At 34.8% G+C, this 72,089-nt stretch overlaps 1 protein-coding gene across 3 annotated transcripts; it reads left to right on the plus strand.

Annotated features, from left to right (window-relative positions):
- Nucleotides 1-12,556: 12,556 nt before the first annotated feature.
- Nucleotides 12,557-59,741, plus strand: TSC22D2 (TSC22 domain family member 2). Of its 3 annotated transcripts, XM_054585202.1 has the most exons (4): nt 12,557-15,539; nt 26,811-26,882; nt 56,936-56,987; nt 57,972-59,741. In XM_054585202.1, exons 1-4 carry the CDS (start codon nt 13,636-13,638, stop codon nt 58,230-58,232), a joined length of 2,289 nt encoding a protein of 762 aa, XP_054441177.1. In that variant the 5' UTR covers nt 12,557-13,635; the 3' UTR covers nt 58,233-59,741. The 3 variants fall into 3 exon arrangements, with proteins under 3 accessions (XP_054441177.1, XP_054441178.1, XP_054441180.1); XM_054585203.1 differs by lacking the exon at nt 26,811-26,882; XM_054585205.1 differs by lacking the exons at nt 56,936-56,987; nt 57,972-59,741 and adding an exon at nt 28,431-28,449.
- Nucleotides 59,742-72,089: the final 12,348 nt, after the last annotated feature.

The raw sequence follows: 72,089 nt of genomic DNA on the forward strand, positions 1-72,089 counted from the left end.
GCCTTTTTTCCCCATAGTTCATTACTACAGTGACATATCTATAGACATACCTTTTAAAAAACCAAATGATAAGAAATTTTTACCCCTAGAGTAGTTCTACTTATTAAATTTTTCTATGTAAAAATGTTATTTAAACTAGAACATTATACCAAAAAATATTTCAGTGGACCTTGAATTAAATATGATTTAAAACTGGCTTGTATCAAAGGAATGTATATCTTGATCAAAATTTCAATATTATGTGTTCTACAGAATACTGAAGTGCTATATTGTCAGAATATTAAAGATACTTTCTATAGACTACTTCTGCATATGATGCAATATATAGCTTTCATATTTTCTGAAATCTCTGCAAAGAATAAAATTGCTTCAATAAAAAGGTTTTTAAAAACCTTTGTCTAAGAATCAAAATGATTTTTTTCTCTTAAAAATACATATTTAATAAAAATATTTACTTTTGCAGGGAATTTCCCACAATACCAATGTTTCATATTTGGAACATGTTTATTGCTTTATTTTCTTAATATTGAATGAAAATGTAAGGTAGTGTAAAAATGGATAATTTATTTATACAACATTTATTGATAATCTAATATGTGCCAGGGTCTATTATAGACCTTGGAAATACAAGAATAAACAAAACAGAAAGCATTTGTCCTCCTTGGAGTAATCTATTTTAGTGTGGGAAGATAGACAACAAACAAAATAAGTAAACAATATATTGAAAGGTAGTAAGTGCTATAGGAAAAAATAAAGCAGGAGAACAGGGCAAGAATGGGAGAAGCTTGTAGTTTTAAACAGTAGTCAGGGTAGGTCTCACTGAAAAGGTGACATTTGAGCAAAGAGTTGAAGGAGGTGATGGAATTAGGCATGAAATATTTCAGGGAATAAGGAAGAAGTACTGTGAGTGCAAAGGCCCAGAGGCAGAAGGATACTTTGGGGAATCAGATAATGACTGGTAAATTTGAAGGTCACCAAAGCTGAAACAAAAAAAAATGTGTGGAACCATATATATGCCAGCTGTTGCATGCAAAACCAAGACTGTAAATTTTTCCTTTTAGAATCTAGACTCATAAAATTGCAGAATTAAAAATAGTTGTCTCTTCAGTCAACCTCTTTATTTTGCAGATAAAGATATGAGTCTACAAACAGATTGAATGTTTCCTGACACCTCATTTTCTTTCAACTTTCCTTCTTATATTTTAATTGTTTTTCTGTCCTTTAGTTCTTTTAATTCCTTTTTTTATTTCATAAATTAACTCTTTAAAGTGTCTTTGTATTAATTCAACTGAAAAAACGCTAATTATTCCGAATATTATTGGTTGATGGCATTCAAATATATACTATTCATGAGGGACAACTTATCATTGGATAGCAATTATGAAGTGACATCTATCATATAATTAAAATAGTAGTCTTGTCTATTGTTATACCTTTACTTTTAGTTTAGGTGATATGTGTGGGTACATTTTGTATATAAAAATCATATGCAATTATTGTAGACAATATGGAAAATATTAAAAAATCAGTCAAAAAAGCCTATAATCTCATCATCCAGAGATAGTCACTATTTAAATATTTATGTAATTTTCCCCAAAATTATTTTCCTATGCATGCATGTAATTTTCTTTCAAAGATGAGATACAATTTTGTTTAATGATTTTTAATTTGATATTCTACCATACTTACCATTTTAAGAATATCATCAAATAAAAACAAACATTCATCTTCAAAATAGTTTTGATTTTTGAAAATAGATGTCAACTAGAAATAAAGTTCATTAATAAGATGGTCTATATGAAGTTTGGGTAATATTTGTCAATTCATAACAAGGCACTATGGTAAAGTAATATGATTGATATTCATAAACTTCATTATTTAGTTGTAAAATGATTTAAGAGTTTTGCAATATTAGAACATGTGTACCCCTCTAAAAGAAAGTCAACCCCCAATAACAAAACATATAGCCTTGCCTCTTACCTCTTCTATAAAGTTACCTCCTCTATGGCTCTTTTATGACTAGCTGCATGCTTCAAAGTGTCCTTAGATTTATCTACGTATATTTTTATCTCGTTGGCAAAATGAGGCTCACCTCTGAGCCTCCCTGAAATGAGCTCTACTTGTTAGAAGTTATCCTTGTCTTTTATCTAATAAGCACATTTAAATAAAAGTTTCTTTTTTCACTGTTCAGAAGATTTTTGGTTTTGTCATTGTTTTTCACTGGTGCATTTCAAGCTCTTCTGGGGGTAATCAAAATCACTGCCATTAAGTTACTTAGGGTTTTACTGAAGAAAAGATTTCTCTGTTACAGGCATATAATCAGTTGTTTTGCTACAAAGTTATTAAATCTCTGTATAAGAAATGTCATGTAAATTCTTAAATATTTCTACTATTTTGATATGATGCAATAGTATGGCCCTATGAAGATAAACTGCCTTTGACTTTGTAAGAGTTTTTTTAAACCTATCTAACCACAATACTGAACATATTCTAAACTATGAGAGTTAAAGAAAATAAAATGGTTTCTTTTAAAATGTAAACTGAATGATGTAAATCCTCTGCTTTATAATCATCTCTTGGCTTCCCATTACATTTAAAATGAAATGCAAGTTCCTTGATTTGGCCCACAAGGTTTATAAGGTTTGACTCTTGATCCCTGCAGATGCCCTGCTTCCTCTCAGATGTCCTGACTTCCTTCCCAGCACATACCACTTTCTTCCATAGGGCCACTGTCCGTATCTGTCTCACTTCCTTAAACACTGGCTATCCACAGGCTTGCCCATGGCTCAAAGAGTTTTCCTTAGGCCCACTTGCCAGACACCTAAGGTGTACCTAGTCCTCACCTTCCATGGTTATTTTGTTTCTTCTTAACACTTAAGGAGTATTTGAAATGATCACATTCAGTTATTTCTTTGGTGTCTGTTCCTCTATTAAAATATAAGAACTATTAGAATAAAGGTTTTCCTTTCCTTGTCTAGTTCGTAACTGTTTTCCCCAAGTCTAGCAAAGAGGCCTGCACATAGGACGCTTCTAAGTATATGTTGAATGAATAAACAAACATATTTGGAGCTGTTTGTTCAAAATATAAGGTGGTTGTTCTTACTAGGAAATTTTTTTTCTTACACCAAAATAAAATATTTTAAATAAAATATTAATAAGCAAAATCATTTTATACACAGTAGTTAAAGAAGTTCAGTGGAGAGTACTTGACTAATATGAATCATTACCACATAATTTATCTACCTTGAAAGAATGCATTTTTGTGGGATAGTTTGATTTTTTTTTCCTTAGAAAGTAAAACCATGGTATTAATGGAATACCTATAAAATATGTAGGAATGTAATAAATTAAAATCTAGAATTAAATCAGTTGTTGAATAACCATATACAATATGCAGAAAAAAAAGATTAGTATCAAAATCCAGATCCAGAAAAAATTGGGGTGAAGATAGAAAAATATTCCAAATATGTGAAGATGAAAATATCTTTGTGTCCAGTCAGTTTAGTTTAAAAATAGGTAAGTGCCACAAAATGGGTATCATAGAATGCTGTTCTGATTATTCATCAGGGATTTGATGGCCACAACTGGAATGACCCTATGGTTAATATTTCATCTTGATTTTGAATTTTCATCTTATTTTTTTACTTCTTACTAGCTTTCTTCTTCTCCAAAAATCCCACATTAAAGATGGCAGAGGGGATTATGTATTAATTTTCAGAGAAGCAGCTTATTAAATAGCCATTTTAAGTAACATCCAAATCCTTGTGCAAACAAGGATCATGGGTTGAGCTTTTAATGAGTACGAATGCTGTCAAAATAGGATTTCAAGTATTCTAAAGTTGAATTCTAAAAGATTTTTGTGTCCAGTAACTAAAGATCCATTTATTTTGAAGTTAAAACATAATTGTGAATACAAAGTAGGTAAGATTCTATCTGTACCTTTCAACCCTTGCTTCCTATGAATTAAAAGTAGTCTATTCAGCTAGATGAGAATGACCTTCAGATAGATTACCAATCAAGAAAAACAGAGAGAGGACCCAAATAAATAAAATCAGAATGAAAGAGGATAAATAACAACTAACACAAGAGAAATACAAAGGTAAGGAAATGTTAAGAACAACTGTATGCCAAGAAATTGGACAATATGAACAAAATGGATAAATTCTTAGAAACGTACAGTCTTCCAAACTGAACCAGGAAGAATCAGAAAACCTGAATAGACAGATTGCAACTAATGAAACAAGCAGTAATCAAAAAACTCTCAACAAATAAAAGTCCTATAACAGATGGCTTCAACAGGTGATTTTTACCAAACATTCAAAAAAGAACTAACACCTATCCTTCTCAAACTACTCCAGAAAATTCAAGAGGAAGGAAGACTCCCAAGCTCATTTTATGAGGTCAGCATTATTCTAATTCCAAAACCAGATAAAGACACTACAAAAAAAGAAAATTATAGGATAATATCCCAAATGAACATAGATACTAAAATTCTCAAGAAAATGTTAGCAAGCCAAATCAAGCAATACATTTAAAAGATCATATTCTATGATCAAGTGCAATTTATCCCAGAGATGCAAGGTTGGTACAATATCTGCAAATCAATAAATATGATATACTACATACAAAATGAAGGATAAAAATCACATGATCATATCAATAGATGCAGAAAAAGCATTTGATAAAATCTAGCACCCATTTATGATAAAAATTTTCAGCAAAGTGGGAATAGAGGGACTACACCTCAACATAATAAAAGCCATATTTGATAAAACCACAGCCAACATTACAGTCAATGGGCAAAAATTATAAGCGTTTCTCTTAAGATTGGGAACAAGACAAGGATGTTCCCTTTCACCACTCTTACTCAACTGGAAGTTCTAGCCACTGCAATCAGACAAAAAGAAGAAGAAATAAAAGGTATCCAAAATGCAAAGGAAGAAGTAAAACTGCCATTATTTTAAATGACATGATCCTGTATATAGAAAACCCTAAAGATTCCACCAAAAAATACTACTAGAACTGATAAATGAATTCAGTAAAGTATCAGGATATAAAGTAAATATCCAGAAATCAGTTGCATTTTTATACACTGATAATGAACTATCAGAAAGGGAAACTAAGAAAATCCCGTTTACAATTGCATCAAAAGAAAATAAAATACCTAGAAATAAATTTATTTAAAGATAGAATAGATCTGTACTCAGAAAATTATAGGACATTGAAGAAAGAAAGTGAAGAAGATAGAAATAAGTGGAAGCATATATCATGTTCATGGAGAGGAAAAATTAACATTATTAAAATATCCATACTACATATATAGATTTAATGCAATTCTTATCAACATAACAATGGTGTATTTCACAGAACTAGAACAAATATTCCAAAAATTTATATAGAACCACAAAAGACCCTAAATAGCCACAGCAATCTTGGGAAAAAAGAACAAAGTTGGAGATATCAGGCTATCTGATATCAAGCTATACTGCAAGGCTACAGTAATCAACACAGTATGGTGCTGGCATAAAAACAGACATAGATCAACAAAACAGAATTGAAAGCCTAGAAATAAATCCATGCTTTTATAATCAATTAATATTCAACAATGGAAGCAAGAACATATAGTGGAGTAAAGATAGTGTATTCAATAAATGGTGTTGGGAAAATTGGATAGATATGTGTAAAATAATGAAACTAGACCACCTTAGTATATTATACACAAGAATAAACCCAAAATGGATTAAAGACTTTCATGTTGACTATAAACCATAAAAATCATAGAAGAAAACATAGGCAGAAAATCTCGGATGTTTCTTGTAGCAATATTTTTTCTGATACATCTCCTCAGGAAGGGAAACAAAGAAAAAAAAGTGGGACTACTAAAAAGTTTTGCACAGCAAAGGAAACTATCAACAAATGAAAACACAACCCACTGAGTGGGAGAACGTATTTTCCAATGATACATCTGATAAAGGGTGAATATCCAAACTTTATAATGAACTTTCAAATTCCAAGAAAAAAATTCAATTTAAAAATGGACAAAGGACCTGAATAAACACTTTCCCAAAGAGGACAGATGGCCAGTAGACATATGAAAATATGCTCAACATCACTAATCATCTGAGAAATATAAATTAAAACCACAATGAGATATCACCTCACACCAGTCAGAATGGCTATCATCAATAAATCAACAAAAAACGAGTGCTGGAGAGGATGCAGAGAAAGGGGAACCCCTGTTCACTGTTGGTGGGAATGCAGATTGTTGCAGCCACTGTGGAAGACACTATGCAGTTACCTCAAAAAATTAAAAATGGTACTGCCTTATGACCCAGCGATTCCACTTCTGGAAATATATCTGAAGAAACCTGAAACACTAATTTGAAAGACTACATGCACCCCTATGTCCATTGCAGTGTTCTTTACAATAGCCAAGATCCGGAAGCAGCCCAAAGGTCCATCAGAGATGAGTGTACAAAAGAGCTGGGGTACGTTTATACAATGGAATACTGGTTGGTCATAAAAAAGAAGAAAATCTAACCTATTGTGACAGCATGGATGGACCTGGAGAATATTATGTTAAGTGAAATAAGCCAGTCAGAGAAGGACAAATAACAAATCATTTCACTTATGTGTGGAACCTTATCAACAAGATAAACAAACAAAGTAGAAACAGACTCATAGATACAGAAAACAGACTGACAGTGGTGAGAGGGGGATGGTGTTGAAATGCTGTGTGATAAAGGTGAAGAAATTAAGGAAAAAAAGACCTCAGAAACATAGACAACAGTATGGTGATTACCAGAGGAAAAGAGAGATAAGAGGAAGTAGAAAGGGTAAAGGGGGTATAAATGATGACTGAAGGAGACTTGACTTGGGGTGGTAAACACACAATACTATATATAGATGATATATTATAGAATTGTACACCTGAAATTTATATAATTTTATTAACCAATGTCACCCCAATAAATTCAATAAAAATTAATATACATGTACATATATAAATAAAAAAGAACACTTAGACCATCCTTCCTATCTAAATAAGTTCATACAAGTTTCTACACTCAAATACATTTTTGTCTCTTTTAAATTTTATTTTTGGATTACAGTTTGTGTTCAACATTTTTTTATTAGTTTCAAGTGTACAATACAGCAGATACACATTCATATAAGTTACAAAGTGTTTCCTCCAATAATTCAAGTGCCCACTTGACACCATAGATAGCTATTACAGTATTAACTACATTCCCTGTATTTTACCTTACATTCTCATGCCTATTTTGTAACTACAACTTGTACTTCTTAATCCCATCACCTTTTTTTGACTCTGTCCCGCAACATCCCTCCCATCTACCCTCCATCAGTTTGTTCTCTGTATCCTATAAGTCTGTTTCTATTTTGTTTGATTGTTTTTGTTCTTTAGATTCCACATATAAATGATATTACACAGTATTTGTCTTTCTCTGCCTGGCTTATTTCACTTGACATGATGCCCTCTAGGTCAGCGATTTTCAACTGGTATGCTACAAGAGGCATACTGGTGTGCCTCAAGAATTTTTAAAACATGCAATACCTGACTATATAGTCAGGGACACTGACGTCTTTTTCCTTAGCTCATCAAATAAAAAAAAAAAAAGAGACACATTTATGCTTAATGATTATCTAAAAAATGACAACAGCCAACACAATAGTCATCTGGTATGAATGCCCTGTCTTGAATAAATATATTAGGTCATATAAAAGAGTTGCATTTTATTGGTCACCTCGCATAAAAATGTTGCATCCAATTGGTTCTGATTAGTTAATTCTTGGTACCAGAAATCTTTACATATAAGTAGAGGCACCTGATTTTTAAAATATCTCTTTGGAGCAAAAAATTTAGGTAATGACTACTCCTACTACTACTATTATTATTATTATAAATCAATTAAAATTATACTTTTTTTACAGATTGGCAAAAAAATCTAATATATTTGGTATGCCACATAATTTTAGTAATTACCATAATTTGACATATATAATGCGCACCCCACACTTTTGGCCCAAACATTCAGGGAAAAAATCTTTCATTTTAATTTTTTTAATTCAATTTTTTAAATTTATACTTAGAAACAAAACTGATTATCATATTCCAGGGTATTATTTTGCACATGGATACCATTATTGCTTTCTAGAGTTACATTTTTAATGCATAAGCATAAATAAAAGAATGAAAAACATTTATATAGATATGAAATTAGTATTACCCATGTATAATATGCATCCTTATTTTTCCCTCAAAATTTTGGCAAAAATGTGTGCATTATACATGGCACAATATGGTAGTTTACATGTGCCATGAAATGAAAAATGTTGAAAATCACTGTTCTGGATCCATCCATGCTTTGCAAATGGTAAGATTTCACTCTTTTTTATAGCTAAGTAATATTCCATTGTATATATACACCATAAAAACTTTTTAAGCTAATAATAGCAACATTCAGAAGGAACTATAACTCAGAAGATGTCTACAAATTGTCAATGCTTTCAATGCTCTTTTGTGTTCAAGTTACAACTTAAAATTACAGGTATACTACCCACTTCTTAAAGAGATATAAAAATCACTTACTCAGTTCATATATACAAGAAAGACAAAAATAAATGGTGATGATTACAAAGGATATACCATCTGTACATAACTACTTCATGTGTTATAGAATATGGCTTTTTCATAAAATCATGTATACCTAGGAACTGTTTTCATTTTTAACTAACAAGTGGCATTGAAAATATTACTTCCAATAGTATCACATTGAGTTGTAGTCTTTTCTCCCAAAGATATCAAAACACTGCCCCATGTGTTACCTTTCCCATCCATTCTTTCTATGGAATTGGTAGTTTAAGACCTCATCAGCACCATGTTGCCTGTTTTTAGTAATGGGAAACTGACTGATTAATAGACTCGTGAGTAGTCACAAAACAAGTTTATAGCAAAACTGAAGCATACTCTTAATCTCAAGTTTTATCTAATTAGGCAATGCAGATTTCTTTAATCTTATCCTGAGTGGTCACATGTAATATAAAAAAATATATAGTCATTAATAGATTTTCTTTTGAAGTTGTCATATATGCAGCATTTTAGCTAGATATCAGAACTACAAAACTTATATTTTGAATTCTAAATTAAATTCCATAATAAAATAAATCAGGCTTTAATAAAATATTGTATTTATTATTCATTCAAAATGCACTCTTTTCTCTCCGCCAAATTGTTGTGTTTTGCCTGACCTTCAAAGTTCTTTGTAACTCAAGGAAATCTTCACTATTTAAAAAAAAGACATCATTGTTTTATAGTATAGCAGACTCTAGAAGAGCATCTTATAGAACTTTTCTTAAATGTGAAAATTTTACATACCCCATTCTCAAGTAAAATTTGTGCATCTCAATCAGAGTGTGTTTTCCTTATAAAAGTATTCATGGAATTTCATTAGCCTCAGTTCTTTTTTCATTGCATTTTCTCCTCTTTAAATATTACACAATGTCCCAACTGAAAGGAGTTACTAATAAGATTGTTCCAGAAATGGAATCCCAGGAAGATCATAGAAATAAATCAAGTGCTACTCGTTTAGACAACTGGTGTTTACTTCAAGCAAATGCTTTTGGCAACCTGAAAACTGTCTTTCATTTTTTATTCTTCTAACAATTTGGTGATAAAAACATAGAAAATAAATATAAACTATTTCTAAATCCTAGAAAAACTTATTGGCTGGGATACAAGCTGTCCAATTCCTAATGCACACAGGGAATGCTCAATACATGTTGCTGTCTGACTGATAGTATCTATTCTAAAGGGCTTCTTCTCTTAACCTAAGCAGCTGCTTAATTTTTACTGAAAGTATTACTTTCTTTTCTCTATCCCAGCATGTTTAGATTAATATATCATTACTATTTTAAACATAATATGCATTCATTTAAAAAAAAGTTTTTCTTGAGTATCTGCAGATCATATTCCAGGATCTTGTGACTATGAAACAACTTACCATCTGGTACTCATGTGGTTAAACAATAATCTAGTAGAATTTTGGGATATAGTACTCTCAAATAATGAAAAGATCTTGCTGCAGTAGCTTTTTTTTTTCTTTCCGTAAGTGGAAAGTCCTTAAGTTTCAAAGCTGTTCCCTCACCCCACCCCCCTGCATTGTTCTTCCTAAATGTACATCCCATATATTGGTTCAAATTAAGTGTTTGAGGGAAGTTCCAGGTGTAGGGCAGTCAAACTGGGGACACTGGAGCGATAATCAAAGATTCCCACAGTATCCACCTATGGTTCCTAGATGCAGGCAGGGAGCTAGGATTGCATTAAGACTCCTGGTCTTGAGGTTTGGGACTTCGGGGGTCTCCCCATGATTACTTACGATCAACTCTCCACACAGAGAACATATATACCTGCACCTAGGTCCTGTTTTTTATCATTTTAATTAGTTACGTGAAGGCTTTTAATACTTCGTGGAACAACCATGAATCACATGGCTTTCTGCTGTTTGATAGTTGTACAATTCTTTGTCCTCTGTAAAATGATTTCAAATCTATTTGCAACCGCCAAAATTCTTATCATTCTTCATAGGAGCTTGATGCAATAAATTCTCTACATTTTTAAAGAGCAAATGTATTAAAGAAACTAGTGAATCTTTAAAACACTTGGAAAACTAAGAGAACTATTTTATTAGTTTAAACACACACAAATCCTTAAACATATAAATAAAACATTTAACTTTATAAATCTTATTTTTTAAGATGTCTTTTGACATTTTAAAGCCATCCTTACCAGAAATATAACCCACTTACTGATGATTTCTTCTAAATTATGTTTATCATTTTAATTTCATAATAAATCTTTTACATGTTCATTAAGAATACCATAACAAGTAATCAAGAACTTTATGTAATAAGAATGTAATGGGACAGGCAGGCATATGAAACTTATTTTTCCAAAAGCTGAGTGCTCAACATCATGCGTTTATCACCACTTTTAACAATTTGTTAACTCAATTCAAAATTACATTAAGCTTTGATAAGTTCATATTGGATTTAACCAGTTGATCTAACTTATTGATGAAAAACTGCTTCTGAAACATTCCATTAGCTATCTCTGCCACAATAGTAGCATAATGATACACTTTCTGCTACTATTGTTCCTTTGTTCTCCTACCCCATTAAGAAATAGGAATATTATGTGGTCTTATTTCACATCCTGGCCTCAGGCACTTGCATTTGGAAGAAATGGTTCCTACTAAGGTTAAAAGACGTATCTCTGTATATTAATTACAATTAAGGACCTGAAAAACTCTTTGTAAATTTTATTTATCAAAACATCCTTTGACAACAATAAAAATAAAGTTAAAAAAAATAAATGAAACATTCTCATACCAAAAAAAATCCTTTGGGATAAAAACTATTTCTATTCTTCAAAGATTAAAGAACTGAGTATAATGACTAACTAATTTATGTAAGTGATCATATGACCCCTGAAGTTGTAATATAAACGACATTTTGATTCCCAGCAAGACATCTTAAACTTGACCTAAAAGATGTATTAGAATGTCTATGTTCAAGGATCTCCTTCCTTATTTTATTTAAACTGTTTAAATGAATGGCCTTACCATTTTCTTTTGCCAGAAAGTAGCTAAAAGATAATGAATTCGCCAGTACTTTCATAGCTGCTCTCTGTACTGAGACTGGAAAGGGTGCTTGCTGAATTGTTCTGGTTTTCAAGGCCCAGTCCAAACCATATAACACTCTGGCTCCAACTAAGAGTTTTAAAATAAACAAAAGAAAGAACTGTAACTATTTAACGCAGTAGGTTCTACATTTATGGAGCCCATAAGTTGATTTCCTGGGGAAAATGAAAACAGTCTCAAGATTCTAAATGAACTCTTGGATGCTGGAATCACAGCAAATACAGAAAAATTAGGAATATGTTGGTAACCTCTAATTTTTTAAAATCTGACCTCACCCTGGGCAAGTAACCATCTCCTCATACCATTGTTGGAGACAATTTCTGGCTTAAAGATCTTTTTTCTGACTCAATTTGGCATACTATTCTTGGTTAATCATCCCCATTTCTCTCAACATTTCACTCTTCTGATTATAGTGGTCAACATTGACTTTCAGGAAAGAATTTTTAAGTGATTTAGTTCCTCCAGCCGTTTCCCTCTTTATCCTAGCTAAATCCCCCCAGGCCCCATTTCTATCGCCCCTGTTTCACTAAGATTTTGCTAAACATTAGACACAGCACATGACCTCCAGTGTTCCACTCGGAACACATAAGATATAAAAACATTTGGTGTGTTTACAAGCTTCTCTAAGCTTGGGATTTAAGAATCATTAGCTCTTCTACTCTTTAAATACCTATAACGCAAAATTTAAATTAAAAAAATTTAAATAAAAAAACCGCTCCCTTTTTTTTAACCTTTAGCCACGCCCACCGCCTCCCCCCCCAGCCTCCACGCGAAACTGCAGGAAACCGGAGGGGCGGGGCAGTGACGTCACGACGCCGGTGCGTCGCGGAACGGCGGCGGCAGCGGCGCTGGCGGTGGCTGCGGCAGCGGCGGCATTTGAGTCGACAGCAGCGGCGGCCGCGGGACTGCTGCTCCTCCCAGCATCCTTGGCGCGGCCATTTCAGCCCCATCTTGGCCGAGGGGAGGGAGCTGCAGCCGCCGCTTCAGCAGTTTGAATTTCAGTTTCTCCAGGGTCTGCGGACCGGGCGTACCGAGGAGGAGCCAAAGAAGCTACCGCCGCTACCATACACAACCGGAGCGCCTCCGCTTGCCGGCTAGCCAGCCGCCGCCTCTTACTCTTTCAGGAGCTGAGAGGGGAGGCCGGGAGTGCCGCCGCAGCCGCCGCCGCCGCCCGCGGGGGTGGCTCCCCCTGTAAGGGGAGGACTGAGCCGGCTTTCCCCTCCCTCCCCTGGAGCGGGTTTCCGCCAGAGACGGTCGACATGTCCCTGGGGCAGAGCTTCGGCTAGTGCCGGGGAGGGAGGGCCGCCCGCCCGCGGACCTTCAGCTAGCCCCAGCCTGCGCCTCTTGGCTGAATCAGACACCCCCGGCTCCGGACCTGCCGCTCCTCCTCTCAGCGTCTGAGAGCCCGGAGCTGACGCCGGCACCAGCCTGAGGAGCCCGAGCGGAGCAGTACCGCCCCTCACGCCGCCGCCGCCTCCTCCCCCTTCGCCCTCCCACTCCCACCCCCAGCCAAGGCCTGCTGACCGCGCGGAGCGCCGAGCTGGACTGACCACGGCGGCCCGGGGACAGGAGAAGGAAGCAGCTGGCCCGCCCCTGGGATTGCGCTCTCGCTACCACTGAGGGGATTGAATTGAGGCGCCGCGGCTGCGGGAGGCGAAAGAGGGGGAGGAGGAGCAGCCGCCGCGCTAGTGAGACGGGGGCAGAGCAGAAGAGACCGACACAGAAGGAAACGGAGAGGAGGATGTCTCACAGAGCGGCGGGCTCCCGGATCAGCCCTTGACTCTCCCAGCGGCGGGCCTCAGACCCCGGCGCAGACTCGGACTTTGTCTTTGGGGGCCCGTGCTGTGCCCTTCCTGGTTTCCAGCAAGTTCGCAGAGGAGCCGGAGTGCCTCTCTGCCCTCCAGCCTTCCTCACCATGTCCAAGATGCCGGCCAAGAAGAAGAGCTGCTTCCAGATCACCAGTGTCACCACAGCCCAGGTGGCCACTAGCATCACCGAGGACACCGAGAGCCTGGACGACCCGGACGAGTCACGCACCGAGGATGTCTCCTCTGAGATATTCGACGTGTCTCGGGCCACGGATTATGGCCCTGAGGAGGTGTGCGAGCGCAGCTCCTCCGAAGAGACTCTCAACAATGTTGGGGATGCGGAGACGCCTGGGACAGTCTCCCCAAACCTCCTCCTGGACGGGCAGCTGGCGGCCGCTGTGGCAGCCCCCGCCAACGGAGGAGGAGCCGTTTCGGCCCGGAGCGTAGCTGGGGCACTGGCCAGTACTCTGGCGGCGGCTGCCACCTCAGTCCCCTCCTCGGGGGCACCTGGAGCCCCCCCGGCCTCGGGCTCATCTTCGGGGCCAGGAACTGCAGCCCCATCGCAGCCCCCAACCACTTGTAGTTCCCGTTTTCGCGTGATCAAGCTGGACCACGGGAGCGGGGAGCCCTATAGACGCGGTCGATGGACGTGTATGGAATACTATGAGCGGGATTCCGACAGCAGCGTCCTGACCAGGTCCGGGGATTGCATTAGGCACAGCAATACTTTTGACCAGACTGCGGAGCGGGACAGCGGCCTGGGAGCCACCGGAGGGTCGGTGGTGGTGGTGGTGGCCTCCATGCAGGGGGCGCACGGGCCCGACTCGGGAACTGACAGTTCCTTGACTGCTGTGTCACAGCTACCCCCGTCGGAGAAAATGAGCTTGCCCGCTCCGGCCCAGCTGCCGCCGCCCGTAGGTGGGGCTGTGGCTCCAGGCTCGGCTCCGATGCCGCGGTTCCCGGGAGCCGCGGCCGGGCCACAGCAAGTGATGGTAGCACCGCAGTCCTGCCAGCCCCAGGGAACCAATGGACAGAATGTAATCCATGCGCAGACCGCCATGTCCCTGCCTCCGCAGCCTGGCCCGGGCGCCAGCGCTTCTGCGACGCAGCAGCCCCAGCAGTTCGCGTATTCCCAGCCTCAGAATCCGCCGGGGCATTTGCTGCCCGCCCAGCCCTCCGGCCCGAGTGAGTACCTGCAGCAGCACGTGGCCGGCCTGCAACCGCCGAGCCCCGCACAGCCCTCGGCCACCGGCGCCGCCGGAGCGAGCCCCGCCGCGGCGGCCAACCTTCCGGTGGGCACCGGCCAGAATGCCGTCTCGGGGGCTGCGCAGATCATGGGCTCCTCTTCTCTGCCCAGTGAAGCCGCGGCTCCGGGGCCGGGTCCCACGCCAGGTGGACAGGCCGCACCTTGTCAGTCGGCTGGAGTTCCCCCGACTGCTGTAGGAGGCGTGGTGCAACCGGGCCTGGTTCCTGCCGGGGTCGGGCAGCCCCAGTCCGCGCCTCCGACTCAGATGGGAGGCAGCGGTGCGCCGTCTGCCGGGCCTTGTGGCTCTCACGCCATGGTGCCCGGAGTTTCAAACGTGCCTGCCTCGGTGCCCGCTCCAAGCGTGCCTAGCGTGTCTACCACTTCTGTTACTATGCCAAATGTACCCGCGCCCCTGGTCCAGTCGCAGCAGCTGAGCAGCCTAACGCCAGTCAGCAGGAGCGGCAGCATAATCCAGCAAGGGCTGTCCTTAGCGCAAGGCACACCCAGTGCACCAACAAGTCTACCACAGTCTGACTTAAGCCAGTTTCAGACTCAGACCCAGTCTTTAGTCGGGCAAGCTGACGATACTAGAAGAAAATCAGAACCCCTACCTCAACCACCACTTTCTCTCATTGCTGAAAATAAGCCTGTTGTGAAGCCTCCTGTTGCAGATGCCCTGGCAAACCCCCTTCAGTTAACACCTATGAACAGTCTGGCCACCTCTGTATTCAGCATAGCTATTCCTGTTGATGGTGATGAAGACAGGTATGGAAATCTTATTTTAAATATTTTATAGGAATATTTGGTCAAACATTGTAGTCTGGGTTGCAGCTTTGGGAAAGTGCTTTTTTCAGTTTGAGGCCCTTTGTTTTAAATATAACAATTAGTTTTTTAATAAAGTTGATTTATCAGTTCTTGAAAAAAACGTTATAGATTGCTGATGTAAAAGTGTGTAATGAGAGAATTAGTCTTGTCACAGTTGCTCAAAAGTACTAAAGTGGATCGGGATGCAACGTTGTTCATTCGAAAAGGTGATTTTTATCTTAACCCTCGGAATTTAGAGGTGGTAGCTAGTAGGTTATGTCTCATAGGATTGTCCCTTTCTTAGATGTCAATCACACTTGAACACTTAACGGCAGACTTTCATCAGTGTGAGTTTTGAGACTGAGACAATTAGAAGTTTGCCGTTCTGGAAAATCAGAAGGCCCTCTGATACAGAAATATGCGTGTAAGGTATCTATCTCCTCCAGTGTATCAGGAAAAGCTGGAGAGATAATGTTGAAATGTCAAATCCGGCTTTGAAGATCGTATCTTCATTCAGCCTTTTAATGAAAGAGAATAGAAAGTAAGGAGGATTCCCAGTGACTTAAGATTTTTTTTTTTTAAAGCAAAAGTGTATCTAAAGATGCTCTTATCTTCCATCAGTCTTTTTACTATGGGAAAGGAAGGTATAAGATAGACTGACAGTTGTAAAAGCTGTAATTCTTGAAATTAGAGTAATGTTATAGTAAAAGGGTAAATGTCAGCAATTGACTCCCTCTATTAAAGGGAAGCTTTTTTAATGGTTTAAGTGAAAATTGGTGTATTTGCCATATCATTTCTACAGTTGATGTATGTTTATGGTTTAATGAGGATTCTAAATGGTTTTAAGGAAATGTCACATGAAAACTTGGCATGATATATCAGATTTGAAAAACTGATTTGTTACAAAGCTTTAAAATTATATTTAAAAATGACAGAAAATTTCAGGTACTTCACAGGTAGACATTTATTTGCTGGGGTTTTTGTTTTCAGGGAGGTTAATTTTAGATGTGTTAAAAGATCAAAGCTGTTTATATGGATTTCTAGAACATTGGTGTGTAGAATACAATGAGATCTCTTAAAGCTTTTTCTTATGCTTCTGGGTCCCTTCACATTCTTTTCTTAACTTTTCGTTTCTATTAGCCTTGTATTTTATATACTTCTGCTGGTTTGAAAAATGCTCACTGAAATTCATCTTCTCTGCTTTTTGTAATTCAAAGTTCATCTTTTTTTGTAGGTGACTTGCTTGTGGGGAGTCTTTCTTCCATTTGAGAATTCTTAGAGACTACCACATGTCCATAAGTGAGCTCAGCGAGCTAGTCAATTGAGAAATTTTATATGGATGGGACTACCAAGTAAAGAAACTGATTCCACAAGCCACTCAGAAAAAATCCTCATTTCCTCTCATGTTTCACTTCTAACACATAGGTGCACACCTAAAATGCAGTCTGAGTTTAATTGTTCACCTTTCGTAATAGTCAACAGGTGATGTTCCCTTTTCTAGCTGCCAGAAGCCTTTTTTTTCTGATGGGTTGGTAAATAAGCATTTGCTTACCTCTCTATCCTCTTGTACACTGCCCCCATATTTCTCAAAGAAATGATAACTAGTTTTCCAACCCACTGTCCACTCCCAATACATATGCACACCTAAATGAAGAATGTATTTTCTCTCCTCTTCACACTTCTCAGTTTACAGCATATATAATTACATTCCCCATAACTTTCATATGATATTAACATGAAGCAGACAGACCTGTTGACAAATGGAAACTCTGGGATGTATTCTTTAGGGTTTACCTCAAAAATGCACTTATGTCTCCTTTATTAAAAGAGTTGATAATGTCAGTCTCATTTCTAAACATGTGAATGTTTGAACTACTATATCAGTGTTTTTATCAATTGCAACAGTTAATCCAGTGTAGGAATTTTGATGTGTGTGTGCAGTCCTATTTTAAATGTGGCACTTCTCTCCTGCACCTAGTCTTTTAAACTCTGTTGCTTATCAGAAGTGCATTTCTAATTTTTTGTTGTCGTCTTTCATTGGTTTTAATTTAACATGCTAGTTTCCAAGATGTAATCTTACACATTTGACTATTTTGTCACTGGACCAACATACCTGGTGAAGGACTAAATCCACTAAGTAGAAATTGGTTTTTTTTTTTAAACAAATGGAAAACCTTTGTAGAAGGGCATTTTAAAGTTGAATGCTTGAAATTAACACAGTTTTTCCAGGTGTATGTTTAAATTACTGAGTTGAATACGTTTGAGGAGATAATATTAACAATAATAATTTTAATATAACTTTATTAAAATAAAATTTGCATACAGTTTTAAAATATTTTTTATTGAATTTATTGGGATAACGTTGGTTAATAAAGTTACACAGGTTGCATACAATTTTATTTACAGTCATTCAAATGTAAAATAAAACCTCTGGAGTGAGAGGTTTTGAGTAATTATGACTTAAACTTGATGAATAGGTTGAAACAAATTTCAGATCCTAAGAGAATATTTGTAAATAAGGTGTTTGCTTTTAAAAAAATGTTGAGAAAAGGAAGGAAAATGGAAGAATGACAAAAATGAGGAAATTTAGGTTGATATATTGAAAACTCTTGTGAATTTGGCTCCATTACATAATACAAGGTTCTGTATTGGCTCATTGTGAGACCATTTATTTTGAAGAATCAGAAAAGACCTTATATTAATACATCATTATATTTTCGTAGCTTTGATAGGGCTAATGGTTGTATAAACAAAGTAAGAAAATGTCTTAAAGTTTTTGTTTAATGTTGTCCATTGGCCTTATATTATTAATTATCATAAAGTTAATCTGTTATTTTAGCTTTTCTCATTAGGCATATGGTCAGTTGTTGAGATTCATCAAATTGATTTTGTCTAAACTGGAGGGTATACTGATGGTTGAAAATATAGCTCATAGAAAAATGTGTAGCCAGTTTTACAGTGAACATTACAAAATTTGTTTACCTCCACACTTAACAGACTCCTTTTTGGTAAATGGGGGAGACACAAAATATTACTGGCCCTTTTTAAAAATGAATATAGTACAGATAATTTTCTCTAGAGAGCTGACCAGTGTGAACTCTGTAGGCCACATTCCTGGAACTCATGAATAGCTGCAGTTGTGAACTGTCAACTGCAACCAAAAGAGTGTTGAAAACCTGATTGTAAGGATCCCTTAGTGGCAGATATCTCTATAACTTATTCATGGTTGTATGTGTGTAGTTTGCTAATTACTACTGATAAAGTATTATAAATTATGAATGGTTTAGTAGTGTGTCCTGGTTTGTGCTATAAATACAGATTTTGTACAATTATATATATTCGAGATATGTGTTGTGTCTCATATGAATATCAGGAGGCAGAACTGTCACTATAGAAACTTAGAGCTCTGAAAGTCTTCCTGCATTTAGTCTTTAAAAATAAAAGCTCCTGCCCTGGCTGGTGTGGCTCAGTGGATTGAGTGCTGGCATGCTAACAAAAGGGTTGCCGATTTGATTCCCAGTCAGGGAACAGGCCCAGATTGTGGGCCAGGTCCCCAACAGGGGGCATATGAGAGGCAACTATACATTGATGTTTCTCTCCCTCTCTTTCTCATTCCATTCCCCTCTCTAAAAATAAATAAAATCTTTAAAAAAAAAAAAAAGAAATTTATTAAAAAATAAGTAAATAAAAGCTCCTTGCCCTGGCTGGGTGCTCAGTTGGTTGGAGCATCCTCCCTATGTGCCAAGATATGTCAATCTTGGGTCAGAGCATGTAGAAGAATCAACCAATGAATGCATAAATAAAGTAGAACAACAAATTGATGTTTTTCTCTCTCCCCTCCTCTTTCTCTAAAATCAGTTTAAAAAGAAAAGAGAAAGCTCCTTACTTAAATCTGTATTTCTTGGGAGCTTGTTTTTCTTTATATTAAATTGTGGAGGTAACTTTGCCCTTCCAGCTTTATAGTTGATATTTAAATTACACACTAAATACGACCTTATGCCTAAGTATCTAAGTACTCTTACCAAGGATTTTGTAATCAAAGTGTAAAATCTCATGTGTGAGTGACATATTATTTACTATAGAAACTAATGTTGATGCATTCGTCAGAGTGCCATGTTGATGACTAAAGTATGTATTAGTAATCTAAGTTAATGAAATTATAGATTTTCAGAAAGGTAGCTTATCAAAAAGTGCATGCAATTCCCCAAACGAAGAGTTGTATGGGTAAGAATATGGCCTTTTTTATTCACACTGACGAACTGTTTAAAATTTTGTTAAAACAAAACGATAGGCTGAACATTGATTAACTTTTTAGAAAACAAATGGGCTTGTATGTGTGAGGTTAAGATATGTTCCCAAGTAACTATTTTAGTTACCCCTGTTTTTTCGTTGTAGGGAAAAGCGAGTATCTTGAACTTAATCACCTTTATGAGAAGTCGTTCTTTATAGTACTGTTAGTGGGATATATGTTTTTTTGATTCCTAAAAATAAATGTAATACCAATCTATTTGATAGCACTAATTTGTAAATAGTAAAACATGATACTGGATTTATGTGGTACTTGCTAATGTAGAGTGATATTTAGTCTTTCTGTGCACCAAAAGATATTGGAAACAGTCATGCTCTCTAGTGTCCTCCAGTAACAAAGAGCAGCCCCACCAATCAGATGGTTAAGAAACCAAAATGAAAACTCTTTCCTGAGGAATGGTTCATAGGGGAGTATAAAATGATCTAGACTTTTCTTTCCTAAAAAGGCAAAATTTTGGGAGAAATGTGAGGGTACAGAGTGCTGGCAAATAACGAAGACACAAAATATAGTGAAAGGACATGAACTATGGTCTCAGAAGGAATAGGAACACCTATTACTAGTGAGGGATCATGGTCTAATTCCTTCTTCTAATGATTGTTTAACTAGTATGTATTCCTTTTCTGAACAGATACTGTTTATTTCTGAATAGCAGTACTCTTTAAATACTTGAGAATGAGAAAGAAAGGCTTTACATAAACAGATCTGGTTATTATTGTACCCTGAATGATGATATTCCCTAAGTAATTTCTTAATGGGAAGAGGAGATTTTGAATAAGAAATCTTTATAATTGATGGTATTAAAGGAGTGTATTTTAACAAAATTTGGAATAAATCGTTTACGTTTGTTTTTTAAAAAATTCTAACCAGTGGACTTGTGATTTGAGGCTGCCCTTGAGATTGTATAATATGAATGACTGCATCTGCAAAGAATATGCACACCTGAATCATTGTTATAATTCAGGTCTTTCAATTCTTGAAAATACGAAATCACTCAATATTTGTTATATTCCTGAGCTTAATTCTTAAGACAAAAATTGGGACTCTTCCATAAAGATATAGGAATGATAGTAACCAATTTGTATCAATACCTGACTTCCATAATATATTTTAATGTATACACTTCAAATCTGACTGGTAGTATTAAACATCTATTGATTGTTTGCTTTACCTGTAAAAAGCATGTACATAATTTCTACGTCTAAATCAGGGGAATTAAATTTCAGCTATGAGACTCTGGATTGTTTACCTCCTAAATTTAGTGCTCAAAATCAAATACAAGTTTATAGTTTTCTTTGTACCCAAGCTAACATTTGTTTAAAAGATGGAACTCACATTGAGTTCTACATTTACATATGATGGTTATGTGAAGATTCTGCAGATCGTTGAGTTAATTTTAATAAGTTTACCTAGTACACAGATTATTAGTAAATGTCTTGCTAACATACTAATCAGATTAGGTAAGACACCTATATGAAGTCCGAATGTTAAATTCTGTAAAGCCTCATTTCCCATAATTTTTCGCTAAAATTTGAATTAAGATTATTGATGTATAGAAGAGAAACTATGGTCAATGTGTCAACTACTGTAAATACTGCTGGTGTATTTTAAATGTTATTTTTAATGTTTTTGGCTATCCCTCTTCACTTTTACACAAGTAAATTAAATGAAGGATACCCAAAGCAAAATATAAAGCCAACTAGTTTCTAAAGTAGAATTAGAAACTAGTACTAAATGGTTTTGTAAGTTAAACCAAAACAAATTCTTGCTTGGTATACAATCTACCTAGCCTTTGAAAACAAAAACAAAAAAGGAGAGGGAGGCTGTTTTTCAAAGAAAATCAATGGTATATTTAATTATGTATTAGCATACTATATGACTGACCATTACAGACAATAAAGTCAGACATGTTTGGGACCAAATCCAACTTTGCTGTGTACTTGAGGTATTTGTCCTTGAGCTATTTATTTAGCCCTCCAAGCCTCTTATTTCCCCATATGAAAAATGGGCATAATACCACCTCCCTTTGAGAGTTTGAGAGAATTAAATGACTTCTACAAAAAATTTGTGAACAATCCGTACACAACATAAGGCAGTATGTATGACAAGCATACATCATAGAAATGTCAGTATTTCATTGTCCAAACTGCTCTCCTTGACATGCTATAGATCATACTAGGAGTCTTCAGTTTTGATCTGAAAGTGAAGTTGCATGGTATGAATGTAATCAAAGAAGACATTGTTTTAGGCTAGAAAAGTCTTAATGTTGTAAGAGGTAAACTCTGTTCTGATCCTGGCTCTTGTACCACTTAGTTGGTTTCTTTGATCAAATCATTTAACTTCTCTCAGTTTTCCTCATTGGTAAAGTTAGAATTTGAGATTTGGTCACATTTTAAAGTTCCCTACATATAAGTTCATACATTTAGACATGTTTCATAAGAGAGCTGCCAACTTAAGCCTTACCATTGTCAAACCCTTTTTTACCACCAGACTATTGTGTACCCCGCAAAATGAAATTTACAGATACTCAGTAAGTAGGTTGAATACCCCCCAAAACATTGAAAGTGACAGTGTGTTAGTCATTCAACTATCTTTGTACTCTCTGAGTAGTAAGTATTGCAATACAGAAATAGGATTATTCTGCCCTTAAAGATCTCATCAGGCTGTATGAAAATAATTTGTAAATATAAGGTGCTAATGGGAACAGTTTAGGATATCCATATGTCAAATTGGTGTGGGGAGGAAGTAATCTGACTTACACTTAAAATGAATTTATTCTCTGCATAGGTAATACATTTATAAAGTTTAAAATGTTAAATGTACAAGAGTATAAATTGAAAGCCTCTCTTTCCTCCAGCCACCCAGTTTCTGTCCTTAGAAGCAGCCCATTATTACTTGCGCATTCTTCTAAAGCTAACTAACTCTTGAACTGAGTCTTAAAAGGATCATTCATATTAGATCACTGATAAAAGAAGGGGATGATTATCCAAGTAGAGGAACAAGGCAGTTTGTATAACAATGTGGAAGAGTGAAAATATGTCACATTTGGGAGGTTATGTGATTAATTTGTGACAAGAACCAGAGCAAAGGACTTAAATGTCATGGTAAGAAGTTGAGATTTTTATCATTAGGGTATGGTTGCTGTTCAATGTGTTTTTTGAACCTTTTATTAAAGAAGTATGTGTCTTGGAATCATTACAGTACACTTTTTAGTGAATATTCTATTTGTAATTAAAATCTTGTGATAAAATTGTGTATAAGGAAATCCTGGGGGAGATATGAGTCCCAGAAGTCAGGACTCTCTTCCAGTAAAAAGTACTAAATAGCTTGGTATACCTAGGTATATCCTAAGTATTCTTTTTTGCTTTAAATAGCTTCTTTGCTTCAATATTACTTTAATAATGATGAAATATTTGGGTATATGTTAAGATACTCTACCAAAAATTGATGCTTCATACAGCATGACTCAGAAACTGTGACCCTATATTAAACACAAACCAAGCTTGTATTAGGCCCTATGCATATATAACCTGATTTTTAAGCAACTCTAAGGAAGTGTTTTTATTCTCTCTTTATGAATGAGAGGAACTGAGGCTCTGAGGACATGAGTCTCATGGCTATTAAGTGACAAAGCACAGATTCAAACTCAGACCGTCTAACTCCAATGCTAGTGCGCTTAGAAATTTTCAGTTAGTTTTATTTTATTACTTTGCTGACTCTAAAATAGGAAGGAAAACCTACAGTAGGCCACTGATCTGTTGTATTGTAACCCTTCATCTGAAGGATATTTTTAAACATTTAAAATTTCTAGGTAATAATGTTTGAGATTGCCCTTGTTGTTTTCTGCTTATTGTATTTCCCTGGTTTTATTCTGAGATCTCTAAAGTTGAGTTTTGATATAAGAAGAAATTTGCTGAGTTCAGGGCTCATGTATGTACCTTAACCTTAAAACTTCAATGATTTTTGTAGCTTAGTTTTGATATATAGTATACATATTTTTTTTCTCTATTAGAGTTACCCTGGAAAGGCAGTATCTTAGTAAAGCAGGCAGACATACGTCACACTTGCATCAACTTTCTGACGTATTACTTTTGTGTACTTGGAAATTAACATGGCAGACTATGTAGTGTATAAAGTCAGAGAGGAAAGAATATACTTTGTCCATTGGTTTTGAAAAATAATCAGGCCCACCAGTATTCACAAATGGCTGTTTTGAAGTTCTTGATCAGCTAAGTTTCACAGACTTGACTTCTTTAATCTGTGCCTGTTGATCAGTGTTTTGAGACTAATTATTTTTACAATTTGCTAAAAATCCTTTAGTTTATCTATAACAGCTCAGCTGAAGTATCCCAGAAACCAAAAGTTTCATATTTTATGTAACTGTCTTTATCCTTTTAATATACACTTTAAATTTTTCTCTAGTGCATAGATTATATAACTCCATATAGTTTCTTCATTTTTAATATATGTAGAAACTGAGTGTTAACCGTAAGCTTTTGCAACCTAAGTGTATTTGTTGTGACATTTAGGTCCATTTATAGTATTTTATTTCACAGGTTCCTTTCTCACCCCCAAGACACACTACTAACTGCAGATAAGATCTTTTTTCACTTCTACATTTGACTTAGGAGAACATTTCATTATTAGTCTATGCTGTAAAAATACTGGAATTTCATAACTTAAATCATATGACTTCATTTAAAACAGATTTATTTGGGATATGAATTTGATTCAAATTAAATATATATGTATATGTTTTTCCAAACTCAGGATCTGAAGTTCTTTTAAAGAATGCCATCCTTATAAATGTATTGTAAATACTTTTTAATGAATCTTAAATTTCAGACTTGCAGAATAACTTCCAAGTTTACTCTTTGTTACTCTCTTATATTTACTACCTTCCTTTTCAAGCCATTCTGTTTATTTTAAACCCAAGGTCTCCAAACAGACCTGTGTGAATAGCATACTTGTTCCCATATGGTCTTGGGTAAGCCTTGTAAAAAGGCCAAATTCAGTTTTCAATTGGTTCAGTTGGCTTTCATTTAATTTGGCAGACCTATTCTAAGTACAGTGAAAAAAAAGAGGCCTGACAAATATATCTTGAGAGGATACAAGCTGTTAAATAAACAGTAGTTAGCAGCCTCTTAATCCTTTCCTGATATTAGTAGGTCTAGTCAGTGTCTTTGATTGCCTTAAACCCAGTCAAGAGAAAAATAAAGAAAGGGTTAAAAGAATAGAAATGAGTTGAAGTAGGACAAGCAAAGAAAAATACACATACTGAAGACTCCTAATTAATCAAACTGTAGCTTCAGTAACACTCTGGCATCTAGTTTTGGATCATCTAAGAGGTGTCCTATTGGTTAAAGTTAAAAATGCCTTTTAAAAATGTGTTTTAAAAATTCAATAGATAAAACAATGAGTCTTAACTTATATATATATGAAGTCGTGGTGTTCTGTTATTTGTTTTGTTTGATGATCATTGATACTTGATTGCTATTCCAGTAAAACTTGGAAATAGTATTCTTATTGTACCAATAATACAGCAGAGACTCTCTTAAGGTAACTGTTAGGGTCTCAGAACTGTCATATTGTATCTGAACCTCATTTTGATGATTAAATAATAGCTGTTATTTACACTGAACATTTTTTGGCTATATGCCTGGAGCTTTACATATAGTCTCAGTTCTTGAACCATCCTGCAAGGCTAGATAGTAATATTATTTAACTGATAAAGGGACAGACCTAGAGAGATTAAAATTTAACTCTGCTATATGTTTAGCATAGTGGTTTAAAACATGAACTTTGGGACTAGATTGCCACCTACTAACTCTGTGATGTAAGGCTTCTATCTGATCCAGTTTCCTTGTCTGTGAGATGGGAATAGTAATAACACATACCTCTTAGAGCTGTTGTAGAATTGAGTTAATGAGCGTAAAACACTTGGAGTAGTATCTGGTATATACAATAAGCACTCATATTCTTAGCTTGCTGCTGTTATTCTGCTACAGCATGGATCAAGAATTTTAGAAGTGGTGTTTCAAGTTTTTGTTAGTTCCCTAACATACAGGTTGGGGGCGGCAGAAACTTCAGAAATATGCTGAGCTAGAGGAAGAAACTGTTAGCAGGTTTTTCAAAAGTTTAGTCCACTGAGAAGCCACTCCTGATCTAGCTGTGAGGTGAATTATGCTTCCTGGGAGCTTGCCCAGATGAGCTCATCAGTTAAGATTCTGTGGTTATAGCCCTGGGGGGGGGAAGTATCCCCAGGGACTAGTAGAAGTGGAAGGTAATTGGGTGCATAAGCTGTTACCCCTTAAAGGGGCACACTACTAATTCCAGAAATTAGAAAGCTGCCATACAATTACAGCAACATTTTTTTGCCCTAATCCAGAGAACCACACATAAATAAATGGATTCTGAAAGTGAAAATTTTGTCTGGTCCAGCCTAGGAAAGGACTCATTGTTCATCATCAATCCCTATCAAATAGATCCTATGAAAGATTTTTGTATTGTGAAGGTACAACTCAGCTTGTTTTACATGTACCGCGGAACAGCTTTATTAAACTGCTAAATATACAGGGATTTGTGAAGGCATCTAATACAGCAGAGTAGTGTTTACTAGGCAGTGAATTGGACATGTTTATATGTGTGTAAGCGTATATCCACAAACACAATTGAATACTAGTTAATATTTTATTTCTGTTACCGTTTTCTTATAGAGTTGTGATCCTGAATTGTCACGGTCTGCTGGATTTTGTCCAGTTTTAATTTCTTTCACACTGCTTTTAAGCAACCTTATTGTGGCTTTTTCTCTCTTTATTGAAGCAGTTACACTATTAGAAGTCTAAAATCTTTCATCTTTTGGGGAAAAGTAGTGATTTTACTGTATTTTCTCAACTTCGTTTCCATTTGATTCTTGGATCTCACAGGAATCCTTCAACTGCTTTCTACCAAGCGTTCCATTTGAACACGTTTCAGGAATCAAAGAACCTCTGGGATAGGTATGAATACTTACATATGGAATGCATACATGCAAAGGTGTATGCATGAATTGCTTTGCACTGTACTGGTTTCTCATCACTAAAACTGATCTTTGTTGTTGGTGGGGAGGGGATCATGTATCTAGCATGGGACAAAGCAGCAAAATAAACCAAAATGGCAGTGTATATTTTAGAGAATATAAACATTTCTTCGTACTGAACTTTTAATTATATTTATTTTTAGAAGGATTTACATATTCTGTTGGATTTTATTATAAGAAATATTTACTTACCCTTGTATATAATGTAAAACATATATTCTATAAAATAAACTATCTACAGTTATATTTGTGCTATTTTTATTATTTCTCTGTAAGAGCCTTAGTGACTCAAAGCAAAATGTTATTTTATATTAAGAAATTGGAGGAGGGACAAGACCAAGGAATCAAAGCAGTAGTCATTGTTTAACTCTTGGCGAGAAACTTTACCATTAAGATTGTTTGCTAGAATTAACTAGATCTGCATTACTGTTTTGTAAACCCCTAAAACAGTTTGTTTTCTCACAGAAATGTATAAATTTTATTCTTAACTTTTAAAAATACTGAATGAAATTTTGAGTTCATTTATGTAAAAGATACTTTGGTTTATCTTTCTGCTTAATACACATTTTAGTAGTATATGCTCTGTTGTTATTTTGCTGAATATTTATTAGCACTCCATCATTCTGTGTCTAATTAACAAAAGTTGAGCGCAAATGATGTTTTTAAAATTCTCACAAAGCATTGTAAAATTCTTTTAATTCTGCCTGGCAACGCATTTGTGTCCTCTGGCATAGTTCGGATAACACTTGTGGACTCAACTCCATCTCTTTCATTGGAACAAGTATTGCTAAATGCATGTCATGCTTAACATGTCATGTTAAGACTTGGTCTGCATTGCCTAGAAATGGTAACAGTCTTTTAATTCTTTGGCTTGATTTGCTGTGTGTGTCACTCTAAAGAAATTTTCTAACAAACTTTTAGGTGATGTGTTTCTTACTTACTAAAAATGTTTTTAAATAGTTACTTGCAGAAATTTTAAAGTGTATATAGTATCATGTTTATAAATTCAATTTCTAAATTGTTTAGCTAATGTAAATAAATAAATTGTTCAGCTATAGCAATAAATAAAAACATAAATGTAAATCATGGCATGAAATAAGCATGAAGGTTTAATTATCCAAATGGCTTACCAGATATAGCCAGGGTGAGTACTTTGGGGTGTACTTTATACTTTTCCCTTAGGGAAAAAAAAAAGAAAAATAGCATTCTACAAGGAAATATAAGAATAGTTTTCAGATGTATGGTAATTTATTTCAAATAGCTAACTTTTGTGAGCTGCCATGACATCAATCTGAATGATATATATTGTTTTCATCAGATCAGTGTAGAAAGGTTTGAGCTTTAGTTTTTTACAATTTGGATTTAATACTAAAAGATTTCTTTTGTTTCATTATAAAACAACCATAGAAATTGCCTGCTCCTCATTTGTTTTTACAGCTAAATACTCCTTATCTGTTTTCTTTTTTAGATAACCAGAAACTTTTAAGGTATCAGAAATGAGGCAAGTCGCTGTATCTGTAGTTTCTCATGGGTTGAAAATATATTCTCTTCTCCTTGGAGCCTGTTGTCCAGAGCCAAAGAAGTTAACGGATACTTGCCTATAGTATGTTAAAACCAAAATACAATCAGAATTCATATTCTAGATCAGCCATTCTTCACTGTAAGTTGGCCTGTTGGTACCAAGGTGACAAGCCCAACCCGGTAGAAACTGACTGGTGGCTTCCTTGTAACTTTTTAGCCAGCTTATTAAATTATTAATTTAGAAGAGTAGTAGTGATCAGCTTTATTAATTCCAACTATCTGCAACTTCACTTGGCAGATATCCACAGACTTAATTAGCTAAAAAAAGTATTGTGGGACTGCTTATTCTTTTTCATTACAGTCAGGGGTTGAAGATTTGTATGTGTTAAGTTTTAAACAATATCTACCTTCTAAAATTTTTGTTAGATATCACCAAATTCTCTTGTTCATTTTGACTATTATAAATTTAAAATTTTTAAAATTTTACTGATGTGGCAAATAAGTATTTGCTGGGATGATTCTATTAAATAGAACCATTCGGGAATTTAAAGGACTGTAAATCCTTTGCATCATTTACTTGCTTTGAGGTATAAATTTGCCTATTTCAGGCTCCTATTTATGAAATCTTGGAAATTATTTTCAGTAGGGGCAGCTTTTAAGCCCTGTGCCAATTTTAGTTAAACCTGCCCTAAAAATCTGAAGATCCCTGATTGTGCCTTACTTGAAATACTGGAATCTTTTTCCAGGATTCTTTTCACAGAGTATCTTTTAATCAAAATATAAGTAACGTACCTTTCTCACATTTACTTAAGAGTTCTCACATGGCCCCTCTGTTTTCTTCCTTATTTAAATTAGAGTTACCACTTTGAGAAGAGTTTCACCAGTCAGTCTGTTTCTGCCTGTATTTAGATACTCTCTTTCCTTTCCCTTTTCTTGTAGGTGCCATCATTGTTTTCTCGCTCCCCCATTTGTCATTTGCAGAGTCCTCAGGGAATCAGTCAGCTGAAACCATCACCAAATATAAGGACAATAGATATTGATATCTCAAAAATAATAAAGCCTTTCTTAGGAACTCCAAATGTTTTCATGGACTGTTTATTAAAATGAATAACATAGCTTCCATGCTTAGCTTCCTGGGGAGTATCTTACCAGGAAGAGGTGCATTGTTAGTGATATCATAGCCTATAAGCATTTCACTATAGTAGCTTTAAAACTTGACTTCCTATTTTTCTGCTTGAAAGAACAGCTTTCCATATTTAATTATTGGCATTGCTTTGTTAAATCGATAGTATTAGTTTAGAAACTTGTCTTGATGGTCACTGTGAAGCCAGGTACTCATTGTGATTCCTTTGTCTGCAAAAACTCAAGAGTAAGAATTTATAGCAAACCATTTTACTGTCTTGTAAATATCATTAGGTCAGTAAGGTAAATGAGCACTAGAGGGAAGAAACTTTAGCTCAGGTAGACTAAACAAGGAAATCAGGTAGCAGAAGATTTAACCTAATTGATAAACAACTTGCAGTATTTCTGCCTAATGAAGAAAATGCATAAATGTAGCCAACAAATGAGAGTAACAGTTGCTAGGTGCACCATCCCCTTGAGTCTGCTTGTCCTTCCGTATGACAGCACTGATATTTTAAGAAATAAATCAGCAAAATAGTATACATGGGTTATGAACTTAAAATTAATATCTAAGTAAGTTTATGGTATGTCTTTTACTAGATATGTGATGATTTTGCTTAAATTTTATACAGTGTTTATAGCTACTTTTGATTAGGTTTAAAAATTCTTTTTTTAAAGAAAAATCTAAAGTATTTTGTGTTAGAAAAGGCTTCCAGTATTCCCTATAATTTTTCCCTATGAGATTTTATTTTTCAAATTAGGAGTCAATCAGAACTAAGCTTGCTTGTATAGACAGTTTTATTTTACTCATCCTCCAAGAAGCTTTGATTCATCATTCACACCCAGTCATTAACCCAAATGGTAAAACTCAGATGTCAGAACTTCACTAATCTAGTTTTTGAATGCTCAGTGATACAACTTTTTTAAAAAAATTTTTATGGAAGTATAATTTGTATCAGCAGAGTACACCATTCATAAAATATACAGCTCAAACTGAACACACTTGTGTACCCAGCACCCAGATCAAGATACAGAATATTATAAGCTTCTTCATGACTCCTTCCTGTCACTTTCTGTCTTCCAGCTTCTAAAAGTGGAATCATACACCACATATTCTGTTTCTGTCCCCTTTAACCCAGTATATGTTTGAGACATCCATTATGATTCAGTGTAATTGTAGATCTGAACTACACAATTTCAAAGAATCGCCAATAGTGGGTTACTTGCTTGAGATTGTTAGTTGTTTAATGCCCCCTCCTAATGATTATGTTGTTAGGCACCTTGACAATATGAATCTGAACTGTTTGATAGCCACCCCAAATACATTCCCTAATAATTTGTAGGTAGTACTTACATAATTTATTATCTGATTACATTTTTACCTATTCCTGTTAAGAATATCTAGTAGAGGATAATCAAAGACACCAAAAATTAGAGGACAGGTTTTTAATGACCTATCACCTTCTATTACTGGATCTCAGATTTAGATGAAAACCTAAGAACATGCTTATAAAATGTTCAGATGACATTAAAGCAGAAAGTCATAGCTATTACTGGATGACAGCATTTATAAATTTAATAATCTGAAGCATGCACAGAAATTGAAAAATATAAAGAACTTGTTGTAAATTCAGGAAGGTTAAATAGGTAGAGTAAAAATGCATTGGTATATTAGTTGACTGCATTTATAGTTTTGGTTAGCAAGTAACAGGCCTGCCACAAAAGCTAATGACATTTTAGGCAAGTGTTTCTATAACCAGAATACAGGAAAAGGTAGTAGCAGACCTATTGTGCTCTGTTTATATAAGATAGATATGCTAAATACCCAGCTAACTAGACAATCTGTATTCTATCTGAACAGCCAGGTGGGTGTTTCAACAGGCAGACTTGAGCTTACTTTCTGAAATTGGATGGGTCCCCTGGAAAATAATCTTGCCATTACTAGAAATAATAAAACTGTCTTGCTGGCTGTTAATCAAGAATGTTAACTTAGAGTGAGGTTTAGAGCCAATTACTTTTAGAATCCCTAGTCTGTGGAGTTTTATTTTCTGTACTTAGTTCTAAATGGAAAAGAGGTAAGGAAAGCATAAGAATTGAGCCCCTTCAGTTTTTTGTCATTGTTGGCCATGATTATCAGAAAACCACAGAGCTGTTTATTTGCTTAAGGAATGGAAGACTAGCAAACTATTCTTGATTAGGAAAGAATCCCATATCCTAGGCAATGAAGAGGTGGTCCCAAATAGGGAAATGAATGAACTGGGTCTTAATATGTTAAAAGTTCAGATTCATGAAAAAACATTATCACCTGACTGAAAATAATAACTGTCATTTAAAATTCAAGTCTTTTATGTCTCAAATACAGCTGGAGGGATTGGTCATGGTTTCATTAGGAGGTGGCTTTTTGAGTTGGAACCTGAAAGGTGGGTAGAATTTGGTCTGAAGAGTTAACAAACTAAGGGAAAGGGAATATTCCAGTTAGCAGAAGTATGTGAACCGCTGTAAAAGTACAGGACTTTGTGCCAACGATGGTTAAATTTGATTGGTGCATAAAACATTTGAAGACAACAGAGAGAAGATCTTGAATTGGATAGATACTAGAAAGGTAATGAAGACCTTAATTAGGAAATGGAGATGAGGAAAGACTAGTTATGAGAGAAGGTAGGAATTATACAGTTTTGCAGCTGATTCAGTGTGGTAAGGAAGCAGTTAAATTTGACTCCAAAAATATCAAACCTGAGGGAATGGTGGTACCATTGGAAGCTTTAGTGAAAGAATTGGTTTGGAAAGAAAAAAATATTGATGAGATTCTGTTTTTAGCTACTTTTGGATGAATTGAGCTGATGGAAAGTCAAGGTGGACATACTTGATGTACAGGCAGAGCTGCAGACCTGCAGCTTGGTAGAGAAGTTAAGGCTAGAAGAAATTGAAGATTGATTGATTGATTGACTTATATATTTCTACATAAAATTTCCTCTCCTTTCTTAGCTTTTCTATGGGTAGCTGAAATGGGACACCTGACATGCTGACATTATTTTCAGCATGTGACTGGACTTCAGAATTGGTGATGAGAAATTATTAATTGCTTATCCCTTAGTATATACTTCTGCTCATGTGTTTACACTTTCCTCATTAGGTAACTTTCTTAACAAGTCACCACAGCCTGCTCTTAACAGGTTATGGTAATTATTTCAAGGTGAAATTAGAGAAACAGTTGAAAAAAAGTGTAAATAGTTGGTAAGATGTCATTGTTTATTTTGTTTTTACTTACAACAAATGGGTTTTACGTAAACCAAGCCTTTGAATAGAATAGAAACTTGTATATTTATGAGTGTTAAATAATTTGCTAAACTCAATTTGGTTATTTTTCCTCCCGAATTTAGAACTCTGTAGCATAATTTTTTAAGAAAAAACTCTTACTAAACTTGTTCAAATGAGAAGGAAATTTACATATAGCCTGGAATTGTTGAATGGGAACAAATATATAACATCTGTTTTGTTTTGTTTCCATTCTAATCCTCAATAATTTAAAATTTTAAACTCATACTTCTTCAGTGTATTTAAATCTGCAGATTGGCAGCCTTTTGAGAAAGAAATATTAAGTGAAATTTATTTTAATTGTAATTAAGGTTTGAGTTGATAGTTTGATGAGAGAAATGACTGATTATATAGTCTAGCTAACATTTGTGTGTGTGTGCACATGCACCTATTAATAATATGAATCACTTAAGTCAGGAAAATTTATTAGATTTGTGATTGATATAGAGCATTTAAATGTGTTAGCTTACCAAAAATTAGTTTCTTTGTTTAGGTGTCAGTTTACTACTTCTAAAATACCTTTCATATTTGACAGGAATTAATTTAAACGTGATAATTTAGAATGTGTATTCACTGATAAATATCCTTAAGAAATAGCATTTTTGTACCATTTTATTTCCTGATTAGGTTTGAAGATTGTTATAAATACTTAAAGATTCAGAAGACACTCGTAATTTTTTTTTTTTTTTTTTTTTTTTAGCTTTTAATTGTGATATTTACCCCAGAAATAGCGGTGTATATAACCTGAGTTCTGGGATCCAGAAATACGTCTTTCTATGTATCTATTTGGTAATTTAAAGATAAGTAAGGTAGTCTCTCCCAAGACCAACACACTATTAGATGGGGAACAAGGAAGGAAGAGTTGGTCTGACTAATCCCATTCTTTCTGTTCACAGTGACTGTTAACCATTGAGCTTCAGAAAATTTCTGTTTATTTGCAGCAGCTGTTTCTGATTTAGATATTACTAACTTTTCCAGAAAAAATGTTAATTGTGTATCTGGGATTATCATAACATACTTTATTTCAAGAAATGAGATATCAGTTCTTAAAAGCATAATATGTAATGGTGTCTTAAATTTTAAGAAGTTATATTTTTTTTATGTTAGCTGTTACAATAAAAGCTCAGAGACAAATACTCAGCTTTCTGTTAACAAAGCCTGCAGATACTTATTGCATATATTTGAGTAACATATAAATGGTTTCCACTTAGTTTTTCCGTTTTTATCTTTTCCTACTCCCAGTTTCAATTTTTGTATCTCTATAAACTGTTTCTACTTTTGAAAGAATGAGGAATATAAGTTATTTGTGAATAAACACGATCTATTAAAAATATTAATAACCTATCTGGTTAGAACTGGTTTTCAAAGCTATATTAATGAAATTCTTTAAGCTATACATGTTGCATTATCTTCCACCAATAGGGACATTTGATATAATGCATAACATGCTAAACAACTTTTTTAGTATTTAGTATCTTGGCTCAACCACAGATATTTGAGGTTTTCTATAATTGTGTATGTCTTTTTATATATGAATTTCTTGGAACACAATCTTTCCAGTATTCTCATTGTATTAGGTACATTAGGTCTATTAGGTATAATTTTTTTCCATAAGTTTATCTTTGCTATTTCCAGCATTTTCCCTAATACATGATGTATGGAAAGACTGCTGTATAATTTATTGGAGGCACACAGGGTTGCTCCATTTCCCCCTTTCTCCATTGAAAAATAAGCATTTCTCATCTTAAAAGACGCAAGCATTGACTTACCATGTCTAGGATTTCTCAAAACAATGTAGTAAACTTTCTAAATAATGTAGCTGACACTTGAAAATGAAATTTTGTATTAAAGGAAGCTAAGCATATTTGTTGAAATAAAAAGTTCCTTTAGGAATGCTTTTAGGTTTGTCTGATTTCACGTATCAGTTTCCAAATAATGACCTGGAAACTGCAAATCATCCACCATTTTACCTCTGTGCTCCTTTGTTCTAGTAATAAGAATTTGCCATAGAACTGGCTAAATAATGATAACCTTAAGCCTAGTTCTTGCTTGACTATAAGAACTTTTAATAGCATATTCCTAGTTAAAGATTTGATTGCAATTTTGACACAGATTCAGGATTACAATTGGTATATGAGAATAGATTTCTAAGTAAATATTCATTTTTTAGAATATTTCTAATTTCACATTAATTTTTAAAGGATATCTAATTAATCTTAATTCATCCACAAGCACTTCAATTACCTAATTTTATTTCATATTTTTAATAAGCATTTTTTGCATGTTGTAATTTCATGATTGAACCTTGTCGAGTGTGACCCCTGTATTTGATAGCAACTAATTTTGAAAATGTATACTCAGGAAAATTTTTGTATAGAAGTTTTATATATTTTTAAATGTATGTAGCTCTTAAGTCCAAAATTTACCATATATTTGTATATTTCACAAACACTTTAAATTTTTTTTTTCTGTAAGCTTCAACGTGAAATGACTAAGTTTGCTTTTTATGGCTGGTTTAAATTATGTTTTCTAAAGGCTTTCCAGGCATTTATTATAACAATGCTTATTGTTGACAGGCCTTTTAACAAATTGTCAGGTAGTCTGCCCTTTAAATGACCAGTTCATCAAAGTCTTACAGACAAGGAAATTACCAGCATAAATGTATTTCAGGAAGCATTTACTTTGTTGAATATGGCTGGGTTTTTGTCTCTTCTCACAGGACTTGTCCCACAAAAGACTAAATTATCAAAATAACATTTTTTAAAAAAAATATGGTAGTATTTTGGTTGATAGGAGACAAGAGTCTCATTAAATTTTCAAAAACCATTTAGGTAATATGTTGATGAAATGACCAAAACTTTAAATTATTATTTATCCTCATAAATACGGATTTTTGCCTTCACCAGGTGATTACATTATAAGGCTGTGCTTTGACAAATGACAGTAAAGTTGTATGATTTTATTGAAGTCAAATGTGTTGTGAGATTACATTTGGAAAGATACTTATAAATTGGAAAAGCCCTAATAGTTCTTTAGATTGTATGGGATACTTTTAAATGACCATGTGTAATAATTTTAAAAATCTATTAAAAGTTAAAACTGTAACAGCATAACTCCAGTCCCTATGTTTGAGTCAAATATCTCTGGAGATGGCTGCAGAGTTTCCTTTATAATACTGTCTGAGTCTTCTATAGCTTTGCACATATTGATCTTCCTTAACAATGGCCTCCTCCTTCCCTCTCCCCTTGCCCAGTTACATCATTAGGGGGGTGAATTTAGGGAAACAATCTGCCCATAAATATGTGGGTGGCCTTTTCAGTGGATTACTAGCAACTGAAAATATGAATGAGCATTCTTATCAGACAGAAAATGTTATTAATATTACCCTTCAGTGATTAAAATAGATACCCAATTAAAAGCCTTCTCATAAAAATTTAATAAACTTAAGATTATGTTCTTAATGAAGTAATTATTACCATTATTAAATCTTCCTATTTCCAATTTTCTTATGTGCCCCTACTCAGATCAACAGTAGGACCACTTCTGAATAGGACACATTGTTATGGCTATTATATAAATCACATAAAGTAACATTTTATTCTTTCCATCATGTTGTCTAATTTTAAAATTGGGCATCATAGAAACAGACTAGGATCTAGGTATAAAAATTGCTCTCTTGAGCATACAAATGATCAGTATAGATTATTACTGATCCAGTTACCTGTACTATAAGTCTAGAAACTCATAAATGGATGTGGACCAAACAGTAGAATTCTAGTACCATTCTACAAGACTACAAAGCTGTTTATAGCAAGTTATGGTGTTAAATCATAATTTCTGGATCATGATCTTAAATCTATAATTGATTCCATTTCTGTTGACTCTTTACTAACAAATATTCCTGATGGCCTGAAAGTCCATGTTGAAATTTAAAGTTTGAAGTATCCAGATCAAATATGAAATTATTTTATATTAAAAATACTTAAGTACAAAATATCACTTGTGTAATCATGGTAAAACATAAAACTTTGCTATGAAAGATTTTTAAAGGCTCTTTGATTAAAACATTTATTTACTTAAACTCTTTGCTAGAATTTTTTTTAGAATTCAGCATCGGAGGAGGAATGTGACATAATAATGATCGAAAGCCGAAAGTTTAAAAGTTGTGATGCCCTCACATGGTTGGAGGGTTATTCTAGCTTCTAAGGACTGAATGTTGTCCACAAGAGTGTCTCATCAGGTCATAAATTGGTAAGACATAATGGATTAGATTTTATGTATTATACCTGATGTTATTGTATTGAGATGACTATTTATGAACAAAATGAGAACATTGTATAACTAAGAGTGTAGTATTAAATATAAGTTAAAACTTGGAATTTTAAATACTTGATGTAATCCTTTCAAAGCCTCATACAGCTAAAGGCCATGTCTTTGCAGTGGTTTTTAATAAATAATCAGTTTTTAAAATAGTGACATCCTGTTTTATAGTAAGATTATTTGAATACTGATACTGCATCAGCTGTAGATGCTTACAATATAGGTAAGAGCCCCAAATACTTTGTTTACATTGAGAACACCTAAGATGCCAGTAGCAAATGAAAATATGTTAGTAGTCAATATACATTTTTGTATGCCCTGAAAATTAAAACATCCTCTTTCAGAATTATATTCAGTTTAAAAAACAAATTTTTTAACTCGTTATGTGTGCCTACTTATTTTGCTTTATTCTTACACAGCTGTATTTTGTAGGGGGATTATTGGAATAATACACTTTAGATTAGAATGTGATCTTAATCTGCAATCTGAAGATAATCATATTTTGTGGATGAAGAAAAAGAACTTGGGTTAAGTTACATGTCCAAAACCATTCAGGTGTAGAATTAATATTTTTATTAAAGTGCAGTGCATAAATCCTGCAAGCCTATTAAAGATAATTCGAAATTATTTAAACAGGCTGCTAATCTATTTCTGATTTTATTCTTAACCACAGATAGGTTATTCTCTCCCTTACATACATAAACACACACACACATGCTCTCATACCCATCCTTATTTTTTGAACAATGTTCTGAATTGTTTCCGATACGGTATTCTGTGACTTCATATTAATCATATTTTAAACCTTAGATTCCTTAAACCAGAAATTGCAGTTACTGGTAGTCTGGAAGGAAATACAACAAACTAACAGCAGTTGTCCCTACTTTATATACTTTTTGTTTTTTACTTTCTACAATACATTACATGAATTTGGTAATTAGGAAAATAATTTCTAATTTTTATTGTAGGATATCTATATTTAGTAGTCAGTGGATGAGCTTCAGGATAGTATGAGCCCTGTGGAATTTTGGGTTGAATGTTATGTATGTTCAGTTTTCAGTGAAAGATTCAGGGCATTTGTCAGATTTGTCAAAAAGAGTTGAGAAACATTGTTGTTGAATGTTTGTGTCTAAGGGACAAGCCTTGTTAGACACCTAAGGTGTAACTTATGAAAGAAATTTTTAATGAATACACTGATTATAACTGTTACTGATAATTATCCAAGGCTAATTTTATTATGAGTGACCATTAGACTAATGGAACAAATAGAGCCTACCTTCTTTTAATAGTTTAGGACTTCCATACTGTCAGTCTCTGTGCCCAGGTGCTGATTTGATTTCTCCACAGAGTAGTTGTGTTTTTGATACTGACTGGTTACTTTATGTCAGATACAACTGAGTATTTTTGACATGCTTTAAAATTTTCACAACAGTCATATTATATAGATATTATCAATATCCTCAATTTACAGAGAGGGAAATAGAAAATTTTACAGAGATTCACTTGCTCAGGTCACAGAGTTGTTCGCTATGATTCAAATCTAGCTTTCTGACTGGAACTTGGGCTCATAATTGGTATGGCAGTATGCAGAGTAATCCTGGAAAACTTGAAGGATAAGAGAATTTATATTGTATGTCAATGTGAATACATAAATTTGATTTCCTTTGAACTTAAGTAGAAATGGCTCATCCTCTATTATAATACCTTCTTGTAAAGCACTTGCCAAAAAATAAATTTGGAAGTTGCTTACTATCTAAAATTAAGTATTTATTGCATTAGAAAATAACCTATTCAAATTTAGTGCTTATGATTATAAAAGCACATTTATAATGTATGTATTATAAAAGTTTTATTACTTACTAGAATAGTATTGTAGTATTAACCATTAAGGAACTCACCATTTAATATTTAAGGTTTAAAAATAACAAACACTGTGAAGGGGTTTAAAAAGCTACTTTGAGCTGCAAATGTTTCTTGGTAGGGGGATGAACCCCATGTAAAATCCTCTACTGAGTTCTACATCAGTTTCCCATTTATCCTTAGTTGTGAATAATTCTATTAAAATCCTCTTATGTCTAATTCTAAAGTAGTTATGTGGCAAAATTTATTTTTTGAATACATGGAATTTTTTATTGAGCACATACTTCGTGTGAATTCTTTTGGTCTGTTTAATTTTATTCTCAAATGATCTCCAAACCTAATAACTGTTTTCCAGTTTTATGAGTTTATAATAAAGTTCCTTTGTCTAAGTATGGCTTAAAATGAAATACACAATAATAGTACTGCTTTAAAAAAAAAAGTGAAACCATAAGAATTTGTTTATTCTTTAGTTAAATTTAAATACTCTAGAGATCAAGTATAAACTTAATTTCTTCAGGGCCATCATTAAAAATGTACAGACAGCTCTGGCTGGTGTGGCTTAGTGGGTTGAGTGCCAGCCTGCAAACTGAAAGGTTGCCAGTTCAGTTCCCAGTTGGGGCACATGTCTGGGTTGCAGGCTGAGTCCCCAGTTAAGGCATGCAAGAGGCAGCTGATCAATGTATTTGTCATGCATGGATTTTCCCTCCCTCCCTCCCTCCCTCTCTAAAAATAAACAAATAAAATCTTTCTTTAAAAAATATACAGACAACTTGATAGGTCATCAGAATATGCGACTACTATCTTAAAAGTCTTCCTTTAGATAATACATTTGTACATCAGCTTCTTTAGTAGTAATATATTCGCCTCTTCAAAATTGAAACTATGGAAAGTTTGGTAAATAGAATAAGAACAATCAAAATTAATCCAAGTTTTTAACACTATTACTGTCTGTGTGTTCACATATCCCTTTCCTGACCTTAGTTAACATTTACATGGATATTAATAGTTGCAATGTGGTAAAGTAGCTTTTAAGTAGTGTTTAGTGTTTTTAATATTTGTACAAAGCTAATACTCATATCTCATAGGTTTCGAGTTTTTCACTGACATTTTGACATCTGTGAAAACATCCCTTCCAGTTTTCTGCCTCTCTGGTTATTTCTTCTCAGTACCATTGGCTGGCTCTTCCTTTCTATTGGTCCTTTTATTGGTGTCCTCAGGATGCTGTAGCACCACTTTTCACATTCTTCATCATGCTAAGACATATAGATTGTGTTGGGTGTCACGTATATGCTATAGGAAACTATCAATATGCTCTAGGTGCCCAAACCTGTTACCTAGGCATCTCTCCTTTCATTCACACTTCCCTGATATCTCATAGCCAGTTAATCACATAGTACTGCCATGCTTGTCTTCTGAGTATTTCTTCAGCCTTTTAACCTCTCTCACCCCATTCAGGACACAATCCTTTCTTACGTGGAAATGAAACAACTTTCTAACTGGTCTTCATTATTTGAGATTTCTAACATGGTTAACTATACCTACTGTTATTTTTACTTGGAATATTTTTGTGTGTGCTCTTTTCATTTCTACCCAACTATAGCACTTTCTCTGCTAAACTTTCTTTCCTGACCTGAAATCTTGATTGTGTGCACCCAAAATAGCCTGTAAAATCTTGCCCTGTCTTAGCATTTCTTAATATCTCTAACTTGTAAACTTGAGTCCTGGGTTTATGCTTATTTGTTACCGTAACCCTATAATCAGCAACATCTGATAAGTGTTTAAGTACATTAAAATTCCTCTGCAATGTGGAATCTCAAATTTTGGTATCTGGCAAGAATTGTAGAAATCATTATATACAGTTAGAGGTAATAGTCAGGTGTAGGAATAGATCACCTGACTCCTAAGTCAATGTTCTTTATGTATTTTGTGATATTTAGATTTTATCACTAAACCTTACTAATACAAATCAGTTAATTAGTTAAATTAACCCCAGTATCTGGTCCTGTTACTATCCTTTGGAGAGGCTAAGTAAATTGGTGAAGTCATATTGTAAAAGTGATGAAGTTTAGCTTCAAACCTGGGTACGACTCCAGAGCCAAAGCCTTTTATTCAGCACCATCTCTGAATTTAACTTCTGAGTCTGGAATTATAAATTTGAGTTGGGAGGGAATTTATTGGTCATTTATTACAGCCACTTTCTCATACTTGAATCATGTCTACAACATATCTTCTAAGTTGTTAATTAACCTTTGAACACTTCCAGTGTTCTTTATCTTGACATCCTGGTCTGTCTTTTTCCACTTCATGTTCAAATCTTTTATAAACCTTTCCTATACAAAAGAGAATCTAAAATGTAAAACAGAAAAACCAGATAATTACCATCACTAAAAGCATTTAGTAAAGAAATTAGGTTCATGTGAAAATATAAGCTGTACTACCATTCTGTGGAAACATTAAGCTGAGAACGTTCTGTAGTTCTTTGATTTCATAGCTGCTATAATCAAGTATATGTGTTTTTGTTTATGACCGTAAGTTATTGGTCTTAGTACAAAGATAGTTCTAAAGTTTTGGGGCTTTTTTCCCCCCCAAAAAATGGATAAGGAGACATTGTTTAATGAAAATGGGTAAATAGACAGTGTTTAATCTATTAAAGATTACGGGGATGTTTTCCCACTTCCTAATTATTGATTCTGTTGGTGATGCAAGGATTTCATGGGACTCCTTTAGATGTGCTTTGGTCCACTAGTGTACATAGGGTTAGGCATGTTTAAAGGCATAGTAGTTTGAATTGTCTTCCTTATTGGACCTGACCAAACCAGCAAGCTTTTGGCCTCCTCTTTCCACCTTCAGGATTGCTGTTGATTTCTTTTATTTATTTTCTTTACGTTCATTTCTAATTGTCTATAGAATATGATATTGGGCAGTTGAGAGAACTCACAGATGGATATTTATGAGGTATCATTATACATTTAAGCCATACACCAGGTTTACAAAATGATTTCTCCCTAAATCCATCATTCTAATGTAAAAAATCTGTGTCAAGGTTTTTATCTGAGAGATCATTAAGAGGTTTTAAAGTCCACTTTATTTTCCATAAAGTCTTCTATGACTTTGTAATCACCACAATCAGTATATGGAACTGCTGAGTGTTTCACTGGCATAATTTTGTCAAAAGTAACCTGAAAATCCATAGAGCTTCAGCTTTTCTGTTTTTCAGTCTTAAACAGCTTTTCTCCTTACTTAAGTGACTTATAATACATGGAAACTACTACATTTCTTCCTCCTCAGTGAGTAACAACCAGATGCAAGGAGCATCACAAAAAGGTTTATTACCTTTGTATTTTAATTGCCTTTGTCAGCAAGGAAAAAGCTCAAAATATCTGCTTGTTTTTCACTATGTTCCAGTGAAACCCAAGTAATTAGTTTCTAACAGTTGAGAGAGCTGGTGAATTTCCTGGTTCTTCTTACTGGCATAATAATCCTAACATAACAAGTTTATACTGAACTTAGAAATATAATTAGATAATACATTAAATACTACAAGTTTTATTCCATCTTTGTCTTGAACTAAATGTTTACTGTCAGTTATATATAGTGTTGTAATAAATAGTCCCCTGAGATGGACAGAGTTCCTACCCTAAGGTTTAATTAAAGAGAAGAATTTTCAATAAAGGTAGCAAAAACAAAATAATCTGAGGAGGAATCAGAAAAGGTGGGGCCTATTGGCAAGACAGGAAGAGAGCAGAGAATGTAGGTGAAGCATTCCTATTCAGATGATGGTCTTAACTCTAAAATCTAAATTAAATTAACAAATTTTCAGGTTACAATTTAAGTCTAGAATTTATCATAAAATATTTTACACAAATTAATGTGTGTAAACTATTGTAGAATTCTGTAATTTACTATATTTATATTTTAGAATTGTAATTGCCTAGAATTCAAAAACATGGTTCTATGTTGAAACGAGAAAAAGTTGTTAGCTGTTAAAAAGTTTTTTGTCACTGAAAATGTATGTATTTGAGTACAGTTCTGCTTGAATGAAAAAACCTTAAAACCCTTTAGATTTTATGGTAGGGCTACTTTATATTTTCCTTCGTTGTCCTGTACCAGAATTCCTCTTTGAATTAAGTAATTCCAAAGCAGTGATTCCTGACTAGCATAACACGTGATTTAGAAGCAAAGCAACACTTTATCCCACTCTTTTGATTTGTGTTTAGTAATATTTATTGTTGAAATTTTATACAACACTAAAGGAAGACATGGGATATTTTTATTTTTAATTAAAATTCTATTTTAATTAATTCAGTTAGATCTCAGTGCCCTTTGGAAAAATTTTCACAGGAAGTTAAGATTATTTTTATCCTATACAATGAAACAGTGAGATCCTATAGAGAATCAATAAGAACTTGATTAAAGTTCAGTCCACAGGAATGCTGTGCTAATAACATAATGCTGTAGGTTTAAATCTCAAGTAAAATAACTTCTATAAGAAATATTTTGTGACTGCAATAAACCTTTAGCATGTGATTAATTGGGTATAAAGAAATCAAGTAAATTTAAGGCATAACTAGAATTACTTCATTTTGGGGGTGAGACACATACCAGGGCTGTTTTTAAAACTAATTATAATTGATTGTTTTTGGTACCTTACTGCTTCATTTGTAATTTAAGATATACCATGACCCCATTTTACATATGAGGAAACTGGCATCAGTATGTTAACCTGCTAGGATCAACCCACTTGTAAGTAGTGGAGTTGGGATTTAAAACCAGTTTCTATAATGCTAAAGCCTGTGCTCTTAAACCACTTTTTTATTCCTCGAGAATTCAGCACTTTGCTTAGGCATATAAAACCTCTCTTATCCCCAGAATGAAGTAGAGAGCAAAAGAAGTTAAAGCCAAGTGGTAGTAAACTGATAACCTAGAAAACTATTCACCTAGGAAAGTACTATTCCTAGTACTTTATATTTATTGAAGACAAGCTGTGTAATTCTGTGTTCAAACCCAAGCCAGTCTAAGTCTTTAAAACATTCCAAATGCAAAAACATTCATTGATTTATTAAAAGCAAAGTAGACCAGATTTTTTTTTCTGATACAAAATTCTCTTCATTTCATTAAGGGGTGATGACCATGCTTGGTGCTGTCCCTTTGATCTTAATCTGAAAGAAGCAACTCTCTCTTTAAAAATCTCATGGTACTCTTACTTTTATTCCTCTGGGTTTATCCATATTTTGAAACAGTTCCTTGATAACTCCTATTTTTATTTATTACTCTCCCTGAATTTTGGGGACAAATTAGAAGTGATATAAGGAAGTAAAGAAAGATGAGTTAACAATTTAGGAACAAAAGCTGAGTTTTGGTCAGATAATCTTAATCACTAGCCTAATATAATTTTATTAATCGCTAGCCTAATATAATTTTACTTTATCAAATATGTTGCCTATAGAATTATGCTTTTTCTATAAAGGTATTTTAAAGAACACCTCTGTACCCTCAAAAAAAAATGGGCATAAATGAAAAGACTAGCTATGGAATGAGCAAATATGCATATGCTCTTCATTGGTATTGGGCATTTGTTATTCCAGAAGATAGTCTCAATTTCATTCATTTGGTTAAACATCATTGTGGAATTGGGATTGAGAGGATTTGTTCAAGAGTAGCTGTTCAGTTGAATAAAGTAGACTGCTTGAGAAAAAGGAGGCAAATACGAAGCTAGTCAATGAAATAAATAATCAGGTTACCCAAGAAGGGTATTTTCTTCCCAAGCCCATCTTCCATTTTTCTTCTGTTGAAGCAAGTTCATCTCTCACAGTTTGAGCTACCTACCACATTCTGACAATTCTCAAGTCTACACTTCTAGGCTAGAGATTACTCTTGAGTTCGGGATACCTATTTCCAGCAACCTTCTTTCTATATTTTCAGGATCTACATTTCAGATTTCTCAAAATTCAATACCAAGTGAAACTTGTACTCATCATTTTCTCATCTTTATTCCCAGGTTCCTCTGCTACTCACTCTTTATCCCAACAAAATCTAGTTTTCTTCCTGTGACACATTAACCAATTCCTAGTTGCACCAGTCATCCTTGGCATTGTTTATTTCATTACAGGTGAATCCCTTTCCTTTATCCTCTCTTTTATCTCTCACAGATTTTTATGCTTCAGTTGTAAAAAAAATACTGTATCATTTTACCTCACTTAATGCCCATGACCACACATTTTGCAGTGTCCTGCTATATATTCCTTCCCTCTGGCTTGCTTAGGTAGCTTCTTTTCTATACATATCCTGAATATATTATCTTTCTCTCTTTCCCCTCCCCAGACAAAAATTAAAGTTTTTGAAACTAATGATGAAGGAAAAAAGCCCAATAAAAACAACTTGCCTCAGGACAGAGTAAATCTGAGGTGAGGCCAAGCTACAACATTTATTTGCTGTTTTCACATCCAGTCATCTTACCACTGATGGACACTGTCCAACTTTGTATTATTGCAGCCAGATGCATTGAGTGTTGGGCATTGTGCAGACAAGACAGATTGGGATTTATCATTTTTTACAAAAGTGTCATCTAGAAAGATAAATGTTACTGAGACTTGGCTATATGGGAAATAAGAGGCAAAGTTCTTTCAGGATTTATGACCCATTGTCTCCAAAGAAATTTGGGTTACCTAGATATATGAATTACATATTAGGCAGCAAGAACATATGGCAAGTTTAGTTTCATACTAAATTAAAGAATATTTTCTCAATTATTTGTTGTGAATTTAGTTAAAACGATCACTTTGCCCATCAAGGACTGCTTGGAAGAAAAAATTTTGCTTTTAAGTATTGGAAATAGCTTTGGTGGGGAAGGGGTGGTAATACAGTACAGCTACTTCATGTTATAGCTAGAGAAACTACAATTGTGATGTATTTAGGACTCAAACTCCAAGTATAAAATTTGTGGGTCCAGGCTTCTACAGCAAACAAATTCTCTAGTAGATGGCTGCCAGCCTTGTAGTAGATTTAGTATACCATACAGACCTTTGTCTAGTAAGAGATGTAACTGAAAACACAGCCTAAGTGGTGACCCATGAGTAGTATGGGGCATGATTTACTATAATACTGAAAGGGTTAGAGAAGCCTTTACAGAAAACATTTTAGCAGAAAGCTGTAAAAGAATGGTAGAATATCCATGGAAGTAGTCAGATAGTAAAGAACGTATGAGCAAAGAGTGGGAGTAAACCATGGAGGGTCTTAGGATACTTAGGATATCCAATTTAAAAGTTGAGCTGGTGTTGGGAGTGAGGGAGAGGATTAGAAATCAATTAGCATTAGAAATCAGTAAAATAGTTTCTGATTTTTTTTACCCCTTCGGCCCATTTTTTATGTCATTGCTGAAGAGTTCTGAATTACTTTTAAAAATGTTAGATGGATTTAGCTTGCATAAAAGTTTTTATACTACTGGGTAAAAATTTATTCAGTGCTTGTTAGTCTCTGAAATGAAGCACAAATCAAGAGTTTTTAATTTCCCTTTACATTCTTTATCATGTCCTTCAATTTTGTTCATTTTTATACACTTACAACATGAAAATTTCCTAAGGTGGTGAGAGTGCTATTATTTCCTTGTATTCAGAGGGAAAGAATGCTCTTGTCAACCCTTTAAAGGAGAATTGATCTTTATAACAAAATGGCTGTTAAACATAGTCCTTTCCCCGGAAGGCCTTTTCTAAATCTTTATTCTTTTCCTAACAGCTGAAGTAATTTGAACTCCTATTTGGGTTTTTAACCTCTTAATTTATATGAAGAATTTTTACTGAATTTTTCTCCTTTTCTATTTAAATTTTGTACTTTCTAGGAAAGAGAGCTCTTGCTATCAGTATTGAAAAACAGATCTTTTACTAGATTAAGGTATACTTTAATTGCTAAATTTGATGTTTTTAAAAGCTGGTTGCCATCAGCTTCTATCCCAAAAGACTAAAAGAATGGTTTTAGAATATCTGGAATGAATATATGGAACTACATCCACTTTATTCCTTTTCAATGTAACTACACTATTTAGATCCTTGTTCGGTATTCTGAACTACACATCAGCTGGCAAAATATGAAAACCTTTCTATTTCTAAAAGGACTTCTATATGAAACCTTTTTTCACTTTCAGGTACTAGTGTACATCTCAGTCTACATAATTGCCAGTCACATACTGTTTTCCCTATCTCCAGGAAGTAATTTGAAGTAGCCAGGACTAGAATATCAAATTTTCTATTTGGGCTTAAGCCCCTTAGCAGGTATCCTTCGTTCCCTAGTAATGAATTGTGCTATCATCAAATTATCTATTGCTGCTGTGTAAACAATACAATGAAATCTCTTTCAAGAGAGCCTGCTCTAATCAACAAAACAAACAAGCAAGAGAAATATAACCAGCAACATTGAAAGAAAAGTAGCCAGAGGGGAGGAGGGAGGGGGATAATGGGTAAGAAAAGGGGAAGAGTCAAATCAAAGAACAGGTATAAAGAACCCATGGAGAAGCCAAAGTGGGGAAGGATTGAGGGTGGGAGGGGCAGGGGAAAGTGGTGGTGGGAAAATAGAGACAAATGTATTTGAACAATAAAAAAAATTAAAAAATAATAAAAACAAATAAAAACACTTTTTAAGAATGGGGGGAAGAGAGAGAGAGCGCGCGCCTGCTCTAGTAACAACCAGTGTGGCTCAATTTTTTGGGTGTTGTCCCACAAAGCAAAAGATCAATGATTCGATTTGTGGTCAGGTCACATGCCTTGGTTGCGGATACAGCCCCTAGTCAGGGCCTGTACAAGAGGCACCTAATCCATGTTTCTCACATAAATGTTTCGCTTTGCTCTTTCTCCCTCCTTTCCTCTGTAAATAAATAAATATCTGGAAAAAGAAGGTAAAGTTAATAATAATCTTACATATACCTTCTTTGGAATGCATTTTTAATGTAACATTTTTATTGTGTAAGTTTACATAGCCTAATATATCATAGACGTTTATTATAAACTTACTATTTACCTATTAAAACCACTTCTAACAGAAATAACTGTACTGAAAGTTATGAACATTATTTACACCATATTTTAAAATGACTATAATTCACCCTAAGCCAAGGAAATACATTTTACAAATCACAAACATAACTTAATATTGATTGTTGCTTTTTATGTTGGACGTAGTACCCTATCTTCCAGAATGAAATAGTTCCTAAAGAAAGTGGAGTTGGGTCCTCTTTCCTTCTTTATCCCTTTCCTGTTTGCCTTTTGTTCATGTCTTGAGTTCACATGGTGTACAGGGTAAAAACTCCATGAGTCATTTTCATTTTGGGGTGTTTTTTGTTCTCCAAAACTCAGTGAAAGTAGTCTTAACTTCTGCCCCTGTCCCCCATCTGCCTGCCTTCCCAAACATATAATCACTTTCTTAGTTTGTATGTATATTCTTTCTGTTTCTTTATGTATAGACAAGCAAATAAAATATACAATATTATCGCCTCCTTCATACAAATGCTAATAAACACCATCTATACTTTTACTTTTAGAGATCTCTAGGACACATTGTTTCCATTTTAGTACACAGAGGCACATCTTTGTGGGGGGTGTGTGTGTTAGTTTGTTTACAAATGGGTAGGATTCAGTTAAATGGATGGCTCTACCATGATTTATTTAACCAGTTCCCTGGTGATAGAAGTCTTGCTGTTATTAACAGGGCTGTAATGAGTAGCCTTATAAGTACATTATTTCCTATGTATGTATAAATATCTGTAGGGTAAACTCCCAGATGTAAGATTGTTGGCTCAAAGAGTGAGTAAATGTGTGTATATGTGTGTGTGCAAAATTGCTCTCTATGCTGGTTATACCACTTGGAACAGCACTGCATGAAAAGGCCCATTTTCTGACAGCCTCACTAACAGTATATTAAATTTTAATATGTTTGCCAGTCTTTTTAAATTGTATTACATTATTGTTTTAATACTATATTTTATTATGAATGAGATGTTGAGTATTTTTCATGTCATTTCTTGTGAACTGTCATGTGAATTATATCCATTTTTCTCTTGGGCCTGTAGTCTTAATAGATTTGTAGAAGTATTTTGTATTTTAGGGCAATTATTGAAGTTTTTTTAATTTTCTGTATTTCGAGACATAATTAGAAAGACCTTTCCTGCTCCGAAGTATTAAAGACATTCTTCCTAAATGGACTTTTTTAAAAAGGCTGCTAATAGGGTTGGCCAAAAAGTCCATTCGTTTTTTTCCTGTAAGATGGCTCTAGTAGTGCTTAGTTCTTTAACTTCATTCAAACAGTTTTGTTAGAGTGATTGTGTTGTGACAGCTGTCATATCAATGTGCATTAAAAAAAATCAAAATGGTGATTTTTTTGTGTGTGTAGCCATTTTAATATTGAAGATGGAAGCAAATAAGCAACATTTTTAGCATATTATAATTTATTATTTCAAGAAAGGTAAAAATGCAACTGAAAAGCAAAAAAAGATTTGTGCAGTATATGGAGAAGGTGCTGTGACTGGTAGAACGTGTCAAGTGGTTTGCAAAGTTTTGTGCTGAAGATTTCTCACTAGACGATGCTCCACAGTTGGGTAGACCAGCTGAAGCTGATAGCTCTCAAATCGAGACACTGTGGACTGTCAGCATTATACCACATGGGAGATAGTTGACATACTCAAAATACCCAAATCAAGCATTGAAAATCACTTGCACCAGCTTGGTTATGTTAATCAGTTTGATGTTTGGGTTCCATGTAAGTTAAACAAAAGGAACCTTGATGTATTTTTGCACGTGATTCTTTTCTTAAAGGTAATGAAAATGTTCTGTTTTTAAAACAAATTGTGACGAGTGATGAAAAATGGATACTTTCCAATAATAAGAATGGAAGAGATCGTGGAGCAGGCAAAATGAACCACCACCAACCACACCAAAAGCTGGTCTTCATCCAGAGAAGGTGATGTTGTGTATGGGAATGGAAGTGAGTCCTCTATGGGCTTCTCCCAAAAAACTAGACAATTAATTCCAACAAGAAATCCCAGTTAGACAGACTGAAAGCAGCCCTGGATGAAAAGCATGGGAATTAATCAGCAGGAAACGCATAGTCTTCCATCAGGATAACGCAATGTTTCTTTGATGACCAGGCAAAAACAGTTACAGTTTGGCTGGGAAGTTCTAATTCATCCACCATATTTACCAGACATGCACCTTTGGATTTCCATTTATTTTGGTCTTAACCAAATTCTGTCAATGGAAAAAATTTCATTTCCCTCCCTGAAAGACTGCAAACGGCACCTGGAACAGTTCTTTACTCAAAACAATAAAGTTTTGGGAAGATGCTCTTATGAAGTTGCCTGAAAGATGGCAAAAGGTAGTGGAACAAAACAGTGAATACATTGTTTACTAAAGCTGTGTCTTTTATTTTTACTTAAAAACCAAACGAACTTTTTGGCCAACCCAATAGTTGGCTCCAGACAAATGGAATCTGAGGTAAGAGAGGGCCGTTGTATTGACTGTATACTTTTTTGTGTGTCCTCTTTGAATTTATTTTTTACCATGTGAGTGTATCTTTTTTTAACTTGGATTTTGAAATAATTATATTCATAAAAAGTTACCAAAAGTACAGAGAGGTCTCATATATCCCTTTACCCAGTCCCCTCAGTAGTGACATCTTGCATGACTGGAGTATAACACTCAAAACCAGGAAATTGACAGCAGTAAAATCCACAGCGTGTATCCTTTTTTTCCTCTTTTTAAACACTCTTTTCTGACCAGGATTTTGACCTAAAATTAATTAGATGAATGTAAAATATGTTGAGGGCATTGGTGAGCAAGGTTTCTTTAGATACTAAAAACAAATATCAATCCTGATGTATTTAGCTGGGTTTTTAATAGTACCTTGGTAAAAGCTTTTATTAACACCATTTTAAGACTGGTTACTTGAGAAAATAATAGTATTTAGTTTTGTGAGTATCCATTTTACCTGCTTTGTTTAGCATGAATAACAGCTTTCACAAAAATCACTTATTTTGTGTTACCAATAATAAAACTCCCCAGGGGACACTTCTGTGATGAAATATAACATTGCTTGTTTTTACATTTTTATAACTTATGATCAGTAATTAGAATACATACAATTTTGAGGTTTTGGCTTAGTTTACTGTTTGTTAGCTTTGATAGTTATATTCTTAATCATAGGAGTTAGCATTTGGCCAGAGATTAAGTCTATATGAATTTTTATCTATTTAGGCCTTTTTTTTTTTTTTTCGGAAGGAGAATTGCTATTTGCTCTTTTTTTTTTAAGATTTATTTATTTTTAGAAAGAGGAAGGGAGGGAGAAAGAGAAGAGGACCATCAATGTGTGGTTGCCTCTCATGTGCCCCCTGCTGGGGACCTGGCGGCAACCCGGGCATGTGCCCTAGACTGGGAATCAAACCTGCGACTCTGGTTCGCAGGCTGACACTCAACGCACTGAGCCACACCAGCGAGGTATCTGCTCTTAAATTAAGTGTTAAGCTATAAATATTTTTCAGTTCCTCTTACAGAAGAGTGATGGATTTTTATTCCTACTTGAACCCAGCCTAACAAGCCTGTGATGGTTATTACATTTATTTTTTTGAAATCAGCTTAACATTTTTTTAAAACAAAACATGTATTTCTTAGAGAAAAGGCAAAATGTTACCCAGGTTAAAATTAATGCATGTTAGTAGTGATGTTATTTATAGAGTTCACTGTCAGGGGGTGGGAGACAGTGTTGACGGTTATACATGATACACTAGAAACAGGTGGTTTCTGAGGATTGGCCTCCAAGAATGATTGTAGCTTCTACTTGAGAGTTTATGAAGAATCATTTTTACCTGGTTTAAATAAGGGGGTTGAACATAAGTGTATCAGATTTGGCAGCTCAATCAAAGAAGTCTGTTCTTAATCTATAAAAGATTTGGTTTTGTATTTGGGAAATCTCTATAGTAGTAGATTTTGTGATTGTGACATAGAAAATTAGAAGGGTCTTTGAGTAAAGCAAGGTAAATTTTTTTTTTGCAATATTTTGTATATACATACACATATATTTAAGATATCTTCAGCTTTCTAACAAACCAAAAGAACATTAGTTCTTAGTGAATAGGGAAGCTATACTGGATGTCTAAAGATCACTGAGCAAGTGCCTTTTCCAAGAAGTTACCTCCCTTATTCTCAGAGCTGAACCTCTTCTAGGAATGTGCTAGATAAGATAAATGGCAATTATGAACAGTTTTAATCTTTGGATTTATGCTTATGGTTTCACAACTAGCATGTGGTGCTTAGTCAAAGCACTCTTCATACATGACTCTTTCTCTTAGGTCATTATAGATACTTGCTTTTTTTCACAGTCTTATTGTAATGGTAAATAAATAAATAAACAGATAAGGCATGTGCTTTGACATTAATTAGACCTGGGTTTGAATCCTGTCTCTAGCATTGTGTTTTTGAGTAAGCTACTTGACCTCAGTTTTCTGAACTGTAAAATGAAAACATTGTTCATATTTGTAGTAAGGACTCACTAAAATAACATGTGCCTGCCATAAAGCAGGTAGTCATTTAAGTGTTTTTTTCCCTCTACCTTGCTGCTTTGTTAAGTAGCATCTGTATCCAGGGGAGAACAGAAGAAAGATAAAATAATCAATATGTAAGAGAAGAAATTTGCACTATTTCTATTTTAAACAAGTAGCCATGATGTCTCTGTCCACATTAATAAAGAAAAAATTAATTTCATTCCTCATAGGTTTTTGTGTATGTGTGCATGTGTAAGATCAAGTTATCATGACTCTGTTTTTAATTTTTAGAAAAACTGGGTGGTTCGTACAAAGTTGTTGAGCTGAGAGTATGAACAAGGCAGTCTATTAAAGGGATAAAAATACAGAGAACTTGTGAAGCTAGAGGTTTCTATCTGGCCTCTTGTCTTCTGAGTGAAGTTGCAAATGATCTGTTGTGATAAGAATAAGGAGGCCTAGGAAGGAAAGCTATGGTCAGGGGCCAGTTGGGATGAATTAAAACATGAACAGCAGCATGGAAAGCCAAGCTATCTTGCTGTAGCATTGATTCTTGTGAGTTTACCTCTCCATTGAATGTGATTGTAATTTACATTATAAAAACCCTAAATTCAGGCCCATTTGTTTCTGTGGGGGCTGCAATTCTAGTAAATAAAAATCCATCATACAAAAAATATAGCCATTCTTGTTGCTTTTCCTCCATAGGTTTTATATTTCTATCCATTTTCTCCATAAACACAATTTTTAATTTATCTAATAAATACTAATCAAGGTAGAATTTTATTCTAAAAGAGTAACCCATAGTATACAGCAAGTTTCTTTTTTAAAAAGAAAAATCATCCCTTGTCTTTATATAGCACTTAAAGTTTACCAGAATAGTTACAAAGCCTTAGGAAACCTTCCCTTAAGGAACTTACGTTCAGAAACTGGTTAACCATTAAGTTCCAGTGTGGTGAATGCAATAATAAAAAGAAAGTAATATATACTCTACCACACCATTAATGGTCAAGAAGGCAAATGAGGGAAAATTATTCTACTTTAGTCGATCTTTCTCATTTTAAAAGAGAACATGAAGCCCAAACCACTGTGTTGATTTTGAGCACAATAGAAAACTTGTTACCCTCATCGAAACTATATTAAACCGTGTTCTGAGATTTTGAAATAGAATACCCTCTTATCTGTTTATTTAAGACTACCTACAGTATTGATATCTTTATTGTAAATCAAGCTATTTAAAGCAGTGGTGCTCAAACTTTAGGTTTTATCAGAATCATCTGGAGGAGTTACTAAAATAGACTTCTTGAGTCCCACCTCAAGAGTATCTAATTCAGTGGTCTGGGGTATACCCAAATACTTATATTTCCAGCAAGTTCCTGAGTGATGCTGATGCTGCTGGTCCAGGGACTGCACTTTGAGAACTACTGATTTAGTCAAACTCAAAAAATATCAGTGGCTTCCTGTTGTAAACCAGTAATTGTTTCAAGTCCAAACTATTTCAGTATGAATTTGAGCTTCTATGTGCCAAGGACTGAGTTCAGTCTTGACACAGGTCAAGAAGATAAGGAACCTCCCTCAAGGAGCAGAGTTAACAGTGGTAGTATTGTTTAAACTCACTTAATCATCACAGGAATTTATGAATTAGGGCATATAATCCTTATTTTAGATGGGGAAAAAAAAGATGCCTAAAAAGGTTAAATAATTTCCCAGAATTCACACAGTGAGTATATGGAGAAGCTAGAATTTGCTAATCTGCTTTCCTGGTTATGCACTGTAAAAAGTTTGTGACGATTAGTGGACCATAGGAGGGATGGAGTAGTAAGTTCTACTTTAGGGGATTAGAAGGAGGCATAGAAAAGATGCCACTGGAACATCTTAAGGAACAAGTAAAAGATAACCAGATGAATTGGAACTGTCAGCATATCCAGTTGAGGGAGCAATTTGTGCAAAGGCATGGAAACCTGAGAGAATATGTGTTCCACAGACTGAAAATAGTTACCTGAGACTATAATAGAACAGACCAAATGGCATATGACACGAAAGGAAACCATAGAAGGCAGTGCTCAAGGTTATGAAGGCTTTTGTGTATTGGGCTAAGAAGTTTTCAAAATAGAATTGTTTTTATTATTTTTTCTCTTCTTACAACTTCCATCTCTGTAAGCCCGTGGCTCTCAAAGGACATCTGATATGGTTTGTCTGGCAGCAGAATCAGCATCACCTGGAAACTTGTTAGAAGTGAAAATTCCTGGGTTCCAGCCTAGACCCTACTATATCAGAAACTGACGTAGAACCCAGCAATCTATGTTTTAAGACCTCTAGATGACTCTGGTGCTAAAGTTTGAGAACCACTGCAGTAGGTTATAGAATTGTCAAATTCATCAAAATAGCAAAGATCACTACAGTGATAGTAATTGTATCTGAATGACTTAATTCTGTTAAAGTACAATGCTTAACAAAATTGAAATATAAATACGTTTTAATGGACATTTTCAACATGATTTATTTGTTTTGAAAACCTGTTCCTCTTGCTGTTAAAAGAGAGTTGAGTCAGGACTAGAGTTTATTAAATCAGCAAAGAATAGGTTGCTAATTTATTGTTTCTTAGTTAAGGGAATGGTTTGGAAACTTAACTGGTTTTATTTTAATGTAAAAAAAAGCAATGAAGCTTTTTTTTTTTTTAAGGGTTTAGGGGTTTTTTTGTTTGGTTTGCTTGTTAATGTATAAAACTGCTGTTAAAATTAGCATTTAAGGTGTTCTGTTTAAAACAGATGTGTTGAAAGAATTGAATGTATCTTAAATCATGAAATGGCTAAAACTCAGTTTTTTTTTGACATAGAAATAAAAAATACAGAAAGTATAATCTAAGATTCTCAGGCAAAATTTAATCTAAATGCCTATCACTATTTTTTTATCAAATTGTGACCAGTATAAGTATTTATTAATGGTAGGTCCTTTTCAGTTATTTAGGTATACAGAAGTTCCTTTTAATCTTAGAAATAGCAGCAGCAAAAAAGGGAAGAAGTATGATATAATTAATGTTGTTAATGCTTAGATAAACAAGCCTAGTGTCTTCCTTGTGTTGATTCAGAGATTTCAGGATTAAGAAGTAGCAAGTCTAGTGAGGCATTGAGACCAGTCCTTTCATTTTACAGATAAGGAAACTGAGGTCCAGGGAAATTAAATGGTTGATTTGCTAATAGTCACATAGATAGTGAGTAGCAGAACCAGGATTATAACCAGATACGTAGATTATAATATAAAAAGCACTACTCCATCAGACATATTTCTGAAACCCAGTTTGATACAACATTGAGGGTCCACATCATCTAAAGTAAAATAGTTTTCAGATGTACTAGCATCAAGATTTTCTTGGGTGGCATATACTTTATGAAGAGTATTTAGTAAAGTTTTATAAAAAGTTGTTTAAAGAACTTTTTTTATTGATACAGAGGACTAAAGTATTAGATTTGTCTTTATAAGAAAACTTATTAACTGTTCAAAGTTTACAAAAACACCAAGAAAAGGATATGGAGCCTCACTACACTTACTGTTTAATACATGGGAGAATATAAACTGCCACAGATTCAAATTTCTGTGTCACTATCATACAAATGCCAAGCTGATATTTGAACTTGGATGTACTTACCAGCTAGACTACTTCCAGTTATTTCCAAGAAAAACTAGTCCAAACCACATACTTTACCTTGTAGGTGATTTTGCCTGCTAATAACCTACAATCAAAGCATGTAGTTCAGCCAGAATGTTGACTTCCTTGTTAACCAACCCTGCAAGTACTGTTTGCCCTAAAGCCCTCTGAATCATTTTTATAAGCCAAATCTAAAAATTGTTAAACCAGATATCAAAATATCAAATCTGTAGAAGAAAAGTCATTATCTGAAATATAATGTAATAAGTAACTACTGATATTTCCACCTGAAAGGCAATTTAGGATACATAGTTGTTAATTGAAGTTTAAGAAGTGTGGAGAGGGTACTGTTCATTCACAATTTTTTTTTTAAGTTCACTGAATTGAGAAGTCCTGAATAAAATTGGGAGTTACTTGTAAAGTAGCATATTTTGCCATAGGCAATTTAGAAACGTTGAAAGTACAAAGGATTTTTAGAAGTGTCATCTATCTACTGAGATCCTCATTTTCAAATGAAAGCTCGCTGGGAACTGAAATTATAAGAATAGACTTACTTAATAAGCTTTAAATTACTATTTTTTATTTTAAGTAAAACACAGATGTTCTTAATTATTTTAAGAGTTGGAAGGGACATTACATTTTTTAGAATAATTTAATGAAATATTTTAATTTTTTCCAGTGCATCTGGGGGAGGTGGTGTAGCCATTGACAACAAAATAGAACAAGCAATGGTAAGTAGAAGTTTATAGTCCTCGTTTTATAGATTGTTGGTTTTGCGAAGCACTTGGTTTTTATCAGTTGTTAAAAACAAACACCTAATTTCTTTAAACCAAGATGACAAAAGTATATTTTTAATACTGAGATTTAATTAAAGATGTTAGAACATTAAGAATCTTAGTCTAAAAATATCAATGGAGTAAATATTTTCCCCATTTGAACATCTCACATTTTTTATGCATAACCATTGATAGAAGCCATTTTGAGGGGTATACATAATCAAAATACATTATGTTTCTTCAAGTATTTCATCATCAAAAATAGTTTAGAGACAAAAAAGTATTAAAGTGAAAACTTTAGAAATTTTGTCATCCTTTGGTCATTTACAGACAGTTTTACTCAGATTTAATAAATTTGTTTCTGTTGATTCTGGTTCTGATTTCTATTACTGTCAAAAATTTCTGTTCCCTTAAATATACTCTGTTCATATTATATAAAATATTTTGATTCAAGTTTATTAAAACTGTAGCAAAGCTATAAATAAGAACTGTTAGTTTCACCCTATTTAAAAAAAAAAACCCACAATGTTTTAAGATTGAAAATTGCAGGATCATCTCATCTCTTAAAGCAGAACTATGTAACTAGTTTAATATCAGACAGTTTAACATCCTTTGCTCTCTTAGTCCAGCATCTAAGCATATGATTTTCAAACTTTTTTTGAATTCTAAGTTTATAATCAACAATTTAAAAAGCTAGTATTTTTAGAAATCTCTTCAAACTTTGAAAAGAAAATCCTGGTCTTGCTGTCCTAGTTGGAAACTGGATTTTTTCCATCCCATCTCCCTTAGGGCCATTCAAGATACAGTAGAAATATTAAAAACAAGAGCAGGAAAACTAATATGAAAACACCTTATGTTTATAAGGCACCAGGTAGGCTAGAACCAAGTAACACATTTTCTTTTCTCTCTTTTTGACATTCCTAATTTTGTTTTTCACAGGATTTGGTGAAAAGCCATTTGATGTATGCAGTAAGAGAAGAAGTGGAAGTTCTAAAGGAACAAATAAAAGAATTAGTTGAAAGAAACTCTTTACTTGAACGAGAAAATGCACTGTTAAAATCTCTTTCAAACAATGATCAATTATCCCAACTCCCAGCCCAACAGGCCAATCCTGGTAGCACTTCTCAACAGCAAGCAGTGATAGCACAGCCTCCGCAGCCAGCGCAACCTCCACAGCAGCCGAATGTCTCCTCAGCATAAAGCTTTCTTGCCTCATTAAGAAAAAAACTGAAAGCAATCTATCCTGTGTGCCACTGGTGTTCTTTCCACTTTATATGAAAGCAAGTAGCCATGCTTCGGTTGTGTGTTTGGCCTTTTCAGTATTAGACAATCATTCTACAAGAGCTTTTCCTCTCTTTGAGATGTCATGCAGCACTGTTGATGTCCAGTTTTACGTCATCGATACACAAGGAGAATAATAGATGTGGTTTATTAAAGCAAGCAAAGCCTGCCTTTTACCTGGTGGGCATGAGTGAGGTCTTTTGAGAGCTTTGGTGGCTCTTCCATGTTTCTATTACATGGGTTTACCCTGAGCCTTCCTATCATATTATAAATAACAGTCATCTAAAGAGCCACTTTTCTTTCAATATCAGTAACATTTGCCTACATAAGTTTTCATTTATTTGTGTTTTATTTATTACAGGGCTGCTATTTTCATAATGTACATGAACAATGTCACAGAACTTTTTTAATTTTTTTGAATAATTATAAGTATCAGTAAAGGAATTGAAAGACAGGATTGCATTTAATAGATAAAACGTTTAGGCAATAATTGAACAAAAGAATCCTGGCATATTTCTAACACTAATGGCAATTTACCTTCGGTATTTATTTTTAGTAGTAAAGACCCAGCTTGAATGTAAATTTTGTATAGTGTAAGTATGAAGAACATAGTGCAACTGTACAGGTAGTCACCAGTTATTGTGATATAATAAATAATTGGGCTATTTTGATGAAGAAAACTTTGTTCATTTGTTTCTACTTTCTAATAGAAAAATTGCCACGATTCCTCTGCTTTTTGACATTTCGTATGACTTTTTTTTGAGAGGGTGGGAATAAAAAGCTGTGAAATTGTTCAACCTACTTTGTAACCAAAGAAGCAAAGCTGTGTAATGGAGTTTTTGTTGTTTTCTTTTTGTTTTGTTTTTTTAATATATATATAATGCACATTCTTTATGTATTTTCTTTTTTTTTTTTTAGTGTTTTCTCAGTCACAATTTTCTTTACTGTCTAGCATGATCTGCATGACCTATACTCTTTGAACCACTTTCGTACCTCATGTTTTTATCCAGCACTCTTATTGTAATATGTACTAGTCTGTGAACAATGTCAAATAAAAAAGAACGAACAGGTAGTATGGTGGAGCTGAGCTAGTGTGCTATACACTAGTTGTAAAATACAAAAAAAAATGAAGTGAGCCATCTTTTGTTCATTTAAAATGGTGTTTTGAATTTCGTATGCAGAAAACGTTTTGTTACATTGCAGATTTTAATGTATTTAATAAATGCAACTTGCAGATAAAGTGCAGTGTATACTGAGTATTTAAATTAAAATGTACATTTCATAAATACAGTTTCAAGAGAAAGCATCATTTTGTGTATACTAACACATTAAGTGTATATGTCAGAAATTGATGTATAAATATATATTTTAACACATTTTCTGAAATTAAACTACAGTTTTGTTGAAATATTTGGCTCTATATGTGTTCAAAATTTAATTTGATTAGATTTGTATTTTCACAGTTCAAAATACTCCTTAAATGAAAACCCATGTTATTAAAGACTTAATGATAGTTCTTAAATTTTCAAAGTAAAATAATTTAAAGAATGCAAGAATGGCGAGCAATATTCATATTATGTCAATGACATTTAAGTAGGAAATCCTTGTCTACCAAAAACATTTACTTGAATTCAGAAAGGTGCCTATAGAGATTAATATTCTCTGTATCTATGGCCAGCTAGCTAATCAGGAGTTAATGAGAACCAATAGTTAGCTCTTCACATTAAAAGAGGATAAATAAGTGTTCTTTTTTATCTATTTAAAATAAAAAATCAGATTAGCCACAAACTAAATGCATAAAATCAGGTATATGTGAGAATATCAAATATTTTATATTTTAGTTATGCTGCTGGATATATTCAATATAAACAAATTATAATGTTAATGGATAACATTAGAAATAACCGAAGGAACTAAGTACATAGGCTTAAAAAAGCAACCATAAAAATGTGAGTGGAGTAAGATTATAATTAGAGACACCACAGATGAGAGAAGGTGATACTTCCATGCTGGCATGTTAACCAAAAGGCTCACTAGTTGTGCCCCTCAAGTGCCAACAGCATGGTATTTAATATAGGTGGAGAAAAATTAGTATTAGAAAAGGGGGGAATTTGTGAAAATACAACTTTTGATTCTGGGGATAGGAAAACACTTTATAAACAAAAATAATAGACGCAAAGGAAGTGATTAATGCTAGTTTAAAATAACTGAAAACGATTATTTTACATTTTAAAAAATAGAAAAAACATGGACAGTTCACAGAATTGGTAGTTTCTAAAGGTTCAACCTTTAGTAACCTAAAAGATGCACATGAATATTTAGAAAATTCTTACTTTTAAATAGCAGGACCTGATGTAGAAAGGCAAGCTTTTCTATGTACTTCTAGAAAACAATTTGGCAATATGTATCAAGAGCCTTAAATATTAATACACTTTTCAGATTAATGATGTGAGAAGATAACTCATGGTGCAATGTTCAAAAAATGCAAAATTATAATAGTACCTATCCTCTGCTCTTACTCTTCCCTTTGAACTCAACTTTCCCCTAAACACACCCCAATATAACAAAGGATGCCGTTACATCCAAACCTACTTTCATAAGGCATGCCCCGACTCCAAAGTGAGGGCCAAACTTAAGGGTGTGAAAGCTATTGTACTTTTCAGCATCAGGTATACTGTATTTGGAAACCTCAAACATTCTCAACTGATTAGTTTCTTTAATTTCAGTTTTACCTCAGAAATTTAGGGTCTTCTCCACATAGGTGGAATTTTAATTTATTGAGATGCCAATTTTCAGGGCATAGTCTTACAGGAATGCCATCTATAATTTTCTCAGTGTAATGCTCATAGACCAGGGTGCTACATAAATTTTTTGTCAGTTTACTTTCGCCAACTGGAAAATCACAGGATATTTTGTTTCTGATACGGTAATATACCTGTAGTACAAATCTTACTTTCCCCAAAGAAAATTGATTTTAGGTAATTACAATGTGACTTTACAGCTTTCTACACACAGACCTACTTTGGATATTAAGTATGGATTTACTTATATATGTCCAAAATAGCTGGATATTTCCAATGTTTTTTCCGAAGTTCTAAGCTAAGTAGAAGTATTAAGGCAAGAATGCTTTATCATCAAGCATCCAGTGCTGGATAATAACAATTGCCATTATTCACAAAGAATCGTTGCAGGTCAAAGAGGGTGGTACTTCCACAAGTTCCAGACTCTAGTCACTCCTGGATCTTTAAAAAAGGAAGCAGGAGTCCTTAAGGTTAGAGTAACGAAAATACCTGTTCTTGAAAATATGTGTTTGTAGAACCAGAAATAACAAATTTTCTGGAAACAAAATTTTAAAGACAATCTAAAGTTATTTTTTCTTTTAAGGCAGCTTCATAGTTCGGTGGCAGGAACTTTGTGACATGACTCCAGTCTCTAAAAAATCCTGCGAAAAAGACAAACCCCAGCCCTCAAGATACAGTTTAATCAAGGATATAGGCAAATCATTGACTCAATGCAATAATAAAGATATACAGTCAAGAATGGCTTTGTCAGGGAAGATTTCCTCAAGAGATGACAGCTGAATGACACTTGCAGGTCACAAGATAAGAAAACTCAAAAGTTTTAAGGGAGAACACAAAGCTCCTTAGCCAGAGATTTGTTTCATGGAGACAGACAATGATTGCCTCACTCATCTTAGTAGTTTGGCTTGTATCCATTCAGAAAGTAATGATTTATTGAATGATTTTAAGCAGTGGGATTGTGATCAAATTTGCATTTTAGAAAAATTAATCACTACAGTGGCAGATGGGAAGTAGATTGGGGGCTGAAACTGGAAGCTAAGAACCAATTGATTAGGGACAACAATAATCCAGAAAAGAAAGGATGAATAAGCAATATTACATAGATAATCTGAGATGCTCATGAAGGAAGTCTGTCCTGGGTCTCTCTACCATTTTGTCCTCCACAGTGACCATTCCATTCCCAACATCAGGTTCCTGTTCTTTCTTGCTCCAAGGGAAGAGCAAGGAGCCACAAGTCTTAGAAAGCCTGAGTCAGACTTTTCCTTCCAACAGTCATATATCTCTAGGAAATTAAAACCTTAGCTTCCTGTTAAAGAAATGTCAAGAATTTAGCAAAAGGGGAATGAGTGGGAATAGGAAATAGAGGTGAATAGAGATTTTTCTGTCACTATAAATTCAGCCGTAAAGGTAAACTCAATTTAGTCCTTTTATCGTGACTAGGATTAGAATGGCCCGGAAGCATGAGTCCAAAGCCTGCCTCTCAGAGCTATCCCTTTCTCCCCAGAAAGGTTAATGTGGATTCTGGTCCCATTGCAGGTACTGACAACCCATGTCAGCATAAGTTTTACTAAGCTTAACTTTTCTTTCTTTACCACAGTTCAGAAAGTTTCTTTCAAGTCCCTCACTTAAGTGAAACGACCTTTTCTCCCACCTCCTCCTGCCTCAAGCTTAGTAAATCTATGTTTCTATGTTCTAGCAATACTAATAGTTTATTATTTAGTCATGTATATTTGAACACTATTTTTTCCTTTTTGATATTCCAGAATGCACCCATTTCTGTATCACGTCGCAGAAGTTCTGTAGCAAGGTCTGTCCTCTGAATGCATATATTTCTTTTGTCAGTGAAGAGATCACTGAAGAGTGCAATTTGACAATTTCCTTAGTGGGCTACACTTGATATGACACACTGTGTTCACAAATAAAAAGGCTGAGGCGCTATACAAAGCAAGCTAAAGTCATAGATTTTTTTTTTTTTAACAGAATCATCATAAAGACAGCCTTTTAAAATTGGTAATGGTAAAGTAAAAAAGCTGGGATTTTTGCACTGACATAGTCTACTTGGTCATGTTTGTTCAACATACTTAGGCTGTGAATTAGCTCTGTATTTCCTCTCCTCACCAGGGAAACTGATACATTAGGCAGTTTGGGGAATTTTCCCATGGTTTGATGTCATGCGTTGAGCTATAAAACACAGCATCTAAGTTTATGGACTAAGACATTGTCCACAGAGGGGAAAGTTATCCCTTTGAAAGAGGGAAGAAAAAGCTGTGCTAAATTAATCCATAAAAATAACAGAAGCAAATGCCACACTTCTCCTTTCTCATTAAGAAAAAAAAGCTGAGTTTATCTTTTCATTTCTTTCTTTTGCATGCCTAACATTTCTATATAACAATTGTAAAGTTTTCTCACCCATTGCAATCTAAAAATCTAAAATGTTCTCCAGATTACAGTTATTGCCACCATTTTACAAGCACGCAACACATCTATCGGTAAATTGTACTTGAAGTCCACAGACAGCAAGGAACATTTTTTTTTCCATAATTGGGCATGAAGTATTATATCAGTCAGGTTATAATTCTAGTATTTCTACTAAAAAAAATGCACATATAATTTAATCAGATAGCAAATGGACAGAAAAAATAAATGTGTAACTTTGTAAAGCCTCTAGAAAATGAAGGTTTTGTTTTTGAAAAGTTTGGCTTTTACTTTTTATTTTATAAAAACTGTTGAAATGCAAGTGAATTCTATTTCTATTCAGGAGCTACACGCTGTACTATATGTTTGGGAGTAGAAAGATGACTGGGGCATGATTTGTGCACTTCAGGAGCTCATAGTCCAATATAAAAAGCTAAAGTGCTATATTATATATTGAAAGTACATGTCCTAGTTTATGGCCCTCACATCATTTGTTGAATGTAAAGTTCCTATAAATCTACAGTTAAATTGTCATGCCACGTAAAACTCTTACATTGTCTGGAAACGACTCTAAATCACCACAAATATTTAATACCAAATAGTGCTTTTAGAAAGAGGGGACCTGTTAAAAGCCTTCCCATCTCTACATTGAGCCTATGAGGTGTCCCCTAAAAAAGAGGAACCAGTCTGAGGGAGAAGTTTATACATTTTTTAATATTCCAAGTTTGTAGAGAATGAAACTGGTCTAAATCAAACAACTAGAATAGGATTAGTATACCATGAATTAGATCATCTATTGTCTCACTAGCAACACATTTTTTTGACTGACAAAAATCTGCTACCATTCAATGAACCAAGGTAAGAATAACTCAGGTGCCTGATACCCAAAATAAATCTGATGGACCTGGGAATCTGGAAACAAAAGCAAATACATGTTGAGTAAATGATAAAAGTGACATTTCAAATCTGTAGAGGAAGAATAGTTTATTTAACAAATAGTATTTAAATAACATAACCATTTGGGAGAAAAATAAATTTAGGCCTCTAACACAAAAATTAATTCTGGCTAGACTAGCAGTGAGTCACATCCCTTTTAGAAATCTCCCTGTGAAATGCACATAAGCAAAAAGTTTTATAAATAGGTTAGAAAGAGATTACCACTTTCACCAAAATAAAGGAAATGCACATTTGAACACAAGAAACTATCTCAGATCCAATTGGCAAATATTTAAAATATATATAAATCAAGAGCTGGCAAGGGTTTGGAAACAGGAATTTGATGTTGCTGGTGAGTGTCTAAATTGGCCTGGCCACTTTAAAGTAAAATTAAGTGGTATACATTAAAGTTTAAAATTCACATGCCCTGTGACTCAATAATTTCAACTTTTAATGAAACATACTTTATACACTTGTGTTCACAAGGTTGCTTGTACAATGATGTCAATTATACTTTTGTAATAGTATAAAATTGGAAAAACCAAAATACCCATCAAGAGGACAAAGCTTGATACACATTACAAAATACTAGGCATCAATGAAATAGAATGAGAATCCTACATGTACTAACATGGAAAGATCTCTAAAATACAAGGTTAATTTTTTCAAAGTTTGGGAAAAAATTGAAGGAGAATACATGTACTACATATGACACCATTGATGTTAAACACATTCAATGCACATTCACATTCAAAAATACTGTATAGTGTACTTCTTACGTACCTATTTGTGTATTATAAAAATGTATAGAGAAGATCTGGAAGGATAAAACCAAACAGTTAACAGTAGTTTGATGGAGTGCATTAGCTTTAACTGTAACGTTTGATGTGTTTGAATATACACTCATGTATTGTTTGTGTAATGACAAAAACTAATAAATTAGAAATAAAATAAAATAGGTGTTTTCTTCTTGTCTGCTGCTAATGTCTCCCCTGGTGCTCTGGGTCTCATCATCTTCAGCCTTTTCCACTCCCCAGGATTATTTTTCTCTCTTTCTCTCTCCTGTTTCTTCCACTTTGCCGGCTCCTCTGGCTTCATTGCATCAGTATTTGTACAAGCTTAATAAGTAAATAAATGATGAGTAACTAACCCCCCTTTCCTAACTAGGAATGTGCTCTCTCCAACTTGTTTTTTCTGCTACTTCTTCCTCTCCATTTCTTCTGCTTCCACTCACTGCTTGTCACATGCATTCTGGTTGGGGCTCCCTCTGTGCCCCCAAATTATTCTTGTCCTAGTCACCAATAATCACTTTGGTTCTAATTTCCTCTAGTTTATTTCAGTTCTTATCTTATGTACTGTTTTATCTAATTTCTGTTTATCACTTGTTTAGTCTAGTAGAGCGTTTCTATCTCATTTTCTTCCTTTTCAAGTTTTAGGGTTTTTTCTTGTAATAAAAGAAAAAGCATATAGCTAAAATTTTAACCCAATCTGTCTTTTAATAGATTAATCTGTTCCAGTTTTTTATCATTACTGGCATGTTTGGATGTATTTCTGCCATCTCATTTTGTGTTATCTCATCAAAATGCTGTGTTATTTTTCCCTTTTCCTGGCTTTTGTTCAGTTTGTTTCCTTATTTACTTTTTTACCTCTCTAATGGTTGGGAAGTTACACATTCCATGGCCATTCTTCCAATGGTTTAATCTTACAGTGTATCATTTTGTTGTGGAAATTTTCAATCATATACAAAAGTAAACATAATAAATTCCTGTGTACCTATAACCCAGTTTAAACGATTACCTAGTCATGGCCAATCTTGTGTTATTTACAATCATACACATTTACCCCACTATCCTCTGGAATATTTTTTAAAAATTCAAGATATCAAAATTCTTCATACACACACACACACACACACACACACACACACACACACAGAGGGGTGGGCAAGAGTAGGTTTGCAGTTGTGTTGATATTCTTTTGAGTCAATAAAGCTATTGTAATCATAACCTGTATGTCTTTTTCCATGCGAACAACTGTAAACCTACTTTTGCCCGTCCATGTATATTATATTTAAGTATATAAAATAAAAGGTATTCTTTTTTTTAATCCTTTCCCAAGGACATGTTTATTGATTTTTAGAGAGAGGGGAAGGGAGGGAGAAAGGGAGAGAAACATTGATATGAGAGAGTAACATTGATCGGTTGCCTCCTGTATGCACCAGGACTGAGCCCGAAACCCAGTCATGTGCCCTGACCAGGAATCAAACCCATGACCTTTGGTGCATGGGATGATGCTCCAACCCACTGAGCAACCCAGCCAGGGCTAAAAAGATGTTGTTTTTTTAAAAAACAAGAAAACACAATACCATTCTCTCACTTCAAAATTAATAATAATTCCTTAGTGTCATTAAAAATCTAGTCAATTTAGCCCTATAGCATCATCTGTCACCTGTATTTTCTATAAATTAGTTAAATCTGGAAGCTTAATCAGATTCAGATTTATATATTGTAAAGATTAATTCATAAGTAATAGTGTACAGTTTCATCACATAGTGTCTGGTTGTCTCAATTTTGTAATTTTGGCAACATTGATAATCATTGCCTGGACACATTAACCCTTTAATTATATCATTCCTTCTCAGTCATTAATGAAATACTTCTCTAAAGGGAAACTTTTCTTTATCAACTGCTCAGTTACCTTGACGCACAGTTCCTATAAAGGAAGTGGAGACTTAATTCTTTCCTTTTATTCCTATTTCTGAGTTGAGTAGCTAGAAATGAATAAAAATAAATAAGGAGCGATAGAAGACACTCTAATACTTTATTCAGAAAAGGAGAAAGAGGATACAGAGAGTTGATCTAGAGTGCTACATATTTCAGGTGTTACTGGGGAGATGCCAGGAAATTATAACCCCTAAAAAAGTGATGACAGGAAATGACAACCTGAAGACTTATCTGTTTACTGCTGAGTTGGGGAGTAACTTCTGAGTCAAGAGTACCTTGAGGGAATGAGGGCAGGATCCATATCTGGGCAAAGTGGGAGCTGGTTCAGAAGCAGCATCAGTAGCCAAATAAAAAAGGCAGGTCAGGGTGCCCTGAGGATCCAGGAAGTGAAGAGTTACACAAATGCACAGTATTGTGCAGTTACTTTCTGCCAAATGTAGACTGGAGATATTCTCCTTACAAGCTGACAACAAGCCAGGAAGTTTCCTAAGAAACACAGCAGGAGATGGGTAACAATTTAGCTTATGCTGCGTTACTTCTAAGCAAGGCAATAAAGATGTGTACTACTGCCTTTGTTAACCGTGCTTTGACTGCATGAGGATGGGTTTCTTTGTTATCCTGTGGTCTTTTCCTCAACACAAGAAGAGGCTTCAGTGTTGGGACATCAGCATAAGAACCTAGATGGCTGGCACAAGAACCTGGGTCTCTGTGGCCCTCCTGGTAGCCATTACTCTCCCTCACACACACCTTTCCCCAGCCCTCATTCTCTCCCTTTCTTTTCCTCAACCCAGCCTGCCCCCAAGCTGACTGTCCTTGTTAAACACTCATTGAGGAAGACTGAAAAGGAGCCCCTTCCCAAGAATATCACCCTTTTTTTAAAATGAGATACTTGAAAGCTGCGCAGTCCTCTTCTCCAGAGAGAATGAACAAGCAACGGCTTGGCACCAGCTGTGGAAACACGGCCAGGCCCTTGCGATCTCGAGTTCCAAACCTGTGAGTCTTAGCTGTTTCACTGACTTCAGCTTCCCGAACCCGGCCCAGTTCAGCATTAGGTAATGGCTGTGATGACAGCTGACTCATCCAGAAATGCAGCTTTCCTGGAAGTTTCCTTTGCTCAGATAACCACCCTGGGAGGAAAAACTGGTTAATACAAGCTTTCACTCCTGAATATTCATGAGTATTGGCACAGAGTGGGGACTCTCAGGGGAGGAGGGGAAAAAGCACCAGGGTTCTGGGACCTATGTGGGGTGGGAGGGTGTCAATGCTAGAGCCAGAAGCTGAGTGGCATAGACTGAATGAGAATTCCCCTCTGCCCTTGATAGCTGGAAAACTTCAAATCAGTTTGCACTGAAAGTAAGCTCTGTGAGAGGAGAAACTTTACTTTTTTTATTCATAGTTATATTCTTGGTACCAAGTACTATTACTAAATGCATGGATGGATGAATGAATGAAGGTTCACATTTATGTTACATATTCTTTATTCTTTCGTTTCTGATCTGTAAGTAGCCTGAGATAAGCAAATCATAGGTTTGTTGTGAGAATGAAACAAGACGAAATATGTTCATCCCTTAACTGGCCCCTGGCCCATAGCAAGCATGCAATAAATGCTTGCTCTCACTTTCCTTGTTACCTCTTTCCAGGCGTCTGGTTGAGGTCATGCTCTCCTTCCTCATCACTTTTTGACTAAAAGCTCTAGGGGAAAAAAGATTGGGTGATTTTTTAGGCCCTAGGAATAGCACCTATGATAATTCAGGCAACATAAATAAGCTAAACCACCTTTTTCAAAATCTTTTTTCCCCCTTTATTTCATTAGATCCTCACAACTACCATAGTAAGTCCCAGGAAAGCAAGTATTTTACTCATTTGACAGGATTACAGAATCCAAAGAGCCTGTAACCTGCCTAAAATCTCAGGCCTAGGTAGTGGTAGAACTACATCCCAGGCTGTGGGACACCATATCTTATGTTTTTTCTCCCCATTTTATTCAAACGGGTTTGAGGTCACAGGAAGAATAACTCCTTTTCTGGAACAAATAACATTGAAGCTATACACATGTTATTTCTAATCAGTGACTCATCTTGATTTCATTGAGGCAGCTCAGTGATTCAAACGATAATTGTATGAGATAAACAAAATGACAGTAATATATGACAATATATCCTCTTTGGAATGAAGACAGGTAAGTCTCCATTCACAGAATACCAAACAGATTGCAATCATCTTACTGGTAGCCCTGAGTTCTGCAGCTTCAGTGCAAGGGAGGGGCACTGACTATTTATTTATGAGAAATGTGAATTTTCTTAATAAGTAGCACACGCTCACTGAAAAAATTCTAATAAAGAAGTCTATTTGTAAAGGCAAAATATCTCCTTACTACTTATTCTCAACCCCACCCTGCAGAGTTCACCTCTGCTATCAGATAATTTGCTCTGCATATAATTGAGATACATTTTTTTTGACATAAGTGGGATTACACTAAACATGTTCTTTAACTTGCTTTTTACAAATCAGCAGTAATCATGAACATCCGCCCCATAACAGCACAGAGGTCTTTATTCTTTTAATGGTGCATAGTATTGTGTAACAAGCCACGTTATGGCATGCCCTTACTAATGGACATTTAGGTGGCACTCGAGTTTTTCCTTTGATCAAAATTGTTTCTCCATATATCTTTGTCCAGTTGCATGAAAATTTATTCACAATAATAATGGCATTAGCCAACATTTCTTGAATTCTTTGTCTTCACAGCATGTGGATGAGACAAAAAGATCGCTGTACATTACATCCCTGTGAGTTACTTTTTTTTTATGGTGGAGGTGTGTACCTCTTATTCCCCTCACTTTAATTTTATAAAAATTAAATTTTTTAAAAAGACAAGAGGATGCCCAAGGTCATTTCACTGTAAAAAATGTAGGGAACTGCCCTGGCTGGTGTGGTTCAGTGGATTGGGTGCCAGCCCGTGAACCAAAAGGTTGCTGGTTTGATTCCAGTCAGGGCACATGCCTGGGTTGTGGCCCAGATCCCCAGCTGGGAGTGTACAATCTCACACATCAATGTTTCCCTCCCTCTCTCCCTCTCCCTCACTCTGAAAATAAATAAAATATTAAAAAATATATGTATAATAAAAATTAAAAGTTGGGAACTAAGGCTCATAAAGGGTAAAGCCAGAGTTTTTTGAGAACTAATTAGACCAAATAAGTAATCAGTTCCTTAGTTCTGAAACCCAGATTCCCTTTATCCTCCAAATCTATTGATATATCCTAATGATAAGATGTCAAAAGGCTGCATTTCTTTTATTTGAACTCCTCGTTCCCTGTCATCCCACTTAACTATACAACTACTTGCATTCAGGAGAAAAGGTGAATGAACAAAAAGCAAAAATGGTTAGGATAGGTACTCCCAGGAGACTATTGGAAGAAAAAAAAATTATTTAAAATAGCCTCTCATTTTAATATATTTTAGTAAACTTTATTCAGGTATAATCCATACACTAAAATGCACAATTTAAAATGAACAATTTGAAAACTTTGGACAAATGTATATAGTCATGCAACCACAATCACTGCCGAGATGAAGTCCAATTCTTTCCCTTCAAAAAGTTTTCTCCTGCCCCTCTGCAGCTGAATCCTACTCACTTCCAGCCCTCCTCTGTTTTTTGAGACTTTAGATTTTCTGCTCCTTGAATTTCATGCAAGTGGAATTCTGCAGAATTAATCTTTTGAGTTTGGCTTCTTTTGCTTAGTGATGTGTTTTTGGAGATTCATACATGTTGCTTTGTCCCTAATTTCAATACCTTAGCTTTCCCAAAATCCAATCTCAGTCTTCTCACTTCAGTGACACTGCTGTCCCCTAGTTGAGTCTTCCCTCCCTGTGCAGTGGCCCAGAACTTACCTTACTGCAGAAAGCTAAGGTAATAGGACTCCTCTCATGAGTTTTCTTTGTCAGTCATCATGGTTCTGCTCTGTCTTTTGCTCAGTGTTAGAAAACAGTTGTTTCTTCTATTTGTTCAGTTTTCTACTTATTTGCAGCATAAGGTTAGATCTGGTTTCAGTTACTTTGTCATTGCCTGAGGTAGAAATCCATTTTTTTATTTAGAAAATTTGCTAGTTTATTCAAACTAAAACCTGTATAGGCCCGTTACTTAAATTTACAATTATCATGATGAATAGGGAATCTGATAGTTAATAATACAGTATTGTATAATTACAAATTGCTGAGAGTAGACCTTAAGCATTCATACCACACACACACAAAGTTAACTATGTGAGATGATGGATGAGTTAATTATCTTGATATTAGTAATTATTCCATAATTTATATTTATATCAACTCATCATGTTCTAGACTTTTTTCTTTATTTCAGACATAGGAAGAGGGAGAGAGAGAGAGAGACATCTATGTGAGAGAAACGTCAATCAGTTGTCTTCCTTAGGGGCCCAACTGGGGACCAAACCTGCAACCTAGGCATAGGCCCTAACCAGGAATCAAATCCTCAGCCTTTCAGTTTACTGAATGATGCTCCAACCAACTAAGCCACACACACCAGGGCATGTTCTACACTTTAAATACATACAATAATATTTATCAATTATACCTTAATAAATTTGGAAAAATAAATTAATTAATTGAATTGACAATTATCATGGTTTTGCATTACATTCTGTTGCGGACTGAATGAATGGTGACCCCCTCCCCAAAAGCTATGTCGACACCTGAACCTGTGATTAATATGGCCTTACATATGGCAAATGAGTGATTATTATCTTATATGGCAAAATATGTGATTATGTTAGAGATATTAAGAGGCCCTTGTCTGGAATTATCCAGGTGGATTCTGAATGCAATCTCATGTATCCTTATAAGGATAAAGCAGAGGGGTTTTGACACAGAAGTGGAGGAGG

This window comes from Pteronotus mesoamericanus, unplaced genomic scaffold (genome assembly GCF_021234165.1).
Source record: "Pteronotus mesoamericanus isolate MK-2021 breed Mesoamerican mustached bat unplaced genomic scaffold, CSHL_Meso_final contig_82, whole genome shotgun sequence".
NCBI lineage: Eukaryota > Metazoa > Chordata > Mammalia > Chiroptera > Mormoopidae > Pteronotus > Pteronotus mesoamericanus.

Excerpts from the sequence above, each read along its gene's own strand:
- TSC22D2 (XM_054585202.1), top strand. The coding sequence starts at position 13,636 with ATGTCCAAGATGCCGGCCAAGAAGAAGAGCTGCTTCCAGATCACCAGT. Across the intron at positions 26,883-56,935 it reads TCAAAGAACCTCTGGGATAG|TGCATCTGGGGGAGGTGGTG; the intron begins GTATGAATACTT and ends AATTTTTTCCAG. Across the intron at positions 56,988-57,971 it reads ACAAAATAGAACAAGCAATG|GATTTGGTGAAAAGCCATTT; the intron begins GTAAGTAGAAGT and ends TGTTTTTCACAG.